A 60,948-nucleotide genomic window follows, 5' to 3' on the forward strand; every position below is an offset into this window, starting at 1 on the left:
CATGGGCATGAAGAATTGAAGCAATTGTTTGTTTGGAACTAAAACGGGCAGAATAATAATTCTCTCTCTCTCTCTCTCTCTCTCTCTCTCTCTCTCTCTCTCTCTCTCTCTCTCTCTCTCTTTCCATCTCACATGGCTCCACCCCTCATGTCACACACACACACACACACACACACTGTCAGCCCCACCCACTGGACATCCATGCATTGAGTGTGGACATCTAGAAGGGACGTGTCTCTGCATGCACACCAAGGCAATCAAGTGCAGGCTTCCACACAACCAGCTAACACCTGAAAGGGGTTCAAGTTGAAGACCCAGGGCTCATCTACACCAAGCAGGATATTACACTGTGAAAGCAGTATGGAAGCGGTATATAAAAGGCAGGAGCCACACTGCTGCTTTATAGTGGTATTGAAGTGCACTGACAACTGTTGGGGCCTCTGACACAACCACTTTTATACCACTTTCATAGTGCTATATCCTGCTTGGTGTAGATGTGTCATGGGCCCCAACACTTGTCAGTGCACTTCAGTACCACTATAAAGCAGTAGCATAGATCCTGCAGTGTGCTTCAATACCACTATAAAGCAGTCGTGTGGCTCCTGCCTTTTATATACCACCTTCATAGTGGAATATCCTACTGGTGTAGATGAGCCCCCAGTTGAAAGCACACATATTCCACATTCCACAATATAAGAAATCCAACACCAAAAGGATCACTCATGATCAATAATAGCAAGAAATTGAAAAGGGGGGAAAACAAATGGAATGAAAACTTCATCATTCCCAAAGCCCTTGCTGAAAAGCTTTTGTTATTTTTCTAAAATCCACAAGGGAGCATCTGGAAATCTATACATGGACATATATCCTATATAAATTTTCAAATCTATCCACCTGTTGAGCATCATGCAACATTTGACATTGGCATATTTTCAATATTTCTCACCAACTACAACTATTCAAACAAGAGTGAATAAGCATTACTAGATCCTGATCTTCAAATACATTCACTTGAAGATTAGTCCCATTGCTTCCACCATGTAGTCATGCTTGGGAGTGTATTCAGAGGTAAGAATGTCTGCCTAAATCCATCCCTTCTAGTTGGTCTTTGTGGACATGACAGATTATGAGCCAGAACAGGGGTTTTGGGTTTTTTGTCAGGGTTTGTATCATTGTGGACAACCCAGGGTCACAGCGATTTTAAGCCATACAAATACCAAGAGAAAACTCAGGAAGTTATCAGCTGGAGAATGCAAAGTGCAATCAAAATATTTACTGATACTTTGGAAAAAGAAGACATAGACCAAGGATGCTAGCCAGAGGCTGATGAAGTTAAAGACACCACCCTTTGAACAGCAGTAATAGATTAATTATTTGATCAAGTAATAGACCAGGGATGCTAGCCAGAGTCTGATGAAATTAAAGACACCACCCTTTGAACAACAGTAATAGATTAATTACTTTATCAAGACATAGACCAGGGATGCTAGCCAGAGTCTGATGAAATTAAAGACACCATCCTTTGAACAACAGTAATAGATTAATTACTTTATCAAGACATAGACCAGGGATGCTAGCCAGAGTCTGATGAAGTTAAAGACACCACCCTTTGAACAGCAGTAATAGATTAATTACTTGATCGCACTGGTATCCCACCTCTAAGGTTGTCTCATTTCATCTTTGCAATCCTGCCATGTCAGAGTTTAGCCAGAACGACACTGACTTATCCAAGGCCTCGTACTAAACTGTATCACTGAGCAGGGATTTGAACCCTAAGGGCTCTCACTATTTTCCTGTAGAGAATGCTATTTCCCATTAGATGTGAACCATAAACACAGAGAGAAAGGCAAAGCATTCTTGTGATTCATAAACTCATTAAACCTGACTATGTGAAGTTAAGACGATACTGCAATCCTAAAATTCTTCTGCTGGGATCCAGAAGAGGTTAGTTATGCTTTATTCCCATTGAAATCGATGGGACTTAATTTGGACATGATTAATTTCTGCCATTGGTTTCAATGGGTCTAAAGTGTGACAGCCTTCTCTGGATCCAACCCATTACTTTCAAGCACAACCAATTAACATCAATCCATTAACTTCAAATTAACATTTTTAGTGTTGAGGTGATCACCTAGTTTAATGGCTAGTGGATGGGGCTGACCATTATAAGTGAGAAAGGTACTGAGTCATAAAGGTTGGTGTCAATGGAGACTGTCATAATATATGACACACCCAGAGAAAGACAAGGAATGGCAGTAATATCACCAACCTCTTGACCTTAATTTTAGTTTGTGCTCTTACTTCCCACCCACTTATTCCCAACACAGGTGTTTTAAAAATGTACTTGCACTCCCAAAATGCATCTGAGAATTCAAAAGAGGGAGAACCCAACAGAAAAACCAGGGACAGCCAAGTAGGCAACAGAAGGGCAGCAATGGCACCTGACCTGCTGATAGACTTCCAGTCTTCCAAGCAAAAGCAGTTGTTGTCAGACTTCCCTTCCACAGAGCAGAACAGCTTTTAAATCCAGTCATTTTGTTATTTTAAGAAGCTATAAGGAGCAGATCCAAACCGGGATTCCATTTCGAAAAAGTAGTTGACTGGGAAAATGATGTCCATTCTGGCATATCCACAAAATTAAGACTTGTCTCCCTCTTGAAAACAACGTACTACATTGGTCTGTTGAGTTACCTCTCCATCTCGATATATCCTTCAGTAAGGATCTATTTATTTAACTTTCTGTGTTACTTGGCACTTCTCTGACCTCTTTTCTGTCTTCATCTCAAAAGTGACATACTTGTCTCTCGATTGCCATATGCACGTCCTCTGTATATGAAAAGCCACCTCGCCATCAAGAAGCCTCAGAGGAAGACACTAGTGAATAGAACTGCCATCTCACCCCCCACCCGCCTCTCCCAGGGCATCCAAAATTCACACTGCACAGGACAGGAAGTCTGTTCTATTTTTGTTTCCTCCCACATTTGAAGCAGGAAGCTTGCAAAGAAAAAGCCCCTAAAATTAGGGCGTTGAGACAAGATGATGAAAAGATGATGAAATGAGCGTTGGGGGATGGGGAATAATGAAAAGAGAGACAATGGCCTCATCTGAACCAAGCAGGATATTGCACTATGAAAGTAATATGGAAGCAGTATATAAAAGGCAGGAGCCACACCAAACAGGATATAGCAGTATATGGAATGTGTCAATGGGCCCCAACAGTTGTCAGCACACTTCAATACCGCTATAAGGCAGTAGTGTGGCTCCTGCCTTTTATATACCGCTTTCATAGTGGAATATCCTGCTTGGTGTAGATGGGGCCTACATTGTCTCTAGTTTCTTGGAAATTAACTAAATGCCCTGGACCCCGGAGACTGTGGAATGGAATTGGGGTGGCAGAGTGTCAGCCAACCATTTTAAAGTTACAGCGTAACTTTCCCTGAGTTTTCATATGATGAAGACATCATAAACAGGGAAGTAACAGGGAAGCAATGTATGGGATAACTGGGGACAATGGAATACCGGAAATGCTGGGACCAAGCCTCTCTTTTTCCCTCCTTCATGTCAGACATTCTTAACTGTTTGTATACTGGCCTGTTCCTTCTTGTTTTGCATAATGCATTTTCCTGGTACTCATCTGGGAAGCCAGAACTAATCAGAGCACTCAAACCCAGATGCATGGCCACTGAAACTCCCACCCTATTCCACTCCAATTAATTCTAAGCTTTCTCCATGGATTACCCACACCGCACTTTAACTATTACTTTCACTGACATAAGGACTAGAAAGATGCTCTTTTAAATAAAGATTTAGGTTCTTAGGATTGCAAATTCTCAATCTACAGCTAAAAGCTCCACTTGCATGGCATTGTGAATGGCAAAGAGGCCAGCTTGTCATCAGCTCTATGTGTGCTGGCCCTTGAAGCTGCTCCGGAAGCTGGAGCTAGTGAAGAATGCTGCAGCTCAGCTGTTGTCTGGAGCTGCCCCTTTCCAGCATGTAACTCCTCTGCTGAGGGACCTGCACTGGCTGCCTATTCGCTACTGGGCCAAGTTTAAGGTTCTTGTACTTGTGTACAAAGCCCTAAACAACTTGAGACCAGGATACCTGAGAGAGCGCCTTCTCTCCTACCAACCTGCTCAGTCACTGAGGTCATCCGAGGGTCTGCTCCTGGTGGTTCCACATAGATCCACCCTCTGTTTGGAGTCCACCAGGGGAAGAGCCTTCAGCGTGGTGGCGCCCCTCCTGTGGAACTCCCTGCCTCTGGAGGTCAGGCAGGCACCAACTTTGTACTGCTTTTGGCGCCTCATGAAAACATCATTATTCCAGGAAGACTTTCTTTAATGTCCAGCCATGAGTCACTGCATTTGCTTCTTTTAAGATCTGTTTTAAGTGTTTTATTCTGTTTTTATTTTCATTTTATCTTGTACACCACTCTGAAATTTTCAGTGGGGAGTGGTATATAAATATTGTAAATAAATAAATAAGCCAAGAGAAAAGACCTGTGTGAAGATTGCCCAATATGTATCATTTATTTCCATGGCAGAATCCATCATTTGGGACTGCAGTATTCCAGACACATCCAAAATGATGCCGCTCCTCTTCCTTGTTTATTTCTCAAGGTTTTAGCATTAGTGCAAGCCATTGTGGGAAGATATGGCAGCCACAGTGTTACATCCCAATGCAAAAACTGCCCACTGGGCAGTTTCTTCTTCTTCTTCTTCTTCTTCTTCTTCTTCTTCTTCTTCTTCTTCTTCTTCTTCTTCTTCTTCTTCGGATTGGTAGAAGTAGAGAAACTGGCCTGTTTAGAAACTTTGACCTATTTCCGGAGTGTTTTCATCAGCATAAATGTCAAAGGCCATTCCAAGGTGAGGAGTCTTGAGTACTCGGCAAAGTATGACATTCAGGAGTTGTCAACCCCGAACTTTCAGACAGGTTCCTGCGCAGCATGCTGATCTGGAGGTGCTTCCGCCACCATTTTTGGCTCCTCAACTAATTCCAAAGCCTTCAGCCTGTTCAAAAGACTTTTTCTCGTTTGTTTGGGCAAAGTGTTGAGTGGGGACAAGTCTCCACAACATCATGCCCCTCTCTCAGACTGAACAGGCAGAGAAGGTGGTTCTCAGCTATCAGTGCACCTTCACAAAGGCAGCCAGACAGCCACAAAGGCAGTCACGATAGCCACGAATATTTATTTATTGCCTTTCTATACTGCCCAATAGCCAAATGTCTCTGGGGGGTTCACAGTCGGGATGTCACGGGTGCCGGACTGGCTCCAGGAGTCCAGTGGACTCCCCTGCACTCACCCATCCCCAGACTTAGCTCAATGGCCACAGCCATTTGTGGGGTCACTCTTCATGCACCCCATGGTTTAGCAACTGCTCAGCAGCCATCTGCCATCATCCAGAGCCTCCATTGTGTGCAACAATGGCAGCTCCAGGAATTGCTTATTTCCCGAGTTGCATAAATGGCAGCTGTAAAGGCCTAATTTACACAAAATCAAAGGCATGAAAGCTCCATTCACTGAAGGAATAAGCTGGAGCCCACTAGGGACATGCACATCGGGATGGTGGGAGAAAGGTTCCAGAACCCTTCTTCCAGGGCTGGGCTTGTCTCCGTTGTTTTTATCAGACCTTCTGTGCTGATACAATGCTTAGAGCTTCATCACACCTACCCATTTTCCTGGAATTATCCCATAGCATATGAAAGCTGTTGTTGTTGTTGTTGTTATTGTTAGCACCATCATACCAATATTATACACCCAACTCCGCCCTGCTCCAGTGCGTGCCCCGGGAGGGCTGGGCCAGGATCCATGGCGCTCACTTGGGGGTTGCCAAGGGAAGCAGCCGGGCGACTTTGCCCCTCGTCACCCTTCCGCACCCCCAGTGGTCGCTCGGAGAACAAGAAAAGAATCACACTTTCCATGGTCCAAAATATGTTGCTATTTGGGGGGAAGCACAATCAAAGCAGGACACATCAGAGTACTTCGCCATAACGGCAGATTATAAAGTAGAAAACATCGGAGTCCTTTGCATGCAATGCGTAGTGATTGCACAGCATAATGCTGGTGTGATAGAGCGCTTAGTAAAACAACAACAACAACAACAACAACAACAACAACAACAACAACAACAACAACATTTTGGGCATATTTTATTATAAATGATAATATTTGTGCTTCCAAAGGTTGGGGGTGGAGGAAAGGAAATAAGGACAAAATTTTTACCAAAACCTCAGCCTAGATCTGCCCGATTGTATTGTTCTCCTAGGGCACTACTCATGGCAGCTAGCCTAGGGCCGCCCCCGAGTATACAACTGCTAACAACTCAGACCAATGTTCCTTCTAGCGAATGTCTGCCTGCTTTAATTGCCAACCAGGCTCCAAGCAGTTGTGTACGTTCCTTGGCTCTGCCATTCGAAATCATGTCAGATAAATTGAACTAGAGTATTTATTCATGCAAAGCACCAAACGCAACAGCAGCTGCCCCACTGACACCAGCATCGCATTGAGATCTTTGCTCCACTCGTGGTGCAGAGGGGATACCACCTTTCCAAAAGAGGCTGTTGACCAGGGACCCATAAGCAAAGTGCAACAGCATCTTCCTGTCCATGTTCTCCAACAACTGGTGTACACAGGCATACTGCTTCTGATACTGGAGGTAACACATAGCCACCAGGGCTAGTAGCCATTGATAGCCTTCACCTCCAGGCATCTATCCAACCCCCCAACCAAATTGGTGGCCATCACTAGACAATGCACAGATGAGGGAGAAGACAGCCTCATACCCAGCTGGGAGATGGTGGGCTGGTCCATCAGACTATATGTGTCACACGGAAAGAAAAGTAGGGAGGAGAGATTTAAGAAATTATATTCCTCGTCCATCTCTGATCCAGCCTGAATGCTAATGGCTCTATTATGGCAAACTGAGAAGTCCAAATACATTTTTGCTAAACTGCATATCACAGTGGAGGTTGGCTGGGGGCACAGTGATAAGCTGTTGTACAAAAACATCGTTTACAAACTCTGGAAAGTGTACATAGAACAAGAAATTAATGCAAGTCAGAGTTCCTGGACTGCATCCAAACTTCACAATGTTCAAAATAGAAACCAAAGGCACAGTTACAAGATGGGGCATACTTGGCTCAGCAATACTACAAGCGAGAAGGATCTTGGAATTGTTGTAGATCACAAGCTGAATAGGAGCCAACAGTGCGATATGGCTGCAAGAAAGACAAATGCTATTTTGGGCTGCATTAATAGAAGTATAGCTTCCAAGTCACGTGAGGTACTGGTTCCTCTCTATTCAGGCCTGGTTAGGCCTCATCTAGAGTATTGCGTCCAGTTCTGGGCTCCACAATTCAAGAAGGACACAGACAAGCTGGAGCGTGTTCAGAGAAGGGCAACCAGGTTGATCAGGGGTCTGGAAACAAAGCCCTATGAAGAGAGCCTGAAAGAACTGGGCATGTTTAGCCTGGAGAAGAGAAGATTGAGGGGAGACATGATAGCACACTTCAAATACTTAAAAGGTTGTCACACAGAGGAGGGCCAGGATCTCGATCCTCCCAGAGTGCAGGACACGGAATAACGGGCTCAAGTTAAAGGAAGATTCCTGATGTCCAGATTCTAGCTGGACATCAGGAAAAACTTCCTGACTGTTAGAGCAGTACGACAATGGAATCAGTTGCCTGGTGAAGTTGTGGGCTCTCCCACACTAGAGGCCTTCAAGAGGCAGCTGGACAACCATCTGTCAGGGATGCTTTAGGGTGGATTCCTGCATTGAGCAGGGGGTTGGACTCGATGGCCTTGTAGGCCCCTTTCAACTCTGCTATTCTATGATTGTATGATTGTATGATATAGCCTGTTCTAGCTAAGCCCACAGAGAGAAAGAAATGAATTTAATTTATTTTAAAGTTACATCACAGGTCTAGCAGCAGCCTACCTTGCAGGGTTGTTGTGAGAGTGAAAGAGGTAAAGAAGATATGAATTTAATTTGTTTAAGGGTTAACTCTCATGCCTAGCACTGGCCTACTAACTTTAAGATGGTTACCTTGCAGACATATACCTTAGGGGGCCCAAGCAACACTGGGTATATCAGCTAGTAAATATATATCCAAAAGATGTGGTGACATTTTCAGTAGAGCAATTTATATTTGATGCAGTTATTTATTACATTTCAAATCCACCCAATAACTAATGTTCTCTGGGCTGTATTGAATTTTATTGGTTTTATCCTGCTTTGCGATTATTTCACAATGAAACGTGGGTAATAAAATCTATAAATACATGAATAAATGAGATAGGTGAATCTATCTGAACAACTTTAACAAAAACATAACCTCTGAATTAGGTCTTTATCTTCTGAAAGGGAAAAACCATTTCCTTCCTTCATATAAAAGAAAAAGCAAAACATTACACCGGAAACCGGAGTGATGCTAGATAAAGTATGTGGTCAGGCTGTTCCAAACCATATTTCAAACCCTGCCAAGATACTTCTTAGAGATGTTGAAGGTTATTTATTTATTGCTTGTGGTTAACGGCAGGAAATCTATCACGCAAAGTGTTAACTATAAAGGTTCTCTTCGGCTATTTCTGAAGTAACTCAGCAATGACCATTTACTGATCAAGAGATCTCATTCGTCCTCTCCTTTCCAAAAAATATGGTCTGCACTACATTTTAATGGTTTTGTGATACCTCTGATTCATGCTATCTATCTAGCATCAGTACATACACAAACATTTTCCTTCCTTTTGAGTTTTCTTTCTTTCCCAGGCTTTCCAAACATTTCTTACACAGATACGGATTTTTTCTGTCATTTCTGGAAGACATCAGCACCCTCTTCCTTAATCCTTGAAACAACCTTGGACTGCTATATTAAGGATGTACAGCATGTTACTGGACTGCTTTCTGCTATTGGGGCCAAATTAACCTTCATTCCCTGACCATTCTTGTTAACGTGTGTCACATTTATATATCAGCTCAAACCAGATAAACATGAGAAATATATTTTGGCTAACAAAGCCAAGATCGTCAGAATATTGTTCACACAGTGGCCAACCAGCCATCGGCCAGGGATGGACATGGTGCAACAGCACCCTCCCACCCATGTACCCCAGGCTTATTGCATCGAATACTAGAGATAGCACACAACCATTAGGGCTAGTAGCCATGGATAGCCTTTGCCTCCAGGAATTTATCCAACCCTCTTTTAAAGCCATCCAGATTGGTGGCCATCACTACATCTTGTGGTAGTGAGTTCCATAATTTAACTATGCGCTGTGTGAAGAAGTACTTCCTCTTATTTGTCCTGGATCTCCCACCAATCAGCTTCATGGGATGACCCCGTTGGGTTCTAGTATTTTGAGAGAGGGAGAAAAAGTCTCCCTATCCACTAAATTCATCCATGTGTTGATATAATATGGCTTTACATACCACTCTACGATGGAACCCATATTTTGTCTATGTGGGCCAGGAACATTATCTTAAGGGGGGGGGAATCTTAGAACCCCTTTAGGAAAAGTTCTAACATGCTACTCAAGTTCTAACAAGTTACTCAGGGCTTGGCTGGATTTGGCCAGGGTCTTGAGCAAGAAGCAACCAAAAGGCATGTCATCCTCTATAGGTAGACTTTAAACTTCATCCATGCTCGTTACTGGGCACTCACAGAGTTTGCTCAGGTCCCTTACATGACATTGTCTGCCTCCTGCCTCTTCTGGCCTTCCTCACATGACCCAAAAAAATCTCATTAAGTCCAATGGTGTGTTTTTTAAACTCGGAATTGCTGCTCTCTCCTGCTGTGTGCAGGAGAAGCAGCGCCATTAGAACAGCGGACTCAATGGGCCTCGTGCTCCTTGGGTACTTCCTCTTTTGAAAAGAGAAAGTAACTGAAGAATGAAAACACTGATGGAGAAGCGAAGGTATGGAGCATGTTAACCCCTGGTGTGATGGAGCTTTTTGTGTAGAATCCTAAGGGAAGCAAGTAACTGTGTGGATAGAGAGCTTTAAATTATTTTGGGATTGCAATGCCAGCCAACTCATTTGATTACTGGGGACAAGGGACTTTAGTGACCATAACAACAGGTAAAGACGTTTTCTAGTCTAATCTAATTACCTGGCATCATTTAAATATCTCGCTTTTCATTCAATTTCTTCTTTCAATCACTATTTAGAATGTGCCTGCAGGTTGCAAAGTAGTGATTAAAATCTTATTTCTTTCATGGAACAAACTATGTTGGCTAAAGAATGTGCAAGTTTTTTTGGTTATGCAGAATTCTTCATTATGCAGTGACTTGAAAGAGAGATGTCACAGCTGCTTCAGGTAAAAATTGTATTCTTATAATTGCTGGAATTCATAGAATCGTAGAATAGTTGAGTTGGAAAGGGACTATAAGGTGTAGGGAATTCTATAGGGAATTCCAATTCCCTAATGTAATATGGCTTAGATCCCACTTTATCATGGAACCCCTATTTTATCTATGTGAGCCTATAACGTTTATCTTAGGGAGGGAGGGGGGATCTTAGGAAACCTGTAGGAAAAATTCCAAAATGTTACTCAGTGTATGGCTGGATTTGGCTATGGTCTTGAGCAAGAAGCAACCAAAGATTTGGCCATAGCCTCCTCCATGGGTAGATTTTGTATAGAGTACCGAGGAAAGTGAGTAACTGTGTGACTATGGAGCTTTTGATATCTGGGGACAAGGCAGCCTGGTTACCGTCACAACAGGTAAGTACCTCACTTTTCATTCATTTTTTTTCTTTCAAACACTATTTAGCATGTTCTTGCAGGACACTAAATCGTGATTTAAATGTTATTTCTTTGTGTAAAAATTCAGATCTAAGTGGCTGTGGTTGTTTCCCTAAGTGACTGGTCCATGTTGCTCATCAACTTGAACTTCCAGTTGTTGATCTCATTTGGAAGAAAGGAAAATTCAGCTCAGGTTGATTAAAGGGTGTGACAAGAGAATGAAATAAACTAGTCAATTCTCTGATATACCAGCAGTGGTCTAGAAAGAAGTCTTTAAATTACCCCACCCAGGTTTGAAATCTTTTAATGAATGCAGTCCTGAAATTCTTTACCTCATGATATTCTGGCTGCCATTTCTGAGAGAAGTCTGCAGAAATGCTGCATCCCAAATGACTTCAACCTATAATGGAGCAGTCACAAAATAAATAATAAAAAGTGTTTGTTGAGTGGGGATGTCTGTAATAAGAAAGGAGTTTTTGTATGGAGGAAACATTCAACTATGCTAATGTGTAACCCATTTGATCACTGGGGCCAAGGGACCATGGTGACCGTAACAACAGGTAAGGGCATTTTACTAATCTAATCTCTTTAACCTTGGAACATTATTGTTGTGTCAAGGTATCTGTGTCATGTGAAACTCAACTGCGGGATTGTTTTGAAATGAAAACCATTACAGGCTGCCTTGCAGAGACCCACAGCTCAAAATTTCTTCAGTTGTCAATTAAAATGCATGCCTACTTCACTGTTGAAAGATCAGTTTGGCTAACCAATTTTCTCACCAGTGAAATAGGCAAACATATAAGTCTTAATATGTGTGTCTGTAAAAAAGAAAAAATCAGAATAGGGTTTTTGTGCCACATTCCTAGTCAAAAGTATCTCTGTGCAACTGGTACTTTGACTACTGGGGTCAAGGAACTATGGTGACCGTCACTTCAGGTAATACATTTTATTCTTCATACGCTGTAAGTGTTTGTTCCAGATTAAACTAGAAAATATGTTCCTGGTCTCTTCACTTATATTCTGAATAAGCAGGTCTGTGTTATTCCCATGTTACTGGCTGAGGTTTAGAAGAACTAGGAACCAGTTGCTAAATTTGCTTTCTTTCAAAAACTTCAAGAATACGTATCACTTTTTTAAAAGGAGAACCCTTTTAGGGGCTATTTCTTTAGTGTCTCAACTTAATTCTGTATATCGAAGCTGCAAAGGATCCAATCTTAGTGTTTATTATATATGCTCAAGGTGAAATTAAATATGAACATACCTTGACTCCTGGGGCCTCTTGTTACTGTGACAACAGGTGAGGGGAAAACACTCCTCTTTTTTGCAGTAGTGTAAATGGACAGAGCTATTGGCCATTTCTAATTGGGATTTTGAACAACTCTCAGTAGAGAATTAAGCAGTGTGCTACTATGCTTACTTCGATTACTGGGGGAAAGGGACCCAAGTGACCGTCACTTCAGGTAAAAAAGTTTCCTACTTCTTCAATATGTAGAAAGTTTGCTTGAGATGTTCATTCTTCAAAAGTTAGTTCTAAAAACCATAGATATTAACAAGCTGTTCAGTGTCTTTGCTTTAAATCAGACCTAACCTAACTATGCTGTAGATATGCATTTGTTTAGCTATAATTGCACTGAAAACACGTCAGCAATTCCAGGAAAAATCTAATATCAGGCAAGGTAGAAATTGCATCGGCTCCATTGATACCGAATACTCAGAATTGTATTTCTGAAAACTATGATTCAACACAAAATTGACAAATGAACAAGCTATCTGATGTCAGTTTAGTCCTGTTGCAAAGAATGACCAATTCATCATATTGGTAGTCTTTGTTTTGGCAACAGAATAATACTATTCAGTTTTTGTTCGTGTGGCACTGGAAAATTAATCAATGTGATTACTATGATGCCTTTGATCATTGGGGAAAAGGGACCTCAGTGACCGTAACTTCAGGTAAAGATTTTCCATTCTTTATTTTCTATTGACTCAGTGATCTAATCCAGATTTTCTTCCACAAGATCTTTGCCATTTTTCTTTTTTAAATGTCCTAAACACAACCTTTAGACAGGTGTCTAGAGGAAATATGCTTTGAACAAAAGAGAAGGATAATATTTCTGTGTACATAAATATAATATAGAAGATGGGAACATGGGGAGATGTTAAATGCCTCAGGCATTTTGAGATGTGAGGCAGTGCAGTTTTAGACATCTGAGACAGGAATTAATACCACTGTGACTACTATGCTTTCGACTACTGGGGAAAAGGGACCCAGGTTACGGTGTCCGATGGTAAGTTTAATTTGCTTCTTTTTCCTTTTTAGTGAGTTTTTTGAAATTCCGTGTGATTTTTTTGTCTTTTTTCCCGAAGTGTTTGTCAGATAGTTCAGGCTGCGTTTCTTCACCTAGTGACTCCAGAGTAGTCATTGATCTTAAGAAGACAACTTTAGGCTGAAACAAATATCGTAATTATATATCAAACTAGCCAGACTCAAATAGTATTCATGATGAAGCAGGAAATGTATAGAAAGGTCTCCCTAAATTTAGGAATGTATGTCCCCAAAGTCCCTAACTTTTTCATTCAAGTATCTAATTCTGGAAAGGTGACTAACACAGTCAGTTTCAATAACCAGAACAACAAAAAATAATCAGAGAGACTTCTGGCATCTTAAAGGTTAATGTTTATTGTAGTCTATTGTAGTCTTTGGCTACAATAAATATGTTAGTCTTTAAGATGCCAGGAAACTCTTTGTTGTTTTTATTAAAGTATCTAGTTGGTTCTGAAACAATTAAGATTTACTTCTGTTCTGTGTCTTGGGGTAGTTTAAGCCCCCTCAATCCATTTATATGGGGGCGGGGAGCTGAAAAAGTATCATTTAAAATATTACCACAGTTTTGTGTGTTGTAAAGGGCAAAAGTATCCCTCATGAGGTTTTTGTACATGGCATAGAAAGGGTTGAGGCAATGTGACTACTTTGACTACTGGGGGAAAGGTACAATGGTCACCGTCACTTCAGGTATGATTTTAATTCCTTTTAAACCTGTTGATTGTCAATAGCATATTTCTTTTTATTTTCTAAATGAAATCTTTGAAAAGTTAGCCTTCTACATTGTTTACATGTTGGGCTTTAGGATTGCTATTGGGGACCACGTTCTAGGAATGATATTAGTCCTGGGGAGTCCAATTTAGTTTAATGGGGATTGTTCCAGAGTAAATGGAACTGACCGCTTGCCAGAGGTAGCGTTTTGGAATGGTTGGACGTTTGGTCCACACCAGGAAAACAATCTTTATGTTCTTACAGAATTGCCAAATTGCAATCTTAAACTCGCTTACTTGAAAAATGTACACGTCATTTAAAGTAGTAGAATTTATGATGAATGTGCATTTAGAATTGTAAAGTAGATTTAGACTTTTTTGTACTAAACTTTGGAAAAATCTTAAAACGTTCTTACAGACTTTTCATGTGTGTATTTACTTGGAAGTAAGTCCCATTGAATTCCATGGGGTTTACTCCAAAGTAAATATGTATAGAAGTGTGATCTTAAAACTGATTCACTACAATTGATCAATTAATAAATTGCCTGAGTAGAAAAGGTTCTTGTAGGATCTCCCCATAAACACATTGCAATGTGATAACTGGTTTGACTACTGGGGACAAGGTACCTTGGTCACCGTTACAACAGGTAAAAACTTTTCTACCTAATGTATTATTTTCCTTGTAGTTATTGATGGAGTTCAGCAAATTTCTTTGGATTCACTTGGGTCTTTTTCATTGAGAATTAAAGACATAATAGTCTCCCATATAGCTCAGAAACTGAGACCAAAATTAATTTGCCGCCCATTTTTACTTATTCCTACCATTATTATTATTTTTCCTTCCATGAAAATGTTTTGCTATGTTTCTCTGTACATTTGGAAGAGTCTAGGAAGATTGGCATTGACAAAAATTATACTTGTAATATACTCTACAAAGAGTCTTGAGAAATAATGTGGAGAAAATGTGTATATTTGAGATATGCAGGAATTTCATTAGATTCCTTCTAGATGATAGGGCAGGGGGGAACATTTAATTCACTGAGGCTTGAAAGAAGTTAAGTTCTAGATCTTTTCTTAATATTGGTCCTTAGTGACTATAGTAGATTAAGTACTCTGTCACTAGACAGTTGTGTTAGCGTGTAACTACGGCTTCGACTACTGGGGGAAAGGAACCCAGGTCACCGTTACTTCAGGTAAATCAATATTCTTCTAATTCAGATCTACTTGTATTCATTGCTGCATGAATGGGATTTCTCTTTGGTGAGTCGGGGGGGGGGGAATCATTATTCCACCCTCTCAGTTTTTCTGATCTCTGAAGTATTTTGAGAGTCTATATGAACTACAGGATAAGAAATGTTATATATTTACTGAGGGGGATTATCTTTGTCCCTCAATGTGTTCTTATTTTCTTTGTTAGTGGATCCAAAGTTTAAATGCAGAAATGTAACAGAATTTTTGTAAATAATCAGATGTTCAGAAAAACTGTCTGTCTTTCATATATTTGTCTCTCTGTCTCTCTCACTCCAGAGTAATTCTTTCATATTAATGTATTCTTTAATCAATTCATTTAGTTTTTATCTATCCTGAAAATGATCTGGATATTAATCTTATTCTTCCATCTTGTTACTGTCTTTCTATCAGTCTATAAGAAGAGTAGTTATGTTAGTTTACAGTGATTAAAAAAGAGGGTTAGACCAAAATTTAGCCATATTTGGAGTAGACTCATTGAAATCAATGGGTGTGCTTAAGTAAGGTTAAATCTGGATCTAATAATCCATAGTCCTGTAGCAACTTAAAAATGAACAAAGTATTGTGTAATGACATTTCACAGGAAATATCCTATTTCATCAGGAGGATAAAACGTTCATATGCACTGGGTGAAATAGGCTCTTTTCTAAAGCTCATGTCACAATAAATTTAGCCGTCTTTAATGAAACACTGAATTGTTTCTTTGTTAACTTGTCTTTCTTTATTCTTTTCTCTTTTCCCTCTTACTAAGTCATGAGGTCAGTGTGGGGATTGGAGGAGAAGCACTTTTCACATGTTTAGAGTTATGCTCTATTTTTCTTTTCATTTTGGGGGTGAACTCTACAATTGAATCAGGGTTTGGGGGCTCCCACCTCTGATGAAGCCTTTGGGTGAATTCATCTTACTCCTGAAAAAAATCACCTCAAATGTAGTGAAGTAAACAGCAGAATAAACCCATTAATTAATATGCATCAAAATATAAAATCACTACAGCAATCAATAAAAAAAATCTTAAAGAGAGCTTTTCTTTTTTTACTCCTTTTTGGGGGGGGGTAATCTAAGATGGCTGATTAGCAGCAGGTGGCTACAGATTCGTTTCTCAGTTTTGGTTTATTTTAAGACTTGAAGTTTCGTTTGATAGTTTTTTTTAGGATCTAGATAGGTTTCACATGATTGAAAATAGCCTTGTTTCGAAAACAACAGGTAACACCTGCCTTTGTAAGATTTCTGCTTGGTTTTTTCCCAAAAATAACCCAGATTTCTTTTCATATTGTGGCTTAAAGAAAAAAAAATAGGCTATGTTCCCTAGGCAATTGGTACTGGAACTCTAGAGGTTTCTGAACATTTTCATCTAGAAATAATACATTTAAATGGTAAGGGGGGAAAAGAAGCTGACTTATTGTTGTAATCTATTTTAACTTTTTTTAACTACAGTTTAGAATATGGCAATGGTTATTTTTATCTGGTTTAAATGAACTGAACATTGATTAATGCTTTGCACAAAAATATATAGAAGTATTTTAATCATGTGTTCTGCTATTGCTTATTTTTATGAATTGTGAAGTCATTGTTCTTAAGACAAAATGAATTTGTGGAGGCAATCTTTCATTTATTGCTGACTTCTTCTTTTTTAAAAAACATCCTGAATAACCAGGACACCTTTTTTTTTTTTAGTTTTTTCATGGTGGTGGTGGGTCATTGGTTTGTTTCATCGTTTATGAGATGTGGTTTAGGTTTTAATTCATTTTATCTTTGTGGGGTACATTCTTTCCTTTGATCGAAACATTTGTCATTTAATACAATTGATTGATTGATTGAGATAAGTGGTTGACTCTCTTAGAATTTTGATTGAAAAAAGGAAATATTTTTATGACTTTATTTTATATCAATTATGCTTACAATATGAGACCATTTTATTTGGTTACTAGTTGTTGATTAATTTATTTAACAGTCAGTTAATCACATAGGGAATTAATTTTCGTGATTTATTGGCATTGTTGTTACTTCCTAGTGAATCTCCATTATTTGGGAGGGAGATGATAGATGATAGACAGAGATAGAGGATAGATTCTGCATTTGTAATATCAGTAGCCATCCTTATCATCCACCACTCCCAACCAGCTGGGATTCCCTTAGCATCCAGAGATTCCCTGCCATGTGGAGGTGTGTGATCCCTTCCACTATTGCATAGTGGCTCTGGAGTGCTTGGATGGTCATCTAGACCCAACTGGCATCCCCAAGGAAGCTTCACTGTTCAGCGCCTTGTTTGGGAACCTGGGAGGGAGCCTCCTTGATGCCTGATGCTCAGCTGGGACCCATGCCAGAGCCTTCCAGCCTTGACATCTAGAATTACAGCAGCTCTAGCTGGGGCGGGGAGAGCAACCCAGTTATCCCTGGAGCCCACTGCTGAGCTGGGGAAAAGCTAGTGGGCTTCCTGCTCAGTTGCAGCTCACAGAAAGCACCTGGCCATGCCTGAGCTTTTCTAGAGCCCACTGCTCCATTGGGAAGGCATTGAAACTTTCAGGTCCATAGCAGCTAGAGCTAAGGCAGGGAAGGAACTAGTATCTCTCTGGTGCCCAGGAAAAGCTAGTGAGCTTCTTGCTTAGCTCTCTCTCTCTCTGAGAGCAAGGGGAGATGCTCCTGGCATTGCCCTAGCTTACTCAAAGCTAGTTTTAATTCTATAACTGCTATAGCCAGGGAAGGGCCTCTATCCAGCCCACTGCTCAGCTGGGGAAGAGCTAGGTGGCTTTGAGAACGACGGGCAAAATGCTCTTGGCTATGCCCACGTTTCTCTGATTCATAGCAGCTAGGTCCTGGAATGCCTTAGCTTCTTGTATGCAGGCCATTCTTGTATGTATGCACTCTAGCCGGGCAGGAAGAGTATCCAGTACCTCACCTAGCCTAGTGCTCAGCTCTGCTGGGGGAAAACAGAGGGTTCTTTATGCAGCTGTAGCCTTCGGAATAAAAGGGAGAGTGCATACCGAGACCCAGGTCTTTCAAAGCTGGCTGTCCCATTGGGGAGGCATGAAACCTTTCAGATCCATAATTCCTAGAGCTAGGGCAGGGTGGCAGCTAATGTCTCTCGGATGCCCAGTGCTAGGAGAAGCTGGTGAGCTCCTTGCTGAGTTGTGGCTTCAAGAACAAGGGGAGACACTCCTGGTGTCCCCTAGCTTTCCCAAAGTCCAACACCTGGGATGCTATAGTCCTGCTCGGATGAGCAACTGGAGCCTCCCTAAAGCCCACCGCTCAGCTGGGGAAGAGCGTGACAGCTCCCTGCTCAGCGGTGGCTTGGAGAAAAGTGGAGAAAGCACCAGCAGTCCCCCCCCCCCCCCGCCAGCTTCTCTGAAGCCTTTGCTCCTTTGCTAGGAGCAAAGTTATGTTTTCAGAGCTGTAGCAGCTGTAGCTGGAGTGGCAGAGATGCACCCAGAGACTTTCCAAAACCCAGTGCTTAGCTATGGAAGAGCTGGACTGGCCATTCTGCCCAGCTCTGGCTTTGGGAACCAAGGGGAAAGTTTCTAGCTTCCCTGAAGGTCTCGGAAGCTTGATGCTGAGTTGGGATGCATGGAAGCCTCTCAGAGCTATAGCAGCTCTAGCTGAGGTGGAGGGGCTCCCAGAATCTTGCTAGAGTCAAACAATCAGCTAGGGGAAAGCTGTTACATTAGCACCCAGCTAGGCAAAAGCTGGAGGGCTCTCAGTTTAGCCAGGGCTCTGAGACTGATGGGGAAAGCACCAGTAGCCCCCTTGCTTCTCAGAAGCCTCCCCAGCCTCAGCCAGGCTTTCCCGCTCAGCTCTCAGCTGGGATGAAGGAGCCAAACAAGCCTCTCTAAAGCCCACCGCTCAGCTGGGGAAGAGCGTGACAGCTCCCTGCTCAGCGGTGGCTTGGAGAAAAGTGGAGAAAGCACCAGCAGTCCCCCCCCCCCCGCCAGCTTCTCTGAAGCCTTTGCTCCTTTGCTAGGAGCAAAGTTATGTTTTCAGAGCTGTAGCAGCTGTAGCTGGAGTGGCAGAGATGCACCCAGAGACTTTCCAAAACCCAGTGCTTAGCTATGGAAGAGCTGGACTGGCCATTCTGCCCAGCTCTGGCTTTGGGAACCAAGGGGAAAGTTTCTAGCTTCCCTGAAGGTCTCGGAAGCTTGATGCTGAGTTGGGATGCATGGAAGCCTCTCAGAGCTATAGCAGCTCTAGCTGAGGTGGAGGGGCTCCCAGAATCTTGCTAGAGTCAAACAATCAGCTAGGGGAAAGCTGTTACATTAGCACCCAGCTAGGCAAAAGCTGGAGGGCTCTCAGTTTAGCCAGGGCTCTGAGACTGATGGGGAAAGCACCAGTAGCCCCCTTGCTTCTCAGAAGCCTCCCCAGCCTCAGCCAGGCTTTCCCGCTCAGCTCTCAGCTGGGATGAAGGAGCCAAACAAGCCTCTCTAAAGCCCACCGCTCAGCTGGGGAAGAGCGTGACAGCTCCCTGCTCAGCGGTGGCTTGGAGAAAAGTGGAGAAAGCACCAGCAGTCCCCCCCCCGCCGCCAGCTTCTCTGAAGCCTTTGCTCCTTTGCTAGGAGCAAAGTTATGTTTTCAGAGCTGTAGCAGCTGTAGCTGGAGTGGCAGAGATGCACCCAGAGACTTTCCAAAACCCAGTGCTTAGCTATGGAAGAGCTGGACTGGCCATTCTGCCCAGCTCTGGCTTTGGGAACCAAGGGGAAAGTTTCTAGCTTCCCTGAAGGTCTCGGAAGCTTGATGCTGAGTTGGGATGCATGGAAGCCTCTCAGAGCTATAGCAGCTCTAGCTGAGGTGGAGGGGCTCCCAGAATCTTGCTAGAGTCAAACAATCAGCTAGGGGAAAGCTGTTACATTAGCACCCAGCTAGGCAAAAGCTGGAGGGCTCTCAGTTTAGCCAGGGCTCTGAGACTGATGGGGAAAGCACCAGTAGCCCCCTTGCTTCTCAGAAGCCTCCCCAGCCTCAGCCAGGCTTTCCCGCTCAGCTCTCAGCTGGGATGAAGGAGCCAAACAAGCCTCTCTAGAGCCCACTGCTCAGCTGGGAAAGAGCGAGATGTCTACCTGCTCAGTGGTGGCTTTCAGAATAGTAGGGGTAATGCACTGGCAGCCCCCTAGCTTCTCTGAAGCTAGGGAGCTGCCAGTGCTTACCCCACTCACTCAGGAGGTAGGTAATATTTTCAGGGCTATAGCAGCTGTAGCTGGGGTGGTAGCAGGGATACATAGCCAGGAAAGCACTGGGGTGGCTTCCCCCCACCCCAGCTCTAGTTTTGGGATCCGGGAAATCTTCTGGCATCCCCTTAACATCTTGGAAGCCAAATGCTCAGCTAAGGAAAGTTGAGTTATATTAGCACTCAGCTAAGGAACAGCTGGAGGGCTCCCAGTTCAGCCGGGGCTCTGAGAATGATGGGGAAAGCACCAGTAGTCCCCTTGCTTTTTGGAAGCCCACCCCTCAGCTTAGCTGTGGTAGAGCTGGGGTGGCTTTCCCACTCAGCACTGGCTTTGGGAAGCAAGGAGAAAGCTTCTGGCTTCCCTGAGGTGGAGGGGCTCCCAGAATCTTGCTGGAGCCAAGCGACGGGGTAGGGAAAAGCCGAGTTAGGCTAGGACTTGGCTAGGCAAAAGCCAGAAGGCTCCCACTTCAGCCGGGGCTCTGAGAAACATGGGCAAAGCGCCAGCAGCCCCATCGCTTCTCAGAAGCCCAGCCTCAGCCAAGCTGGGGTGGCTTTCCTGCTCAGCTCTCAGCTGGGGTGAAGGAGCCAAAAAAGCCTCCCTAGAGCCTACTGCTCAGCTGGGTGAGATGGCTCCCTGCTGAGTGGTGGCTTTCAGAGTAGTAAAGGTAAGCACCGGCAGCCCTGCTCAGTTAGGAGTTAGGTAATCTTTTCAGGGCTATAGCAGCTGTAGCTGGGGTGGCAGCAGGGATGCATAGCTGGAAAAGAATTGGGGTAGCTTCCCCTCCCCAGCTCTGTTTTTAGGAACCAGGAAAGCCTCTGGGATCCCCTTAACATCTTGGAAGCCAAATGTTCGGCCAGGGAAAGCTGTTACATTAGCACTCAGCTAAGAAGGGCTCATGGTTCAGCCGGGGCTCTGAGAATGATGGCAAAAGCACCAGCTGCCCCCTTGCTTCTCGGAAGCCTCCCCAGCCTCAACCAAGCTGGGGTGGCTTTGCCGCTCAGCTCTCAGCTGGGATGAAGGAGCCAAACAAGCCTCTCTAGAGCCCACTGCTCAGCTGGGAAAGAGCGAGATGTCTACCTGCTCAGTGGTGGCTTTCAGAATAGTAGGGGTAATGCACTGGCAGCCCCCTAGCTTCTCTGAAGCTAGGGAGCTGCCAGTGCTTACCCCACTCACTCAGGAGGTAGGTAATATTTTCAGGGCTATAGCAGCTGTAGCTGGGGTGGTAGCAGGGATACATAGCCAGGAAAGCACTGGGGTGGCTTCCCCCCACCCCAGCTCTAGTTTTGGGATCCGGGAAATCTTCTGGCATCCCCTTAACATCTTGGAAGCCAAATGTTCGGCCAGGGAAAGCTGTTACATTAGCACTCAGCTAAGGAACAGCCGGAGGGCTCATGGTTCAGCCGGGGCTCTGAGAATGATGGCAAAAGCACCAGCTGCCCCCTTGCTTTTCAGAAGCCCACCCCTCAGCTTAGTTGCCGGAGAGCTGGGGTGGCTTCCCCTCTCAGCACTGGCTTTGGGAAGCAAGGAGAAAGCTTCTAGCTTCCTCCTAACATCTCAGAATCTTGCTGGAGTCAAGCGGTGGGGTAGCAGAAAGCAGTATTAAGCTAGGACTTGGCTAGGCAAAAGCCAGAGGGCTGCCACTTCAGCCGGGGCTCTGAGAAAGATGGGGAAGGCACCAACAGCCCCGTCGCTTCTCAGAAGCCCGCCCAGCCTCAGTCAAGCTGGGGTGGCTTTCCCGATCAGCTCTGGCTTTGAGAATTGAGGGGAAAGCTTACAGCTTTTCCCTAACATCTCAAAAGCTGGACACTGAGCTGGGATGCCTGCCTGCCTCTCAGATCTATAGCCACTCTAGCTGAGGTGGGAGAACTTCCAGAACCTTGCTGAAGCTGAGCACTCAGCAAGGGAAAAGCTGCTCTGTTCCCTACTGAGCTGTATCTTTAGGAATTATGCTGGGAGCACCATGCACCCGCTTGCTGATCTAGAAGGTGGCAAACAAGCCTCCCACATTGTTTTTAATAGTCCTGTTGCATCTACAGCTAGGGCAGGGAGAGTGTCCAGAGAACCCCTGGAAGAAGCCTAGTGCTTAGCTGGGCAAGAGCTGGATGGCTCCCTGCTCAGTGGTGGCTTTCAGAATCGTGGGCAAAGTACCTTGCAACCCACCTAGCTTCTTTGAAGTCCACCGCTTAGCTGGGAGCCCTGCAACACTCTTGCACTGATTGTAGCTACAGCTGAGGTGAAGGAGAGGGGGGGAACGGCTCTCCAGAGCCAAGGGGTTCACTGAGGAAGAACTGTGTGGTTCCCTATCATCACACACGGGTTTGGAAATAATGGAGAAAGCCCCCGGCAAGCCCGTAACTTTTCTGAAGTCTCCACTGGGAGACCTGTAAGCCTTACTAGAGCAGCCGCAGCAGGGGCAGAAGGAACGGGTGTCTCTCTGAAGATGAACTATCAGCTAGAGCAAAGCCAGTGGGCTCGCTGCTCTGCCAGGGCTTTGCGAATGAGGCCACAGCTAGACCTAAGGTTTATCCTGGGATCATCCAGGGTTCGCCCCTGCCTGAGCACTAGATCCAGGTGAACAGGTTTGACCCCTGGACGATCCAGGGATAAACCTTAGGTCTAGCTACGGCCTCAGAGAGAAAGCTCCCGATATGCCTTAGCTTGTTGAAAAGCTACAGCAGAGTTAGGGGAGCACCCGGGGTCTTGCCACAGCCCGGTGCTCAGCTAGGGAACAGCCAGTGGGCTCCCAGTTCAGCTGGGGCTCTGGGAATGATGGTGGAAGCACCAGCAGCCCCCTAACCTCTCGGAAGCTTCTTGGAGCTCAGCTAGGAGATCTGCCATCTTTTCAGAGCTAAAGGAATTGTAATTGGTGGGTAGGGTGACCATATGAAAAAGAGGACATGGTCCTGTGTCTTTAACGGTTGCATAGAAAAGGGAATTTCAGCAGGGGTCATTTGTATATATGGAGAACCTGGTGAAATTCCCTCTTCATCACAACAGTTAAAGGTGCAGGAGCTGTACTAGAGTGACCAGATTGAAAAGACAGCAGGGCACCTGCAGCTTCAACTGTTGTGATGAAGAGGAAATTTCAACAGGTTCTCCATATATACAAATGACACCTGCTAAAATTCCCTTTTCAATACAATTGTTAAAGATACAGGAGCCTTGTCCTCCTTTTCATATGGTCACCCTATTGGTGGGGAGATGCAACGAGAACCTCTCTTTGAGGCCAGTGCTTAGCTGGGGAACAGCTGGGGTGACTTCTCCCTCTGCTCTCACTTTCGGAAAGATGTGGGGGAAGCTTCTGGCATCTGTTAGATGCCCAACGCAGAGCTGAGATGCATGTAAGCTTAAGATCTTTTGCAGCTACAGCTGGTGCAGGGCCTCTCTAAAGCCCTCTGGTCAGCTGGGGAAGAGCGAGATGGATCCTTGCTTAGGTGCAGCTTTGAGAATGATGGGGTGGGGCATTTTGCAGTCCCCTGGCTTCTTTGAGGCCCACTGCTCAGCTAGCAGCTGATTCATATTTTAGGGCTTTAGCAGCTATAGCAGAGATCCAGCTAGATTCTTATGAAGCCCACTGCTTAGTTGGGAAATTGCTGGCATGGTTTTCCTACCCAGCTCTGGCTTTGTGAACCAAGGGGAAAGCTCCTGGCTTCCCCAGAAGGTCTCAGAAGCTTGAAGCCAAGCTGGGATGCATGGAAGCCTCTCTGATCTATAGCAGCTCTAGCTGAGGTGGAGGTGCTCCCAGAATCTTGAAGGAGCTGAGGTGTCTGATAGGGAAAAGATGAGTTAGGGGGAAGTCGGAAGCCTCCCCATAACACATGGGGAAGCCTGTGTTATGCCCAGGCTTAAGAGGGCTCACAGGGAAGCCGGTAGGCCCTCCCCACCCAACCCCAACCCTTGTGAAAGTTCAATATTCACCTCCTTGAGCTTTTGGGGTTCTGGGTGTCCCCAAGGTTCAGCATTCAGCCAAGAGAATTGCACAACTCTCAGCTGACCTCCAGCTCTAGAGATGCTAGCAAAGAGCAGCTGGGCTTTCCCAGACCCCTCTGAAGTCCAAGACAGCAAGGAAGGCAGGGCAGGCAAGTTCTCCAGCACTGTCTGAGCTTTGAGAAGGTCTTCTAGCCATCCTGAAGTCAAGTCCTCTCTTGGGGTACAGTTGCATGGCTCTCTGCTGAGCTTGCAGGTTTGGGGATTCTGGAGAACTGGGGGAACACCTTGACTCAGCTTCCAAGATTTTTGGAGCTTTGGAGAGCATTGTAGCTTTCTCCTCTCCATTGGTTCATATGCTCAACTGGGTTCCCCCAACCAGCCTTCCTGAGCCTCCCAGCTCAGCCGTGGCTTCAGAAAGAGATGGAGGGGGACATTGGCTTCTCCTGGTCTTTTGAGAGCTGAGGATTCAATGGAAGCGGTGAACTTCAATTTAATCCAGTTTTCAGAAAGGCTCAGGAGCAAACAACATGCCTCCATCCCCACCTCTATCTCCCAAACCTGGTGTTCAGTCCTTGAGGCTCTGTAGTGCCTTCAGGAAAGCTGGAGGGAACCACTGAGGTCACCCAAACAGCCACTCTAAAGCTGAATTCTCAGTGTTCACAAGCCTCCCAACTGACCATTGGTACTGGGAACCATGTGGGGTGCAGTGAGGCAATAGCTCCTTTGAGAGGTGTATCTCAGGACCACCATTAGAAAGGTCGGGGGCATCAACTGACTTTCTCCTGGATCTCACAACAAACCTAATGATGAACTGGAAGGCATGCAAGCCTTCTAGTTCTCTGATGGTTAGGAAGACTGGTGGGAGATGAAGGTCTCCTCTCCAGCTTCCCAAAGTTGCATAGGCTTGGGAGGTACATTGTTTTGCCAATATTAGTGTAGGACCTGCTATATAGGGTGGGATATAAATGTTTTAATAAATAATGAATAACACAACTGGTCTTGCCCAATCAAAGGCATGATGTATCCAGGATTCTGTCTCCTGAGCACCCCCCAAGCTTCAGACCCAGTCCTATTAGGTACACATGCTATTGAATTGGTAAAGGTTTCCATTTTCTCCCAGATTCAGTTTTGCTGTACTTAGTTCTGTGTTAACTGTTGAGTTGAATGTTGGGGGTTAGATGCCCTTGCCATATCAGTCTCCTCACATTTGGCACTCATTTCCTTCCAGCAATTCCAAGACCAGTATCGGATGGCTATAGGGTTGCCAACTTTTCAAATGACCACTGCAGCTGTGCCTTTAATTGCAGATTGATGTGTAGACCCCCATGCTGTGACAAGTTTCACCTGCAGATTTCTGCTTATGAAGTAACTGTTCAAGACACAGGGGGAGGAGGTTTTTTTAGTCAGTTTGACTTCCAAAATTGGGTATGTGCTTTAACTCTGCTGTTTCTAGCCAGCAAATGGGGAATTGGGTTCCTGTGGGTAATGTTCTAGTCTACAAGAGCACCCAGCATGTGAGAGGAGTTCAAACTGTTGCACATATCTGAAACAGTTCAAATTCAACCTGTAAATAGTCTCTGTGGTTTTAAAAATACTAATCTGTAACTGTGTTTCACATGGGGGGGGTGAAGGGAGTTGCTAGCATTGGGACATAGCATTGGGATGAGGAGTCCCACTTCCTGTTCATAGGAATGTGAACCATTTCTCCAGAAGTGTTTCTAATTCTAATTGATATTAGTTAGAAATGTCTGCTACCACTGGCCCCACACACATGTGGGGTGGATTCCTGCATTGAGTAGGGGTTTGAACTCGATGGCCTTGTAGGCCCCTTCCAATTCTGCTGTTCTATGATTCTATGCACCTACACATCACTTCTCTTAGTAGTGAACTCAAGTGGTGAGTGTCAACATGACCAGAGACAAAATGGGGCCACTCAGTAAAAAGAGAGAGGAATCAGCATCCTTGAGGAAACTCTAAGGGTTACAGAAGTACAACAAACATTTTTTTAAAAAAAAAATATGGCTCAGCAACCACAAAAGGGTAGGGCTGGCTTTCGGGGATGCTAACCCATAGTACTTCTACTATGCAGTGAGGATGCACTGCAGCATTTTGTTGAAGGTCTCAAACAAACCAAAACAAAATGGCTGACTGAATGCCTCAGGCTTTGAAGGCTTACCAGGCCTCTGTGATGACTTTAGTGTTTCTGTGTCAGCATGCAGGGGAATTGTTTTCTGGTTTTGTTCACTGGTGTAAGAAATCTTAAATGGCAACACTGTGCAGGTAGCTTTTGATATTCTTTAGGGGGTGTCTCTTCATTTTCTCAGTTGTTGGAAAACATAGCTGAGGAGTTTCAGTGCTCCTACTAAGGTAGTCCGATAAAAGATGTTAGACTCTGAAGTTTGCTTTTTCTGTGCTTTAAGTGGTTGGGGGATGGGGAGAAATTCTGTTATTCACATTTACCTCAGCGTCTCATAAATACCTTTGCTTCATTTTACTGCACCTGAAATTGTCCACATTCAAAATATTGCCATTTCAGAGAAGCAACTGACACGTAAGAAAGCAAATGCAACAGAACACAAGAGCTTTCAACTCCACCGTGTTTCTACTCCTCATTTTATTCAGTTCACTGCCAATTCAATTGCCATTTTACAAAACAAAAAGATGGAAGTGTGAGGGTTCATTTCCTTAATGGGCATAATCAAAATGGTTCCCAACCATAACTTCAATTCTGGCCCAATTGGCCTTTAGATATATGACATCAAAATTGGCTTCTCAACTGGTTCTTGCTTCCCCATTGAAAGCAAGTCTACTTTATGGTGGATATCCTAGGGAAATCTGACCAACTCCCACCCCCCATTTTGGCAGATCACGATTCATCGGCAATGGAAAGGGAACATTAGGCACTGGGTCTCCTTGAATTCCTCTTGTTGAGGATTTTCAGTAACACTGTTATCATGGATTAGACAATCCTTCTCTAAGTGTTCAGAGTATTAACGTGCATTATCTGAACAATTCTTAGAATCTTCCTGTAAGATCAACTGCTCTTCTTATATCCATATTTGACATAGGGGCCAAGACTGAGACGGAGAATGTGTAGATTCAGGTCATGCATGGCGGGACCTAGTTTCAAATTGGAGAATTCGCAGCTCATAGTTCAGATTTCTAAACACATTGGTTAGAAACCTGTAGTCAACAATCGCATGAAGCTAACTCATCATCTTAGGAAAACATGCATATTTGACTTTGATATTAGTGCCTTTCTTTCCCCACAAAGCAATAGTTCACTTCCTTTCAAACAGACAATTCCAGCTGAACATTTAACACCTTCTAGAAATGCTTCCAAAACCCTCCGTCATTTTTTCTTCTCCCTCAGCTTCCCAAACTGCCCCTAGTCTTTTCCCCCTCATTCCTTCTGGGAGCATCCCAGACAGCGGAGATATCACCATTGGATGCATTGCCAAGGATTTCTTGCCTCAAACCATCACTTTCTCCTGGGATGATCAGAACAATGCCAGCATCGATGCCAGCAAGTTCAAGAGCTTTCCTTCCACCTCCAACACCGCTGGGACTTTCACCGCAAGCTCCCAGGCAGCTGTCTCTGTCACCGACTGGAAGAATTTCTATCCATTCTTCTGCAAGGCAGACCACTCCGCTGGGGACAGAGTGACAAGAGTCTCTCGACCACGTAAGTGAACTTGTTTTTTCTTGGTGCAACCAGCAACATCTCCCACACAGACCACTTTCAGAACATTAGCAGCGAAGAGACAGAAAGTACCACAGCAGACTTTCAAGACTAAATTGTTTATTAGGGTATGGATCTTCATAGCAGCCTTCTCCAGCCTGATGCCCTCCATTCCATCTCCTAGCAGCTCCACCCACCATGGTGAATTGACAGGAATGCTGGGAGTTGAAGTCCAAACCGTTTGGAGGACGTCATGTTAGTTAAGGCTGATTTATGGGAAACGGCCTTCTGCAAGAAAGATTCCCTATATAGATTCCATATAAGAACTAGCTAGTCCCTAAAATTCACATTACTAAGTGAAGTCTATTTAAGACCTAGTATTGTCCAGCACAGGAAGGTGATGTTTTTCTTAAAACATAAGAGAGAGAGAGAGAGAGAGAGAGAGAGAGAGAGAGAGAGAGGGAGAGGGAGAGGGAGAGGAACTCAATGTTAGAAGCTGCACCAGCAACATATAGCGGTATGAAAGCTGTCAGTGCACTTCAATACTGCTATAAAGCAGTAATGTAGGCTTTTATATACCGCTTTCATACCACTTTCATAGTGGAATATCCTGCTTGGTGTAGATTAGGCCTAGGAATCCCATGCTGTAATCATAGATGTGGGTGAACTCGATAAGCTTTGCTTGTGACAGAGGGAGATGTGCTTTACACATTCTCAGCAGTGCTCATTCCTTTACATTATTCTGACACTGAGCTTCAGCCCTGGGAACTGAACCCTGCTCAGCCTTGGCTCAAATGAAGCTCTGCTTCTTGTTGATTCAAGTGGAGGCAGAAATGCTTAGCCAGTAGGAGTCACACACACTCAGCCTAAAATTCCTAGATGGATCTGAATCTGCAGCCCTCTCCACATAAATATAAATTCTGTTGCTACATTTACATTCTGATTTTAAGGTGTTGCATCTGCTTGCCATCAAGTTTTCCTTCTTGCAATTTCTCATGCTCCTCTAGGATCAAATGGCTCCCCTGCGGAAACTGAGATGCTCATCCGTGCTCCACCAATGAAAGCATTTTCAAGCGCCTTCCTAAATTCCACCATCACCTGCAGCGTTGCTCATCTTTGCACTGATAAAACCACACTCCAGTGGTTCAAGAATGGAGAGGTCCTGGACTCTGGATTCACCACCACCAAACCATTCTCAGACGGCCATAGCGGTTACAATATCAGAAGTAAACTCATAGTCACTAAGAGGGATTGGCTGGCTAACACGATATACTCCTGCAAGGTGGAAAATGAGAAGTTCAACAACACACTGGACATCAGCAAGAATGCTTTCTGTTCAGGTAAGTTGAAATGTTCCTTCAGACCATCATAGAAAAGTGAGAATTGAAGTGATTATTCATTGTGTAGAGGTTCTTCCAGCTCTCTGTCATTGACGGACACAAAATTTCATTCTCAATGTAACAATAATAATAATAATAATAATAATAATAATAATAATAATAATATATTTCTTACCCACCTTTCCGATTGGATCGAGGCGGGGAACAACAACATGCATAAAATACATAAAATACTGATTAAAAACATAGTATACACTGTTAAAAGCATCCTAAAAGCATCCTGAAAGCATACTAAAAGTATCCTAAAATTACACTGGATAGGCCTGCTGGGAGATATCAGTCTTGATAGCTTTCTTGAATGCTAAAAAACTGACAAGCTGACGAGTCTCCTCCGGCAGGCCATTCCACAGTCTGGGAGCAGCAGAAGAGAAGGTCCTCTGGGTAATGGTTGTCAGCCTAGTCTTTGCTGACTGAAGTAGATTCTTCCCAGAGGACCTGAGTGTGTGGGGCAGATTGTACAGGAGAAGGCGATCCTGCATGTAGCCTGGACCCAAACCATGTAGGGCTTTAAAGGTAATAGCCAACACTTTATACTTTGCCCAGAAACTAATTGGCCGCCAGTGAAGAGATTTTAAGACTGGTGTAAAGTGATCACCCCTAGATGTACCAATTCTGTTTTCAACAACAACAAAATAACAGGAACATATACAAACACCTTCAGGATATGCCAGGGGGTTGGATTTGATGGCCTTATAGGCCCCGTTCCAACTCTACTGTTCTATGATTCTATGATTTTATGCTATTGCCTTTGAGAGAAGAGCAATTTCACTGTTCTGTGGAATCTCAGTTCAAACAGTTCAGAGCAACATCCTGACATCATTTTTTTTTTGGGGGGGGGAATAAATTTGATGAGGGAAAGGACATTCTCAAATACAGCAACAAAAATGATATTTGAGCTTTTATAAACATCACAGTGTTAATAATAATAATAAAAAAGCCCCATTGAATTCAACTAACATTGCTTCCTTAAAATCCATCAGCAAGTTTCAAGTATTCCCTCTTCAAAAAAACCAAATATCCTTGGAAACCTTAATGTGAAAAGACTGAACTTGCGCTGATTTCATATGTGAAAACGTTTCAAATAAATGCTGAAAACTACAAATTACGAAAGTCCTATCCTAGTAGTTATCAAAAATTAGCCAAAACAAGAAAAACACACACAAAACCTTTGTACATTGCTTTTCTAAAAGATTTGCAGCCCTGGGCTTTGGTGGTCATCCAAGAGCTCCTTTATACAAGTGCTTTCCTCCTGAACATAGTTGAGAGTTCTGTAAGAGAAGATTCTCTGGGCATGTCTATATCCCGGGACCATCCTGGGATCATCCCTGTGCATCCAAATGACACACAGGGGATCCCGGGAGCAGGCAGGGATGATCCCCCCATTTGCCTGGGATAATCCTTAGGTGTAGAAAGAGCCTCTGTTGATTTTACAGCTATGTTACAGATTGCAATCCAAGAGATTTTGATTGGCTATATGGAAGGTGACTCTTAAGTATGTTGGATGTTTGAAAGGGATTGATCGAAGATACGTTAGATAGATATTAAGCAAGGTGTGAGGTTTTCTAACATGGATGGTGTTGGAAAATGCTGTTTATTTGTTCCTACTTCTCCCTTGTTATTTCTCAGATGATAACCCGGTAGGGAGTAACCCAATGGTAGAAACCATCGCACCAAAATACGCCGACATTTACCAAAGCAACTCAGCTAAACTGACCTGCAGAATCTCCAACTTACCCTTTGACGCTGACCTTTCATTACTGGAAGTCAGCTGGACACAGGGACCGAACAAAAAGCCACTGGAGACAACGAAGCAGCAGCCCACAGATCAGGAAAACGATCTGCAATCCATTGATGCTGTAGCCACTGTGTGCGCAACCGAGTGGAACAGCGGCGACCTCTTCACCTGCAAAGTTTCTTTCTCAGGCTTGTTCCCTGAACCTATTGAAAAAACCCTGCAAAAGGATACTGGTAGGTGCCTGTTTACATCGTCTCGTGGAAAGCGTTGTTGTCATTTGTTTCGGTAGGACACTAGGTGTGGCAGGTTCTGGGTGCAGAATCATTCTGATCTGCCTTCAGAATATATAACACCACTTAAATGAAAGGCAATTGGTAGCTTGTTGAGAGAGGGGGCTTTAAAACAACAACAACACCCTCCTACAGAACACACAAATATGCCTTTCCTTCAATATGTGCTGGAAGGCATGTGCTGCTATTAGGATAGTTCAATGAATAATATCTAGGAACATAAGAAGAGCTGTGCTGGATTAGCCAACCAAGGAGGCTCTTGAGTGCAACAGCACCTTTTGTTCTTACTTATTCTTTTGAAAACTGCTTTGACACTCTTACTATTATGAGTAGACCCAGCTGAGTGACTGATTTGACCAGGGGAAACCACTGAGCTTCAAGGGATTTGAATCTGGGCCTCCTACATCTAATCCAAGCACATTAACTGTCAACGCTGACTAGCTGGGGTATCTTCTCTTCTTTGTGGGCTCATAATGATCCACAGCCACTTTGCTTTCAATCCACCCTCTTCTGCTGTGAGACAGAAACTGTATTCTCACCCTCTTTTACGACAAGCCTGCACATGACTTCAAGATGAAGGCAGCCCACCAGAAAAGTACAGTATGGCTTTCCTAGTGATGGACAGTCTAGCACAGACAGCAGAAAGTTAACTGAGACCCTGTTGGGCCATCCTAAGTGGCTGCAGGGCTGCATTTGGCTTGATGGGCCACGATACACAGGCCTGCAGTAGGAGAAAATGATGCCTGCCACCCAGCTCATCTCAGCAATGAAGAGCTGAATGTACCCATGAGTGCTAAATGGGAAAGACTCTATAAGCAAGTCTCTCTCTCCCTCCCTCCCTCCCTCCTTCCCTCCCTCTCTCTCTCTTTCTCTCTCTCTCTCTCTCTCTCTCTCACACACACACACACACACACACATATAAGGAGAGAATTAGAAGCTACAGTTCTAGAATAAAGGAGCTGCATTTACCTGTAGGATATTGTCAGCAATGTTAATATTGTACTATAGCCCTGTTCCCAACTCCTTTGGGAAAGTTATGTTATCGCAGTGATCAAGAAAACTAGGCTTCTGTTTTGCAGAATGCCATGGCATTGCAATTATGCTTCGTTCAGTGCTGCTCACCCAGCTGCACTTGCCCAGTTCACCTATTCGAAAACTTCCTATTCAGTCATGTAAAGTGTCCTTCTGCCTCTCTCAGAACATGCTACCCTACAAATCTGAGAGGTCAAAACTGAAGTGAGGCCTCAAGAAACTAAACAAAACAAAAACAGAAGAAAAGAACAGGGTTAAAATAATCATAAGGAATGTGTATTTGACATTCTCTTCTTGTCCATTCTCTTTTTGACCATCCAGGTGGCACCCTCATTCCTCCCTCTGTCTACATCCTTCCCCCTGCATCAGAAGAACTAGCTTTGAAGGAAACAGCCACGCTCACTTGCCTGGTGAAATATTTCTACCCCAATGACTTCTTTGTGAAATGGCTCCACAATGATCAGCCAGTGAATGCTGAAGAATACATCACCAGTGAGCCCACACAGGTGTCCAAGACAATTAAGAAGTACACTGCCTACAGCATGTTGACCATCAGTGAACAGGAATGGAGTACTGGTGACAAATACACTTGCATGGTGGGACATGAGGCCTTGCCCCTCAGCACAACTCAGAAGACAGTAGACAAGAGCACGGGTAAACCATCAATTTTCAACGTCTCCCTAGTGCTGACGGATTCCAAAGACACTTGTTACTAACCATCATCATAACGTCTCTTCTGCACCTCACATCTCCCTGTATCTACCAGTGTCTGTTTCCCTTGTTGTGTCTCCTGCTTTATTGTTCATGCTTCAGTGGAAAGTTTGGGGAGTGATGGTGGATATCTAAGAAAGATGTGTCTTCAATGTTAAAACCATAACTGGCCACATCTTTTGGAAGAAAACAAATAATTTGCAATAAAGAATGTTTTTTTCAAAACAAAGAAAGCTTCTGGCTTGCTGTGAGAAATGTTAATATGGGGATTAATATTAATTTTCAAGGGCACAAGCTTGGAATGAGACACCCAACTCCCATTTCAATATTATGGGAAATAAAGCTTCGGCAATTCCACCCACAGCTGTTATTTGGGATTTTTAAAGGATACTAAAAGCTCAAGATGCCAAAGATGGAAGTGCAAGAGTTTGCACTGCAGGTACTGCCTGTCTTATTGCAGTCATACTTTATTATTTTTTTCTCCTTCCTTGGCCTTTTCTCTCATGGGTTTTCCTTCCAGCACTTCCTCTCCCACTTCAAATCCTTCCACGTACATATTACACTCATCCTAAGTCGCTCGATTCTAATGCTTGGGATGGAGAAGGGCTGTTTTAGAAACCTAGTTGTTTCATTTTATGTGTGGCCTCATGGATTTTCTGGCCCCAGCGTCATTGTCTAATTCAAAACCGTTCAAGGATATTCTCAAACCAAGCTCCCCCATGTCATCTTAAGGAGCTAAGGAGGCCTCAGCGTACATGCAGGGACCCTCTACACTTCACTTCACAAGGAATCATTTATATTCACAATGTATCTTTTTATCATGGTAAGGAAGTTCTGTGAGAATCAGATATTGATGTACAAGGTATTGAGAGTAGAGATCTTTAGATAGGATCACACTGATGCACAGATAAATACATATTTGAGGTTTTCATGCACACCAAGCAGTGGCCTTCAACCAGTTAACACATTGGTTTATCTCAGGACAAGCTGATCCATCTTGTCTTGATTTTTCTCTTACAAGTTAAAGAAACGACTAGTGACACCAATAAAATGTGTACACACCCAACTATAATGATGAGCTGAATGATAGCAAGAGAATTCTTCTAAGCATGTCAAATGCTTCCACTTAGGTTCGCTACCACACACATTTGGCAAATAGCATATGCACTATATAGTAGCGCTCTTGAAGCCATCTAAGTAGTCTTTCATGTGTCAATGAATGACATATTTGAAGTTTCCTTGCAAATACTTGGGTACATATCCGTCAACAAACATTCTCAGTACAAGGATGTTAAACTATAATTTGAGAAATATAGCATTTTATAAAATCCAGAAATCAGTTTGTCCATCAGCAAGGCTCACCATGATGGAAACATCTAGAGCTTCATTAACACAAATGGTCATCTCACCCATTACTACAAAGTAAAGGTGTGATGGTTGTTCTGTTGAAACCATTCACAAATACAGACACACCCCTCTGGCCTTGAACGGATCAAATCTTCCACCAGCCTTATATAAAAAATCAGTCACTCACAGACCCAAAGAAAATATGAAAAAAAACACCCCAGGATAATAGCTTCTCTCATCCTCTGCCTTAAAACTGCATATCTGGTTCCAAAAACCTGTCTGACAGAGGCTTATCTAGGAATTTCTTTTCCATAGTCATGACCATAGGGTGCACTTAGAGGAAATGGACAGGAACCAAGCACTGCAGTTGCCTCAACTCAAACAGGAGCCACAGTTAAGGGAAGAAAGCTAGGTGTGGAGTGAAGGTGCTCATTTAGAGGTCACCAATGGGCCATATAGTCTTCCTTCTCGCGCAACCAATGGAGAGGAGTGCTTGACAGTGACAACACTGTCTTTGGTTGTTCCATTCATGCTTAATTAGGTCATCTAAGGAAAAATTAATAGGCACCAAAGTACAACTGTTGTCTTTTACCATCCATACTGTTTCCAACTTCTTCTCGGAATATACAGCAAAGCAACTGTGATGGATCAGACCCCCCATCCTTCCTGCCATCCCATAGCAAAGTGTAGGGAGCCAGGCAAGCTCATAAGTGACTTCCATATGACTTGTGATAGAGCTAGAACCCAATCCCATGTTGGGAAGACTAAATGCATGGGTTCTACTCATTTCAACTTCCTTTAATATTTGGGAGTTGGCTTAGATTAATTAGTAATTCCAGACTTCTCCTGTACTCTGTGGATTGACTTACATGCTCAAACTACTTGAGCATGTAAGTCAACTCTTCTGAGCCACAAATCTCACGGATGACTTCGGGCAAACCCCTTTCATCTAGAGTTCTGATAATATGAGATATACTAACCTTTGTATGTTCAAACGTACAACATATAATGCTAAACTCTCAACATTACCAGGAGATAAGCATCCACACTCTATCAAAGTCCATTTCCTGCAAAATTCCAAACCCATGTGTGATATATAAAAGAAACTGTCGATGCCATCCCATCGATGAGACATTGTAGAATATACTACACCACTACTTTTGCCCCATAGTTTCCAAAAAGTTATGTCAATACATTACTGAGAGTCTGTTTTGTAAAAGGCCATATTTGCAAGTTATAAGGAGCCTTATGGTTTCGAGGAGTTCACAAAACCATCAAAACCCAGAGAAAAATTATTTCCAAGACTCTAAATATTTACAAGAGCACCATGTTGAATGGGAGCTCATAAAGAATCTATGGCCCCATCAACATGGCTTCAACTCTTTAAGCTAGCTGCACAGCAGATATATGCCAATTTGTTGTTTATTCGTTCAGTCGTTTCCGACTCTTCGTGACTTCATGGACCAGCCCACGCCAGAGCTTTCTGTCGGCCGTTGCCACCCCCAGCTTCCCCAAGGTCAAGTCTGTCACCTCCAGAATATCATCCATCCATCTTGCCCTTGGTCGGCCCCTCTTCCTTTTGTCTTCCACTTTCCCTAGCATCAGCCTCTTCTCCGGGGTATCCTGTCCTCTCATTATGTGGCCAAAGTCCTTCAGTTTTGGCTTTAATACCATTCCCTCAAGTGAGCAGTCTGGCTTTATTTCCTGGAGTGTGGACTGGTTTGATCTTCTTGCAGTCCAAGGCACTCTCAGAATTTTCCTCCCACATCACAGTTCAAAAGCATCTATCTTCCTTTGCTCAGCTTTCCTTATGGTCCAGCTCTCGCAGCCATAGGTTACTACGGGGAATACCATTGCTTTAACTATGCGGACCTTTGTTGTCAGTGTGGTGTCTCTGCTCTTAACTATTTTATAAAGATTTGTCATTGCTCTCCTCCCAAGAAGTAAACGTATGCCAACACCCCATCATATTCCTAACACCATATTGCCTATTCTATTGCCATGAATTCACACACACACACACACACACACACACACACACACACACAGAGAGAGAGAGAGAGAGAGAGAGAGGTGTCCTTTAATTTGCACCCTTCAGTCAAACCGTAACTGCAGAATTCTGGTGTCTCTGAGTTATCAAGAAGCCAAGAAATAATTCATCACTCACTTGGAAATAATTAAAGTACTCTACAGCCCTTCTATACTGTCAACATGAAGATGGAATGTTTTTGTTCCTTCTTTAAGATGGTGTTAAGAAATGCTACCATCTGCCACCATTTACAAGACTACACTAAATCAGCTCATCTCCTTCCCCTGTGTCTCCCCAGCTTCATAAATCACTTTGCATCAAGACTTGTTTGTTGCATATCTAAAACAGTGCTCTGTTGTCTGCCAAAGTGCTTCTTTCCCATTCCCTTCTCTGTTTCACTGCCCTCATCCATTTTGTGTTACCTTCTCCTTTCCCCTGTGTCATTTCACGACATAGAGATTTTACTATCTTTCCGAACTCTAGAAAATGATGACTTGCATGTATTGTTCAAAGTCCACCTAGATGAAGTCATGACCTCTGACGAGGATGAAGAACTCGAAAACATCTTATCCATGCTTTCCACTTTCATCATCCTCTTCCTCGTGAGCCTTTTCTACGGTGCCACTGTGACTGTCATCAAGGTAAGATAAATGGGACAGGAAGGCGAGGACTGAAGTGAAATGTTCTTGACCATGTTTTCTAGACTAATAGACATTCACTTGTAGCTGGCAGGTGAACTAAGAAATAAGAGGAGAGAAAAAGTGTCAGTGGTCATCACAGAGCAGGCCAGGCCAAACTCCAAGGACATGCAACATGTTGTCAATCGTAACATTTCTCCCAGTTCATTCAACCTCTTATCAATGCTCCATTTGATGTTCTTCATCCATCCTCTACTCTCTGAAGTTTGCTCTGCTTACTTCTCTTCTACCTTGACTTTTCTCCGTGCTCTTCTCCACCACACCTCAGATTCTCTGCTACATCTCCAGCTCCTCTCTCAACCACTCTAACCAACTTTTTCCCCTTGCTCTTCCCTCACATTCTATGCCCCTCACTTCACTAGACCAGCATCTCATGACCTAAGTATAGACATAGAATCATAGAATCATAGAATAGCAGAGTTGGAAGGGGCCTACAACGCCATCGAGTCCAACCCCCTGCTCAATGCAGGAATCCACCCTAAAGCATCCCTGACAGATGGTTGTCCAGCTGCCTCTTGAAGGCCTCTAGTGTGGGAGAGCCCACAACCTCCCTAGGTAACTGGTTCCATTGTCGTACTGCTCTAACAGTCAAGAAGTTTTTCCTGATGTCCAGCTGGAATCTGGCTTCCTTTAACTTGAGCCCGTTATTCCTGCACTCTGGGAGGATCGAGAAGAGATCCTGGCCCTCCTCTGTGTGACCACCTTTTAAGTATTTGAAGAGTGCTATCATGTCTCCCCTCAATCTTCTCTTCTCCAGGTTAAACATGCCCAGTTCTTTCAGTCTCTCTTCATAGGGCTTTGTTTCCAGACCCCTGATCAACCTGGTTGCCCTCCTCTGAACACACATTACACAGGGCAACAGAGAAACTGTGAAGTTGTAGATAGTTGTGCAATTTGTTTCCTCTATAGCAACATTAATTATTCCTCTTTCCCAATTGTAGGTGAAATAGCAATGCAAAAGGTCTTCTGACCATGGGCAACGACTTGCCTAAAAGATTCCACAGTCTTTCACTTCCTGCAGCACCAACATAATCAAGGACTTGACATCTTCATCCTCTTTGAAGAAGAGAAGATTTATTGGAGGAGGTTATGTTTTAATCTTGCTTTGTATTGTGGTCGTACAGTTCCACGTAAGTTGAACTAGTTTTGGGCCCGCTGTTTACATCTTAGATCCGTGGTGCAATTTTGCTTCACTTTTCTGTTTGTATATGTGTGTGAGTATTTTTCAGAATCTCTGTAGTAGTCATATTTTATTTCAAGAATAATTGTATGTTTCTTCTAAACCCATAAAGAGGATATTGCACTTTTAACTTCAAGTGAAATAGAAGATCATTGCACAATATGTACCGACTAGAATGTTTGTCATTTTTTATTGTGATTGCTATACAATACAGCAATAAATATATATTCTTCATCAACACATTGCCTTCCTTGTCAATTACTGTTACTGTTACTGTAGTTTCTACTTGCAATTATGATTGAATCCCGAATTGCTGTTTGATCTGGAAGAAAATAAGTCATTCAATTTATTGCACAGCCTTCAACTAGCTAAAACCATAAAGGTTTACTATATTTCAAGGTAGTGGGAGTGCTGTGTACATTAGATGTTGCAAGGATATTAGTACTTCACACCCCCTGCTTATTTGGGAGATTAAAAGAAAAGATTCCTCAGTCACCACAAACATAGAATCATAGAATAGTAGAGTTGGAAGGGGCCTATAAGGCCATCGAGTCCACACACACACACACACTCGCTCAATGCAGGAATCCACCCTAAAGCATCCCTGACAGAGGGTTGTCCAGCTGCCTCTTGAAGGCCTCTAGTGTGGGAGAACCCACAACCTCCCTATGTAACTGGTTCCATTGTCATACTGCTCTAACAGTCAGGAAGTTTTTCCTGATGTCCAGTCAGAATCTGGCTTCCTTTAACTAGTGCATATTGGTGTCTTGGCTAGTCTTGTGGAGAGTTTGCTTTTATAACTGGGAGAGCTCCATTTTGAAAACTGGAATCATAGAGTGGAGTTACTGGCCTGTGTGGAGGACCTGCTAGTCTGACCCAAAGCTCTCATGTCCCATGTTTATGTCCAGTCCTCATCTTAGAGTACATAAACAGCTCATTCCTAGAGGCTGTTTCTATGGCTCATCATCTTCAATTGTCCTTAATGCCCAGAAAACATCCTCTGCCCTGACAGTCCAATGGCCCATCTACAAACTTCCATACCCATACTGTCTTGAGTCAAGAAGTACAAGATGGAAATACAAACTTTTTTTGTTCTGTTTTTGTTCCCTGTATGCAACTGTAAGTAATAATATCAAGATTCATTTGTGCAAAGCTCTATTTAACTTGAGCATTAAGTCCTGGAAATTTAGAACGTCTTTCTGTAACACAAAAGCTTCAACCTTCTCCCATTTCGGGATGTGGAAGGATGGGAAATCCAGTCCATTCAAGCCAGACAGGTTTCTACAGTATTTCCCTTCCAGTAAGTGGGGGTGGGCTGCATTGGTGTGAGGGGGAAGTGATTGGATTCTGGGAAAGATGTCCAATTAGGACACTGACATGTTGGGAAAAGGGGAACAGATCACTAGGGTGACCATATGAAAAGGAGGACAGGGCTTCTGTATCTTTAACTGTTGTATAGAAACAGGAATTTCAGCAGGTATCATTTGTATGCATGCAGCCCCTGGTGCAATTCCCTCTTCATCAAAGCAGTTAAAGCTGCAGGAGCCCTGCCCTCTTTTGTATCTGGTCGCTCTAGTGTAGCTCTTGAAGCTCTGCTGTGATGAAGAGGGAATTGAACAGGGGCTACATGCATGCAAATGACACCTGCTGAAATTCCCTTTTCAATACAACTGTTAAAGATCCAGGAGCCCTGACCTCTTTTCCTTATGGTCACCTGACAGATCACCCTCTTATCAACTTGAGCTTCAGGGTCTGAAGAGTTGACTTGACACTTGGGGGTGCCCTGTTTTCCGTTCCACACTTGCCCAAGTTGCAAGCCACTCCTTTGAGCAGAGATCAATACTCCGCCCCCTTTCTGCAGCTCCCATTTGCAAGCGTCACAGCATCACAGCATCACTTCCCAAGTGCAAGTGGGGGTTAGGATTGACAAGTTCCTTGACAAGTACAGAAGATGGCTCTGATGGGCTAAAGTGAGTAGTGTTGAGAGGATAAAAACTGACAAGGATAATGACAAGAGGGGTATGTAGTGCTGCAGGGCCACAGAGCAGACACAGGCAGACTTGCAATCATGCACAGTGGCGCAAGAAGAGCAATTCAAAAATAATTTAAAAACACAGCCACATTTGCCAAAAAAAAATTTTTTTTAATTGCACAAATTACATTTTGTGCAAATGGCAGATCTGGGACGGGAGGGTGTATAAATTGCCATCACGTTTTTAAAATTAAATCAATGTATTCCCTCAAATCTCTACAGAGTGAGTCGATGCCACCAACGGAAGGGGAAATGGAACAAAATCTGGAAGGCTGAGCCAGAAGCATCCATTGTGTTGCCACCCCCAAAATGGAATTCTCATATATCTCTGCTCCTACTCTCCCTGGTCAGGACATAAGTCATGATCAAAGCTCAGTTGACAAGCTGATCTTGACCATCAATCACCCCTTTATCCTATCTCCTTGGGATCCTGATTCCCAACTACCCCCTTCCTGGTTTCTCTGAAGCATTTCCTGACACCAAACGTATAATGGTTGAGGCCCAAAGCCTACGAGAAGCAATTGTGGGTGTTTATAGAGGCTGTTCTGGGAATTGAAACCTGCTGTTGAGTTGTGCGGCCTTCTTTTCTGGGAAAGGGATATATGTATAATAAAGTTGTGACTCCTGTAGGCAAATGTATGTGTTGAGGTCTTAAGTAGGGGTGTGATCCACTTCGCTTAGAATCAGAGAAGCAACAGTGAACCGGGGTGATCCACCTCGCCTACAGGCGGAGGCGAAGCGGATCAGGGGGCTGGAGAAGCATGGCAAAGAGAAGCGACCATAAGTGGAGTGCTCCTCTTTTCGCGGAGCGATCCACCCGCCGTTTTGGATTTTTTCACCCATAGGATTGCATTGCAGAAAACATTAGTGGATAACTTTTTTGTTTTTCAAGCTAACTATTTGAAACTCGCTGTGCTTAGAAAGTCATGGGTGGGGGTCATTTTGAGCCTATTTTCAGCACCCTGCGTGCTGCGGTTTGCTTGCTATAATTTTTTTTAAAAATAGGGTAAAAAAAGTGGGAGAGGTACTTTTTTGAAGTGCTGAGAGGCAGATTCAACTCCAATCATGATCACCTGATGAAGCATCCTCCAATCCCAAAGTTGGAGGGGGGGATAAGCAAAACAGGATACTTAGTAACTTGGGATACTGGGAAACTTTTCTTTTTTAGTCTCTGAACGGACTTTTCCCAGTGTTTTTTTTAAACAGTAGCCCCACCAAATGCACAAACACAACCTGAAATCATATACTAAGCAAATAAATAACAGATAGGAAACACAGCTCTGCTACCCACCCTAATCTTGGTGAACAACTGAATAGATGTGGTGCAAGGGGATTAGGTCCCCTAGGGCATGCGGATGTGCCCAGTGCACACACTCCTGCCCTTGGAGGGTCAGCCGAACCCTCCAAAGCTTAAACAGTTGAGAAGCTAATGCCTGTCATGAGTTGAAGTGTCAGGTAGCTTCTTAAAGACTGGTACTTACTTAGGGCTAGTCAAATTGGCATATCCCCCTCCCCCTGGGCATGTCCACTTTCCTCTTACTGGTAAAAGACAGACATAGCCTTTTTTTAAAAAAAAATCTTCTTGTTGTTTATTCCGCAACACTGCTGCTTTTAATTCCACCCCTCCTTTGTTTATTTATTTATTTATTACATATTTATACACCCCATACCCCAAGCTCTCCTGGCTTTTCCTCTTCAGTGAAGTCAGGCAGGCTTTCATAGTGGTTCAACTCTTTATTGTTGTTGTTGTTGTTGTTGTTGTTATTATTATTATTGCTATTAATATTAATTAGTACTGCTATTATTAACATTATTATTTTGTTGTTGTTTAATAATGGCTGTGATCACAATGCAGTCAATGAACTCTGAAGCAAGGATCACAAAGCTTTACTCTTATCCTCCTAGCCTCCTAGTTATGGGATGCAAAAGAACAGGCATATTTCTGTGCTGCTCCTGCCTCACAGGGAGCGTTTGCATTACTGGCTTTGAAATAATCCTTGGCTCACTTCCTTGTGCCCCCAGAAATGTCTGCTCCATGCCTGCCTTCCCACCTCTGCCTGGGTGCTGTTGTTCGGGGGTATCTGCTGGGACTGACTTCCCCATAGATCTTTGGCATAGTCGTACATTTCTGCCTGCCTCTCTGCCCGCCTTGTGCCTGGGAGCTGTACTACATGATGGGCTTTGTGGTTCATGCCCACAAGCCTCCGGCATGCTTGCTCCCAGTCCTCCTCCCCTGTGCCCACCTCGCAGGGATGGTTTGCATTACTGCTGGCTTTGAAACAATCCTTGGGTCACTTCCTTGTGCCCCCATGCCTGCCTGGCTGCCTTCCCTCCTCCCCCTGGGTGCTGCTGTGGTGGGGTATCTGCTGGGACTAACTTCCCCATAGATCTATGGCATATCTCTGCCTGCCTCTCTGCCCGCCTTATGCTTGGGAGCTGTACTACATGATTGGCTTTGTGGTTCAACCCCACAAGCCTCTGGCATGCTTGCTCCCAGTGCTGCCTGTCCTTCTCTGTGCCCGCCTCGCAGGGATGGTTTGTGTGTGTCTTGCTTTGACTCAGGGGATAAGTCCTTCCTGCGCTCACTTAGACTTTTTGAAGTTCCAAATAAATTTTTCAAGTGTGGAAGACGATTCATATTTAGGTTTACCTACTCCCCAATTCATGGCATGTTGGGATTTCCTTTGAAATGGCCATGAATAAAGCCCATTGAGCTGTCTGCAGCTTCCCTGAGATACTGGGGTGTCCGATTTTCAAAAATCCCCCCAAAATCAGGGGAGGCTTGGATTTGCTTGAGGCTTGGCATGCATTTGTATACATGCATCAGATGTCATGGTGCCTAATTTGACATTTCTAATGTGAAAATTGACAGAGTTCTAGCATGGGACTTGAATTGGGGTGCGAAAAATCAGGGGATGATGGGATTTGCTTGAAACTTGCCATGAATGTGGATCTAGATGGCATCTGTGAGGGTGCCCACTTCAAAGTTTTTTATCTGTCAAAATGTCAGAGAAAATCCCATGTCTGAAAATGGGGTGTCTGATTTTCAAAAATTCCCCGAAAATCAGGGGAGTCTTGGATTTGCTTGAGGCTTGGCATGCATGTGTATACATGGATAAGCTATCATGGTGCCAAGTTTGAGGTTTCTAACATTAACATACACTAAAGTTGTAGGCTTTTTTGGATTTCAATGCAAGTCTATGGGGGGGAAAGTGGAGCTCCGATCCAGATCTGGAGCTTCGCAGCGAACCGGAGCGGACTATAGGCAGAGCAGACCCGATCCGGAAGCTGCAAATCTGGAAGAGAAGTGGATCGGAGGGTCCATCACACCCCTAGTCTTAAGGCACCATAACTCTTAGGTTTGAATGATCTAAATATTGGATTTCAAACAAGGCTCAGAGAAATAGTGGGGTTCACCGAAGTTTACCAGATGTTTCACAATCTGAAGATCAGTAATAGCAGACACGCTTCCCTGAAACACAGTTTCAGTATTTACACTATTTCCCTTGATTGTGCAGCAATATGGAACCCTTGGGCCTTGGGCTTGTTCTAGGGCACACTCTCAATTTAAGCAAGGAGACGGGATGGCTTAACAAACCTGGACAGCGGAGGAAGGGGAGCAGTGAAGCTGATAGGTTGAGATTTTGATGTGCCATTGGCCATGTAGAGCTTTACCAACTGCCACTGGCAACTTTTTTTGTGGTGGCCTCAGTGAAGTTTAATCTAGGCCAAGTAAGTCAAGCCATGTGCTGAAGACAAAAGTAAATGAAGTGACCAGCTCAGAACTGAGATAGGCATGCAGGTAGTTAGGGGGATCATATACCTGAGAAATAGACTAGGTATCAATCTAAGATTAGACTGAAATAAGAATAAGATTTGACCTCAATATTACAGCTTAGCATGTCGTGTGAACCATTCCTAAACATGGTGGCTACATAACCACAGTTTAAACATGCTTACTAACCATTTGCTGCAAAGGCTTAGTGGCCTAACCATGGTTTAGCATGTTGTCTGAACAGGCTCAACCTCTCAACGACGATGAAATGTAAGTATGTGCAATTGCATTTACTAATAATCACCCGATGATAATGGTGGTGGCGATGATGGTGATGAATATCATTCTCTAGGAAAAGGTTCAGTAACTGTTGGAGGTCCAGGGCCCCATTTTTGCTCCCCGAAGACCCCAAATGTGATTTCTCCCCCCAAAAAGAGGGCAATGTTTTTGAGAGAGAGAGAGAGAGGAAGAGGAGGAGGAGGAGGAGGAGGAGGAGGAGGAGGAGGAGGAGGAGGAGATAAAACCACTCCATAATACTTTAAGAATTAAAATGACCTGGTTTCCAAGGTAAATTTAATCTTTTGGGCGCCCCACAGCCACTACAGATGCGTTTTTTGCTGTATTTCTTCTTTTAAAAACTTCTGGAGAAGTTGGGGGCACTTCAGTGGGGAGGCCACAGGGGGCTGCATGTTGCCCATCCCTGCTCTAGGAAAGTGTGCCATGGAGAAGCGAGGAAGGGTCTCAATAAGTTCCCCCAAAGGCTTCTAAGTTGTAATGACTATTGTAGGGTAAGCATTAGACCACTTAAGGTCTTCTCATGTTCTCCATGACCTCCCGCCTTTTTTCCTTTCCTACAGCTACCCAGGAAACACCTTCCGTGTTCCCTCTGCTGTCCTGCTGTGACTCCAGCATCAGGGAGCAGAAGGGGAGCGTTACCTTTGGCTGTTTGCTTGCTGGATCATCCACAAGGACTTCAAAAATCATATGGCAACCTGACGAGCCAGGAAAAAAGGAATTCCCGGAAGCACAAGAGCAAGGAAATCGGTGGTTCAGCACCAGTCGGCTCACAGTCCCATTCTCGACCTTCCAAACAACGCCTTACACCTGCACTGTACAGCAGTCCAATGGAGGCGCACAGAATGATGGCCTTTTGGCCACCATCGATTCCAAGCGTAAGTTTCATAGAGTGTGGTGGGCAATGGAGGAGCAGAATGACCCGGAGGTGTATGTGGCTGGAGGCAGATGTGGGTTCTTTAAACCACCATTGGTTGTTGTGTCATGTGGAGGGCACTGTTGGTTATTTTCATCAGCTACAAGAGCAGTCAAAATGGTGGCTACCACTCTACTCAAGCTGGCAGAACTCTACTTTTGGCAGCAAGGAATGATGGGATACAAGTGGGAAGACTGACAGGAGGAGGGAGGGTGGAGGATGAGTTTGTCAATGCACCGTGCATTAATAATCTACTCACAGTTGTTTACAACCAGCTCACAGTTGGTCATTTCTCTGATTGTGTGGGGTGTACCCACAAAGTAACAAATTGTGAGGACTATTAACCTACTGTTGACTATCATGGTGTTCTAATGCGGCCATTGCCTGCTTTTAGACAGGAGGGTGAAGACAGTTTTATTTAAGTGGGCCATTTCAGGAATCTTGATTTTTATTGTGTACTCTGCTGCTGTTTAAAATGCTCTTAGGTTTTCTTCATCAGTTTCTTTCTGGAATTTGAGTTTTTTGTTGTTTTAAATTTTGCACAGTAGAGAGATTTTAAGAAAGCTATGCTAGATACTTTTTGTAAAAAGACATGATATCAGTGAATGAATAATATATATTCCAACGGTCAGCAACATTTTCCTACTCTCTTTTCTCAGAATGCAATTGGGCACCCCCAAAGCCTGTCCAAGTTCAGATCTTAACCCCCGACTGTGATGCACAGGCCACAGACTCCATCCTGAAGCTGGTTTGCGTCCTTCAGAGCCTTGGCCCTGGAAAAGCCAGCGTGGAATGGCTGAAGAATGGACAAGCAGAGCCAGAGAAAGTAGAGGTGACGTTGGCCACTGGCAAGGACAAGAGCGGTGGTTACTTCAGCTTTGTCCAACGGAACATCAACAAAGACAGCTGGGACAAAGGGGACCTCTACACCTGTAAAGTGACTCGTTCACTGAATGTGACCACGCAGAACACCAGCAAGTGCCAAGGTGAGGGACGCCTGCTCTCCAGATAAGGGGGTGATGGGTGGCTGGAGTTGAAGAGATGGGCAAGAAGGGTGGATTGTTCTCAGGGGCTCACCTGAATGTCAACAGGAAAGCTGAGTTGTGAGCTAGGCAGGTCCATCTGGGCAACATCAGCAAGAGGAAAACCCAGAGCAGACAAGCTGCTCCTACAAAGTAGCTGTTGAGTCTCAGACTGACATCCTTCATTCACACAGGTTTTTCACAGGTTGTACTTTCGGACTTAGTGGTACCCAATCATTGTTCTTCACCTATGAACTTCATGAGGACTTGCCATTGACTTTCCACACATCTGGGTGGTGGAGTGTTTTTGGAGTTCACACATCTTGCCATGTTCCACCCACATGAGTGGCGCTGACATAGCCATATGGGCTTGGGTCGGACTGTGCACTGGAGCATGCTTTTTTAGCAGCCCATTTATTTATTCATTTTAATGTGTGTTACAGAAGTTTTTCACTTGGGCTCTCTTGCTTGAATATTTTGTTGCCGTTTTTATGTAACCTTAGTGCAATTTAAAATTTTGCTTCCTTAAAATGTTACATGCTGACAACTGGAAAGGCTGGATGTAATTTTCGATACACAATTTTAAAGTTTACACTAAAAGGCTTTTTTCTATTATTATTATTATTATTATTATTATTATTATTATTATTATTATTATTATTTACATTTATATACCACCCCATTGCCAAAGTTCTCTGGGTGGTTTACACAAAATAAAACACTGAGCATTAAACTCTGATATAAAAAAAATTAAAAGCATAAAAACAGATTAGATACAAAATCCAACTATAAAACTATAAAACAACTATACTGCTACAAGGGTGCTGAATGAAAAGGTAATAACGGTGTGACACAGTGTAGAGCAGGCATGGCGGACCTCCAGACCACAAACTGGATTCCCTCTATAGAATTTTCCCATCTAGTCCACTAGCTACTGGCCCAGGCCCTGTCCCCTCTCTTAGCTTGGAAAAGCTCTTACCTCCAACCAGTAGCTGATCAAGGAAAAGAGGGCTTTTTTTCTCCCTGCTGAGCATTGAAAAAGCCTCCCTTTCTCAGCCACCAGCAAGAAAAGCTCTTGTCTCTGATCAGCTGTTGTTCAGAGACAAAAGCTTTTCTCTGTCTGAGAGAAATCAGAGGCAGGAGTGTGGCAGCTGGCAAAAAGGCCAATTAGATGCTAGGGTTGATTAGGAAAGGGATCAAAAATAAAAACTGTCGGTATCTTAACACCCTTATACAAATCCACTGATTTAGAATAATCTGCCCAGTTCCAGTTGCCCCATTAAGGAAAGCTAGAAAAGGTACAGAAACCCAAACGATCCAGGGGATGGGACACCTTCTGTATGAGGCATGACTACATTAGGAGCTTTTAAGTTTAGAAAAACTATGTACAGGGCCGGTGCTACCATAGAGGCCACTCAGGCAGCTGCCTAGAGCACCAAGCTAAGAGGGGCGCCGGGCATGGCACAGCACTCACGTGTGTTGGCTGTGAGCTGGGCCAGCCCGAAGATTCAGCTGGGCCTCGGCGGGCGAGATGGCACCCCGCGCCCGCCCAGCCGAAGTGAAGCCTGGGGTGGGGGTGGGGTGTGTGGCGTTACACCCCACAAGTCAGTTCCCCAATGTATGTCTGGAGTTTGTAAGTCTGTGTTTTTTAGAATGTTGGCCTGAGTGGGTGGAGTTAGAATGTCTGAGGATGGGGAGGAGTGATATATAAGGGAATGACTGAGGGGATTGAGGAGACTTTTTAGGTACTCTTAGAGTCTTTAGCGCTCTCTGTGTGTTAGCTCTTGGGGTTTTAGAGTACTTGGGTCTGGAGAATTTGAGGTTCAATGTAGAGAGTGGTGTCTTTGGAGTGTGGTGTGCACACAGTTGATGTATATTAAACAATACTGATAATAAAGAAAGCTCAAGAGTGATTGTATGAGAGAAAGGAAAGCGTGTTTGTGAACAGGTGAAAGGATTGGATGAAAGGTTTCAAAAAGGTTTTTAAAAGTTTTATTTGAAACACAGCTTGTGAACTTTTAAAATAAATTTTAATCATTTTGTTTTAACTACCACAAAAATCCCACATGTCTGTTTGGCATTTATCATCTGAAGTTTATACATTTAGCACCCACTCTTGACAATAATTCACCTCAGCACATATAATTCACAGCGCATTATTTTATTATTGAAATCCTTCTCCATTTAACCCCTTTCTCCACATAGTTTGGAGGAAGGTGGTTTTTATCCCTTGCCTCAGGCATATCAAGTGGTGGTGCTTGGCTTGAGCAGGGAGTAGCCATGGCCAGGCCTGGTGTCCAGAGCCTGTGTCATGGCAGGGTAGCTCCACATTCGGACTTCCGGAACATGCCTGGAAAAGAGAGAGAGAGAGAGAGAATGTATGGGTGAACAGGGTGCATGGGGTCTTTGAGTGAATGCATGTGTTCATGCATGTGTTTGTTTGGAGTGAGTGATGCTGAGTGTGTGTGTGCGCGCACGTGTGAGTTGGGGAGGATGATTTGGAGGTGATATTCCTATTAAATAATGTATTTTAGACCCCTAGACATTCCTTTCCAATTTGTTTGCTATAATTGGCATGACGTATTTCTTGCACTTTAAAATAAATTTAGCAGTTTCAAGTTTTGTTTTTATTTTTCCCAGGAAACATATGTTCTTAAAAATCCAAGTTGGCATTTTTTTCAGGGGGCGAAAGTAGCTCACCTTGCCTAGGGCGCAAAATAGTCTGGCACCGGCCCTTACTGTGTATTTACTTCATTTCTATACCTCCCAATAGCCGAAGCCCTCTGGGCAGTTCACCAAAAAAAAAGGCTACATGGGGTACATAGCAGAGTTTTACAAAATAATGCATGGCATTAAGAAAGTGGAGATTTTTTTCCCCTTTCGTAATACCAGGATCGTTCAATGACACTGAATGGTACGAGATTCAGGACAGACAGAAGTCATTCTTCTCACGGCACGGAATTCACTGCAACAAGCATGTATGGCTTTAGAAGGAGATTTTAAAATTCATGGGAGGTTTTTTCTCTTTTGTATGATTGTAAACCACTCCAAGGACATTTGCCACTTGGGCTGCATACGAATTTACTTGATGAATAAATGCCTCTCAGTGGCAACTAGTCATGATGGCTATATAAAACCTCCAGCAGCTGTCTGGGAGTGCATAAATGGGGAAAAGGTCATTGCCTTAATGTCCTGCTTCTGGGGTTCTCAGTGTCAAAGAAGTTACAATAAAATGGCACATACATGTTAGAAATGATTTTATTTATTTTTTATAAAAAGGCGTTTTAGAAACACGATTTTATCACATTTGCTATCTGGTTTTCTTACTTTTAAAAAATGACCTACAGCCCATTCCCTTCCATGCTTACTGAGAAGGTAAGATTCACTGTGTTCAAAGACAGTTATGTGCAAATAACCATGTGTAGGGTTTTGGCTCAAAACTTTTCTCAAATATTCAAGAGTATTGCTGGTTTCAAATATTGATTTCCTGCTCCATGTCTCTTGGCATGATGCTCCCCAGCCTGCTACAGTTCAATGCGTCAACGTGCCGTCTTCATCACCAAGCCATCCTACAGAGAGCTGCTTGAGAGGACAGCAACCGTCACCTGCACTGTGGTTGGTCCCAGCCTCAAAAACACCCAAATAACCTGGCAGGTGGATGGCAGGCCCAGCACTGGTGGTCAGAAGAGCACAGTCAAGACAGATGCCAATGGCAATCAGAACGTGATAGCTATCCACCCGGTATCTTTGGAGCAATGGAAGAAGGGGACCAAAATCGCTTGCAAAGTGGCCGGAGATTGCTATGAAGAAGACACCAAAGAAGTCACAATCCAAAAGGACCCACGTGAGTACATTACTGACAGAGTAAAAAGCATCTTTTGCCATCATACACTTTGGGAGGAACATGTTTTTATATGGCTCTTTTTTATATATACCCACATGCATAGATACATTTTCTAATTAGGACAAAAATTCTCCTCTGCAGACCCCTTTGTAATGATCAGGACTTGAGCGAAATAATTGACCGGGGGCTTGTTCATTCAAATCCCTGTTTTATAATAAACCTGGAGAACTCAGTGACTGAGAAAAGATAGAAATATCTCCTGTCCAAAGGCTCTTCGGGGAAGGAAACGTTTCCCGGAAGAGGCCTCAGAATGGGTTAGACCATTGGTCCATCTAGCTCAATCTTGTCTTCACTGACAGGAAGAAGCTCTCCAGGGTTTTTGACAAGAGTTTTTCCAGCTCTACCTGGAGATGTCAGGCACTGAATATGGGACGTTTTGCATGCAAAGTATGTACTCTACCACCAAGCTGTAGCACTTCTGAAATGGCTCCTGCTGAAGTGTACACCTAGAAAATGTTCCACCAGGGTTGGTTATGGAATATCATTTTCTCCACAGCCTTTGAGAGAGTGGAGAAAATGATCCCATCACCATGAGACTTCAAATATTTATTAATCAGTTGGTTTATATCCTGCTTTTCCACCGTAAATGGTGTGCAAGGCAGCTGATGGGTCCTACTCATAGAATGTTCCTGAAAAATCCACACTGAGTTTCTCACTCGTTATTTCATCCATACGTAAATAATCCAATAAGAACGTCCATAACATTTAGCGTATTGTCCCCCATTCCATTCAACTTTTTCCCATGTCTCTTTTCCAGTATGGTAATTGCCTTAGCAGAAACATGTGTATTTTCCTGCAAATAAATTTGCGTGAATTTCGGGAAAGTAAAAAAAAAATTAAGAAAATCTGAAAGTCTATGGTCTGCGCAAGGCCTGGCTTGTGGGGGAGGGGGGTCTGCAGCAGATTCTGCAGGTTGGACTATCAGAACTCATTTTTGTCCGTCTCGAATTTCTGCTGCGTCCGTAATCTGTAGTTAGGTCTAAGTGGTGAGGAGGATGCTTTGCATGAATATATTCAGCAGCAGCTTCCTTCTTCAATGGTTTTTTGAGGAAGTTCAAAACGGAGGTGGGTCTTAGTCCATTCCGAGTGAGAGATTGCTCATTCAGAGTGAGGTCAATGCTATTTGCAAAGCGTGGCTCTCAGTCCCAATTGGCTCCTTTGATGTCAGTGGTATCACAACCCTCTTGAGGGATCCTTCCAAACACATGAGTGCTCAAAGCGTTTAAGGGAACGGCTTTTGCACCCAGGCCCTGCCCCTTTCATCAACATTATTTGTGTATGGTTACTTGTGGTATGACAAAACTTATGTTAATGTAGAATTTAATAACCATTATGTACAATGGGCTATTTTGAGGGCATGGAATAAATACAAGCTTAGGTTTCATCAGAAAATGCCATTATGGTTATCAGCGCAAGAAGGACACTGAAGAAGAGAGATTCAAATGTGCATAATTGGTTAACATAATTAGAACTAGTACAGAACTAGTACAAGGCGAATACAATTTTCCCCCTTTTCATTCCCAGTCTTGTTTGTTTGTATAGGAAGGGCATGTGAATGATTTTTTTTTAAAAAAAAACATCCACAGTTGTGCTTCTGCTATATCTCGCTTCTCTTCTCAATTTAGGATCCACAAAGCCTTCCATTGCCATTTCTCGAGCTAACCTCGCCCCCTCACCCAAGAGCCCCATGGCCCTGATTCTCCTCTGTGATGTGAGTGGTTTTTCCCCCATGGAAATTAGCATCTCTTGGAAGAAGGATAACATCCCCTTGAACGAAAAGCTGTTTGAGAATGGGAATGCGACACCAGCCGGGGATGTGTACTCTACTTACAGCATCCTGAAAATTGGCCGAGATGAACCACGGCCAAAGGCGGGCAGCTACAGTTGTGTGGTCCACCATTCCTCATCTGAAGAGCCCATCACTGCCAGTGAAGATGTACCCATTGGTAAGTGGATCTTCCAAGGTGGGTTCTAAAGTTGTAACCATCAGGAGGAAGAATCATAATTTCCCACCCCTTTCTTCCCTTGCGAAGACTTCCGATGGGAAGAGTTTACACATTCTTTGGTAGAAAATATCTAGCAATGGCTAGAAGATATTGTTCCAGTGGTTGGAAAAGGTTTGCTTACTGGGAAATGGCCTGTTTGTTGAGCGTGTCTATATGTATGTTGCTGTGTGTGTTTATTTGTTTGTTCAAGCATTTGAAGAGTTCAGTTGTAAAGAATAAGGCAAAAAATGGATAGGATCCAGCACAAAGGTTCTTTTGCCACTCCAGTGTTTCACGCTGTAGTCTTACACCAGTGCAATACTATGCCTGAGAAGTAGCCACCAGTGCAATTGTATGGGACAAGGAAACTGAAGCATACAAGCCTTGTCAGGATTCAGAGAAGTGAACCGCCCAGAGAGCTTCGGCTATTGGGCGGTATAAAAATGTAATAAATAAATAAATAAATAAATAAAGAGTAGACCAAGAATATGGAACAGGAGGGATGGAGAAGCATCAATACTGACCCATCCTATCATCTCCAGTAGGACCAATGGTGCTTGCATGCCCTTGTCTTGCACTGATGCAGTGTTGCTACTACAACACATGGGTATTCACAAGGAGAAAAGCATGAGTACCAAGAACCAAGGCACAGATTGGGATGGTGACCCACTTGGACCTGAGCAAAGGGGGTCATGGCGAGTCCTTTGTGGGCACCATGGGATGTCACATAAAGTATAACAACATTGAAATCTGGGTATAATTTAGGTTCAATTAAACGTCTGCTAAAATCTGGCCCACAGTCTAAAGTTGAAACTTAGCCTCTGAAAGCCAGTACAAGCCAGAGGATATTCACAGGGTCACACATGCATGTCCATTACACAAATCATTCTGGTAATCACTTGTGTGCTCAAAAACAGCCATCAAAACCAAACAACACAGACAGAGCATTTATTCCACCCTGCCTCACTCCCATTCTTTTCCGTGGAAGCAGTTCACACGTTTGCCTGAGGATTATTGGACAGTAAGACTTGGAGTGATTCACACACATGTTCACACTGATTCACACATTAGTGAGTTTTGGTGAGTCTTTGGGGGAACAATCTCTGCAAATGCTTTTGTTTTCTGAACTGAGAACAAAGATTGGACAACCATGGGGGTATTCTCTGCAGATCAAAGAAATAGGCAAGACAATTGGGGAGTGTCTTCCTGGTGCAAGGTCGGCGCCGCGTCACTCAGAACCCTCCGAACTCTTCCTGGTGGAAGGCAACCAATCCCAGGTCGCCTTACACCAGGCACTGCATAGCCACATCTCCACTGCGACTCCAGAGTGAGGATTTGGGAGTGTCTTGATGCCATCTTGCACATCCTCACCTTACTCTGGAGAAAAAAGTTGGGTAAAGTCCCCAACTCTTTTTCTCCACAGCTTTGGCAGCAAACCCCGAGGTGGGTGTGCGATTGCAGCAGGGCCGTATCATCGACGCTGTGCCACCACACAGCCATTCCTGGGCTTTCCAAGCATTTTACAGCTCCCAGTACAAACCAGAAAAAAAACTGGGGGGGGGAGAGGGGTCCATTTCCTCCCCCCTCCCACTCCCTTGGACTCCCCCTCCCCATTTTTCCAATAGGTTAAAAATGAAATTTTGGGGAACGCAGAAAACACCACCTATGAAATATTTTATCTTTCGGAATGACTGAACTGATTTTTAAGACATACACAATGTACATGAAGATTGGATACAAGACCATCTACAGTGTTAGAACATCAAGCCTGTGTCACAGTCCATTCCTTGTGCTCTTGCCTTCTCCTTGAATAGCTTTTGATCTAATGTGGAGAAGGAAGTGCCCTTTTTCTGCTGTCGTTTTGGAGCCAAGCCTTCTCTTCTGGTCACCTTTCTGCTCAAACAACGGTGCAACAGACACCCTGCCGCAAAGCTAAGGCATTTATCCTTTGGAATTCACAATCCTTGGCTTACTTTCCTGGGAGCAAGCTCCCTTTAACAGAATGAGACTTGCTTCTGAGTAAACAAGCACCAGATTGCTCTGAAAATTTCATATATATGCCATCACATAGAAATGCCATAAATTATACATTTTGTTTTGTTAAAGCACTAAAATACGTTAAGGTTTGCAAAGAAAGTAAGTATTGCATGTAATGCATAATTCCACCAAACTTTCCGTATTTTCCCAGGGGGCTGGGGCGGGGTGGGAAAATGGGGTGTCCATCCCCCCTCCATGGTCTCAGCATTTGCAGTAAGTTTACATCTCTTGCACAACTCTAATTTCATTTACCAAAGGACCCCAGGTACTGCTGAGTACCACAATTCCCTGCTTTTTAGGCCCCAGCTGGTCTCTTGCATTCTCAGAATTCAGTTCTGTCGGCTTCTTGCACCTCTTGCACAGCAACAGCTACTTCTACTGCCTTCTCCGGGAAGACACAAAGGGTCCTGGTGTGCTGTTCACCTTGCTTGACTCATGAAGAACACCTTCATTTCTTTTGCTTATGCTCCTGAGGGATTCCTTTTCCTTACGCCAGGTAAATTGGTGCCTTCCTAGCTCACCTTATGATGCTACTTTTTTTCCTTTGTTATTATGGCAACGTATAATGGCCGTTTCTTCACAGATCCCTTTGAGTCTAAAGCACCTACCGTGGAACTCCTGCAATCAGTAGATCGGAAGAAGAAAACCATGATGCTAAAATGCATTGCGTCAAACTACAGACCCAGAAGTGTTACCATCCAGTGGAACGGCGGCTCGCAAAACAAGAATGAAGTATTCACGGAAGAAAAAATGGTGGATGGAACGTACAGGGCCAGCGGGCTCTTTGTGATCCCCCTCGCTCAATGGCAAGAAGCGGAGCACTCTTGTGTGGTGGTGCATAAGGAAACAAATTCACGTGAGGTCAAGACCATCTCCCGAAAAGGTGAAGTAGGACCCTAGGCCACACACTAAGTCACCAGAATGGCTGAGCTGTATCTCTCGGCCGATTAAATCTTCTGCACTCTTTAAACATGAAGCCAAACAGTTATAGACAGGGCTAGATGGGAAGTCCTCTATTAGAACTGTCATAGCACCATGTACATCTTGTAGAACTGGATGGTGCTGAAAGAGATTAAGACTAGAGGCAAAGATGTGAGTTTCTAACAACTGTTCTAGTGGATGAGTCACGGGCAGAAGCAATGGTGAAAAATTGAGATGCAAAGCTAAGAAAGGAATTACATACCGTGTCTGAAGTACTGGTGACTTCATCCTAAACTCAGTAGATCTGTTCTGAGGATTCTACATTTATCTTATAAAATAAACATGAATAAAAGAGGTGCCTTCCTTTCTTTCTTCCTTCCTTCCTTCCTTCCTTTCTTTAGACTGGATTATGCCCACAGCCCTTACACTGACTCTCAGTGCCAACCCATCCTGCCCCATCACAGACCTAAGAAAGAATAGTAGTATCACTTTGCTCTGTTCCATCTATGGCTACTCCCTGGAGAACATCAAAGTCATCTGGAACGGTGGTGGGAAGACTCAAAAGGTCCAAAAGCAAGACACCCAGCGTAATGGTGACCAATTCTACACCACCAGCAATCTGTCAGTGCCTCTACAGGAGTGGAACAAGTTACATGAGTACAGCTGCGAAGTGACCCAACCTGGAACAAACAACACCCAGATAAGCAAAATCAGCAAGTGCACAGGTGATTGTTCGGCGCTCTCTTCTCTCTCTCTCTCTCTCTCTCTCTGTGTCTTTCTCTTTCTCTCTCTCTTTTCTTAGCCCATTTCCATCCGGAATATGAATTCACATCCTTGCAGTATTCACCTGCTAGGCCTTTATCCTTACTTCCTGTTCGATCCAAGACAACCAGACTTCTAGGGGATGAAAAGCCACCAGTAGGCAGTCCCAGTCTGTGTCTGATATTGGGCTGGGCATACTACTTCTGAGAATTTCAGCGCTATAGACTTAAATCCAATTTAAAGGTAAAATGATCTGTTTCACTACCACTATGGAATAATTAGTTGGAATCCCTTCAATCTGATACTGAGTAGGTGGGGAACCCCCTTCCCTCAGTTCCCTTTCTACTCTCTTTGGTGCTCCATTTCTCCATCTCTTCCCTCTAAATACGTAACTCAGCCCATCATAAAGAGGAATGTTTCTCTTTCGCTCTCCCCTAGCATGTAAAGACAGCATCCCCAAACCCAGCCTTTACCTCGTGAAGCCACCTCTCAAGGGACTACTCCTGCAAAGGACAGCAGTCTTGACTTGCCTTGTGGTGGGATATCAGCTGGACCATGCCAAACTCACCTGGATGGTGAATGACCTTAACCGCACCAAGGATGCCAAAACTCTAAACATCGTGACCCATGAAAACCAAACCCAGAGTTTACAAAGCCAGTTGAACATCACTGGGCAGGACTGGGATTCTGGAAGCGAAGTCCAGTGCGTGATTTCTCATTCCTGCTCATTCTTTCCAAAGCTGAAGCAGAGCATCAAAACAAACAAAGGTGAGGGAAGATTTCAGAAGACGTGGGCCATCAATGAAGAACTATGGGTTATGAGCACCACATGCCTTTGAATACTCTGAAGGAAGGAAGGATTTTTCTCTGTACCATTGATTGACAGAGGAAAATGTCTGGAATGCCTTTTCCTCAACACTCAACACTCACAAATTAAACCTCATACATACAAGAAAAGAGTGGGAACCCTTGGTAGACATAGAGCTTTTGAAGTGTCTATCATGAAATTTAAGATTATCCCTCCTATACAAACAGTATGATTCACTACTGTCTCAATGTCACCATCTCTCTTTTAACTCCTCATTGAAGGTCACCCTTCATCATTTCTATTTTAATCCCCTTCCGTATAGATTCCAAGCACATTAAAGCACCATCTCTCTCCTTGGTCATCCCATCACCAACCCAGTTGATGCAACCAACCATCCAAGCTGTAGCTTGGTTGGCGTGTGAGATCTCTGGATTTTCCCCAGCCGAAATACTTGTCAGCTGGAAGAAGGACAACAGCAGCATTGCTAGCTCTGAATATATCACAGGGCCTCCAATAGCTGATGCTGGAAGCTACACCTTTACCACCCAAAGCATCCTGAAAGTCCCAGCCTCTGAATGGGAAAGCAGAGCCCTCTATACCTGTGAGGTAGGGCATGAGTCCTTAACAGTCATGGAGAACATCAGTAGAAAGTTGAATGGTAAGTCTGGGTGCTCCCCTTGCCAAGAATAGGACAAATATTATGGGAGTCACAGCAACTAGGGAGGAGTTGTCAGGTCTGGCTGTTCATCATCCACAATTCTGAGCACAATGAAGGCTGATACATACATGCAATGAACACAATAACATGACTCCCATCTTCCTGCATTTAAAACTATTGTTATTTGAGATTACCTCTGGTGGTAAAACAGCTCTGTCTATGGTGTTTGGGCAGAGATGGCTGTTTGCACATTGCACAAGAAATAGAAGGCAGTAGTTATTAAGTAATACTATATAAGGTGCCAGGAGGCACACAACTACTCTAAACACTGAGTAGGAAACCCTGTCCTCTGCACACATAAGTTCTGTAGCAATCAAGAACGATGGTGGCAATTTGCTGGTGGTCGTAGAAACTGAGGTGGTAATGATTGGCTGTGGATAGACTGGAGGAAAGTGATTGGTTGTTGTCGGTAGGGTTCATCATCCAACTCTTAAATGTCTTTCACTTAAGCATCGTGGGCTGTTCTAGCATAAAATAGGTTGAGTTGGGATTAGGCAGTAAAGTATACCACTTTGAGCCAGCAGTGTAGGTCATTGCAGAAAGCACATCTCCCAAACCAGCTCATCCTGATAATGATTTATTTTTTAAGGAATGGTCCCATCACTTAACAATAAGACAGCTATCGATATGCAATCGCCGCCTTTCGAAGAGCTCTTCCTAAACAAAAGTGCAGCTCTAACCTGCAAGATGCCTCTTGTGAATGCCAACGCCCTTTCAACAGTCAGTTGGACAATGGACGGAGAGCCTGCCAACGTGAATGCTGTGACTACCACGCGCTTATCAGAAAACGACAGCATTCCTTGGATCTACAGCCAACTCTGGGTGAATCTGACTGAATGGAAAGCCAGTGCCAAGTTCACCTGTAGCATCCTTAGCAACCAAGGAGAAATTAAAGCAGACTTTGACCGAAGGAATGGTGAGGACTTACAGGAGACTGAGGGGAGGAGGCATCGTAAGTGGAACAGGGTACTTCAGAAAGACACCAAAGTAGCTGAAAACAGAGTTGCATGAGTGGCCCAACTCATAATGCTGATTCAGGCAATGGCTAATATCAGATAACATGGAGCAAGCTCTCAGTTTCTTCCATAAATTTAAAGCCACTGATCTTAGGACATACCTTGTGGTTGTTTTATGCCCCTAATTCTCATATATTCTGGGAGTTGTACCTTGATGAAGGTGCTTAGAGTATGTTCAAGAGCCCTGGCCTTCACCCACCCTAACAGTTACGAAGGAAAACCATACTGTTCCAAGGCTTCCCTAGGAAGAGAGAAGGATTGGTCATGTTTTATAATGGCACATGCATATTTAGATAGAAAAAGGTCCTACAACTCATCTCACTGGGGGATGCTATAAGTTGTAAGACTTCCTTTCTGTCTAAACATGCATAGGGTTGCACTGTAAACCCCTCATGTTGATATGCCCATAGCTTTAGATTCCAACATATTTTTGTTCTGGGCTATGATCATTTGGCTGTCTTTTCTTACACAGGCACTATGAAGCTCCCCAAAGTCCACCTCCAGCGCCAGTCCTCCAATGAAGACCAAAATGTAACCTTGGTGTGCGTAGCCAGAGACTTCTACCCTGAAGAAATCTTTCTGAAGTGGGAGGAGGCGAACGAAGAGATATCAGCTAAGAGTTATGAAGCCCATGATTTGAATTGTGATCATGAAAGTCAAAGGTGTTCCTTAGTGAGCATCCTTGAAGTCCCCATAAGCAAGTGGATGATGGGAGTCTCCTATACATGCCTGGTAGCCCATATCTCCTCTGAAAACATCATAACTAGAAGAACCAGTTCCTTTTCTGGTAAAAACAAAAAACAAATCACACACAAAAACAACATCTTGCTGCTTGTACTCACCATGAGATAAATCCATTTTGTTACAAAGACACTTCCTTGACTTCTCCATTTGCCCCTTCCGTTGTTCTTAAATCCCTTTAAGATGGGATTTTCTTTAACATCTGTTATCTCTCTCTTTTTTGTGTATCTTACAATTTTACATTAAAGTAATAATCAATAAGATGTTTCTTCCTTCTTTGGTTAGTATCTTGTGCCCTGATCTAATAAACAGGTACAGCTTCCATGCAAACAAAATCCATACTTTACGGTGATGCAATGCACCAAAGAGGTTCTAGGAACATGGTTGATTTTGATGAGGTCCATGTGTTCCCACAGTGACTTGGTTCCTGGTACCTGCATTGTAGTTTTTCAGCCTCTGCAGAAAACCATTTCATTTTCCCAAGCCATTGAGTTATCTGTTTTTCATGCGTTTTAGATCTTTTGCACTGATCATTTCCCGCTTGCTCGTTCTGAGGCTGGTCGTGGTGTGTATGTGTGTATGTGTGTTCTGTTGTTGTTGTCTTACTCCTCGTTTTTATCCTGATCTGGAGCTTTTGTCCCCCTGATTTCTGCTGGCTTTCTGTTTATTGATACTGTTTTGAGTAGATGTTTATGTTGTTTTATTTTAATTGGCATTTTAATGATTGATAACTTCAGTAAACTACCCAGAGGTCTTGACTGATGGGCAATATCAAAATACCATAAATACATACATTACACAATTGTTCATTTTTTTTAAAAAAAAAAAACCATCCTTTCTCCATGGAGTAACCTTACCATTTCAACCCATACTGCAGATTCCTGGGATTGCGCCGTCATGGGTTTTGCCCTGTGCGACATTCGCAATGAAAAAGAATATGAATACAGTGAACTGGAGGATGCCAATGGCGTTTGGAACAAAGTCTCCACTTTCATGGTTCTCTTCGTTGTTGCACTCTTCTATGGGGGCCTTGTCACTTTCATCAAGGTAAAAAGGGGAGGGAGGCGGAAGCCAAATCCTGGCAGCACCACACAAGTGTGGAAAACACCGGCCTTCTGGCTACTCACCCGTCATTTCATTCCATCTGTCCCTTTTGTTATTTGTCCTTCCACTGAATGAATGCGTAATTGTCACATAACAAAGTCACAGAATCTCAACAGTATCATCTAGGCCAATAGATCAGCAAAGTCCAAGGGTTCACAACCATTTTGGAACCACAGAAATATTCAGAATGTTGAGAATGCGTTGACAGTGCCTCCACAAAATGGCTGCCATGGGGAGAATGGTCAGTCGAAAAATGGCTGCCACCAGAGTGGGGGAAGGCAAGTCACAACATTTTGGGAGGTTCCCCATTTTAAAAAGTATGAGGCAGGACTAGGGATGGGAGACCCCACACACATCCCACCCCATGTGTCACTCTCCAGACCCCTGCCACTTACCCGGCCCTGTTTGGCACACTAGGCAAGCTACCACATGGTCTCTTGGTGCCTGCCAAAGAGCAAGCAGGTCCTTTTCTTCCTGCAAGCTGCCATTTTGCATAGAAAACACAGGTAACCTACTTACGTATATTGCAATTTTTGCAAAAGGCATCATAAATAGCTCCATTTACACAAAATGACAGGCATCATGGTTCTAATTATGTGAGAATGCGGCTATATTTACAGCTGCCATTTTGCAAAAATCATCATTTACGTAAGTAGCTTGCCACATTTTCCACACAAAATGGTGCTTGCGGGTAAAGAGGATCACTATGCCTTTCTG

General features: G+C 43.8%; 1 protein-coding gene across 1 annotated transcript; it reads left to right on the top strand.

Moving 5' to 3' along the window:
• Positions 1-13,725: 13,725 nt before the first annotated feature.
• On the top strand, positions 13,726-60,306 carry LOC134405985 (uncharacterized). The gene is made up of 13 exons (XM_063137212.1): positions 13,726-13,744; positions 14,892-14,957; positions 44,861-45,175; positions 45,873-46,199; positions 49,756-50,079; positions 51,765-52,085; positions 54,745-55,044; positions 55,547-55,807; positions 56,283-56,612; positions 56,975-57,310; positions 57,960-58,286; positions 58,859-59,173; positions 60,005-60,306. Exons 1-13 carry the CDS (start codon positions 13,726-13,728, stop codon positions 60,304-60,306), a joined length of 3,543 nt encoding a protein of 1,180 aa, XP_062993282.1.
• Positions 60,307-60,948: the final 642 nt, after the last annotated feature.

This window comes from Elgaria multicarinata, chromosome 11, assembly GCF_023053635.1.
Source record: "Elgaria multicarinata webbii isolate HBS135686 ecotype San Diego chromosome 11, rElgMul1.1.pri, whole genome shotgun sequence".
NCBI classification, from domain to species: domain Eukaryota; kingdom Metazoa; phylum Chordata; class Lepidosauria; order Squamata; family Anguidae; genus Elgaria; species Elgaria multicarinata.

Excerpts from the sequence above, each read along its gene's own strand:
- LOC134405985 (XM_063137212.1), top strand. Across the intron at positions 45,176-45,872 it reads GGCCACCATCGATTCCAAGC|AATGCAATTGGGCACCCCCA; the intron begins GTAAGTTTCATA and ends CTCTTTTCTCAG. Across the intron at positions 56,613-56,974 it reads GAGCATCAAAACAAACAAAG|ATTCCAAGCACATTAAAGCA; the intron begins GTGAGGGAAGAT and ends CCTTCCGTATAG.